Source organism: Gorilla gorilla, chromosome 4, assembly GCF_029281585.2.
Source record: "Gorilla gorilla gorilla isolate KB3781 chromosome 4, NHGRI_mGorGor1-v2.1_pri, whole genome shotgun sequence".
NCBI classification, from domain to species: domain Eukaryota; kingdom Metazoa; phylum Chordata; class Mammalia; order Primates; family Hominidae; genus Gorilla; species Gorilla gorilla.
In genome coordinates, this window is record NC_073228.2 from 177,483,840 (window position 1) to 177,555,574 (window position 71,735).

A 71,735-nucleotide genomic window follows, 5' to 3' on the forward strand; every position below is an offset into this window, starting at 1 on the left:
ACAAGGTACGGATACTGATTTGATATTGTACTGATAATGATCAGTACAATAATTGGTCTCCCAGTATCTCCCGAGTTACTGGGACTGCAGGCGTGCACCACCACGACCAGCTAATTTTTGTATTTTTAGTAGAGATGGAGTTTCGCCATGTTGGCCAGGCTGTTCTCAAACTCCTGACCTCAGGCGATCTGCCCACCTCAGCCTCCCAAAGTGCTGGGATTACAGGCATGAGCCACTGTGCCCAGCTGGATTTTTATTTAAGTAAATTACTGGGGCTTCTCCAAAACTGGGCCCTCTAGGAAACAGGGCTGACCTTGCCAGAAGGCAACGTAGGAGCCACACTTGTTATCAATGTAGGCGATCGGGGCCTCCCAGTACCCCCGAGTTGCATAACTTCAGGAGACCGTGTATTCTTAGGTTGTATAGTAGCAGCCTTCGCCATCCATAGCCCTACCCACTTGCTCCCCAAATATTTGTTCTAACTCCTCAAGTGCATTCCCTGAAAGAAATTTTGGTGGATTAAATCATTTTGTTCTAGCAATGGACATGGGCCTTTCTTCTTTGTCATGGATTTTATACTGAATGTCATATTCTATATTTCTAGCAAGGGGTGAACAGCTAATAGCTGGATCCTCGCTAAGCAGATGAACCGTGAAAAGCACTATGTGAGAGAGTCACTCTAAATTCTCACAAAGGGCTAGATTACACCGTGGATTTGGCACCATTAGCCAGAGAGCATCCTGTTTCCAGGTGACTGGGCCCGGCAAGCTGGGACACAGTTTCTCTTAACTTTAACCAGGGTGGATTCAGTAATGCCAACATTTTCCAACTTTTGGAAAAATAGCCCAGAAGTTGCAGTATTCTCATTCAATTGAACTTCAAGATGACAGCAGATGCTAGAGCCAGGCAGGATTCAGGCTCCCTGCCATAGGGACATACCATGTCTCAACCTCACTCAAGCTTGAGGACAGTGGACATTCCCCAATCCTCTTTGTGACAGGATTTTTATTTAATCACTATATACTTTTCTTTTTCTTTTCCTTTTTTTTTTTTTTTTTTTGAGATGGAGTCTCACTCTGTCACCCAGGCTGGAGTGCATTGGCACAGTCTTGGCTCACTGCAACCTCTGCCTCCCAGGTTCAAGCGATTCTCCTGCTTCAGCCTCCCGAGTTGCTGGGACTGCAGGCATGCACAATGCCCAGCTAATTTTTGTACTTTTAGTAGAGCCGGAGTTTTGCCATGTTGGCCTGGCTGGTCTCAAACTCCTGACCTCAGGCGATCTGCCCGCCTCGGCCTCCCAAAGTGCTGGGATTACAGGCATGAGCCACTGCGTCCAGCCGGGTTTTTATTTAAAACCACAATATATTGATCGTTTTCAAAGTGCATGTGTCCCCTGCTCTTCTAGTGGGGACAGTCTGGGGATTGGACATAGTGTTTGAAGTGGTATCAGGAGCGATTCTGGAGAGGCCTCATCCCACTCTCATCCAGGGTCCCTTTACTGCTTAGAAAATTATAGAAGTATTCAGTGTTCCAGTCTTTTGAAACTGTGCCTTTGAAGCCTCAGTAAATTCAGAAAAGTCTTGATGGGGGAAGACGGGCAGCTGCTCTACTTAGGTTGGCATAAGATTTAATATGGACCAAATGTTCTGTTATTAAAAGTTTGAAACCCACTGTCATACACTATACAAATGTTAGGAGGTCCTACATAATATTGAGAGGTGAAGCCAGCTAGACTTTCTGGGTCGAGTGGGGACTTGGAGAACTTTTGTGTCTTACAAGAGGATTGTAAAATGCACCAATCAGCACTCTGAAGCTAGGATTGTAAAACGCACCAATCAGCGCTCTGTAGCTAGCAAGGGGATTGTAAAATGCACCAATCAGTTCTTTGTAAAATGCACTGATCAGCAGGATCCTAAAAGTAGCCAATTGCAGGGAGGATTGAAAAAAAGGCATTCTGATAGGACAGAAACAGAACATGGGAGGGGACAAATAGTGGAATAAAAGCTGGCCACCCCCCAGCCAGCAGTGGCAACCTGTTCAGGTCCCCTTCCCCATTGTGGAATCCTTGTTCTTTCGCTTTTCACAATAAATCTTGCTGCTGCTCACTGGGTCTGTGCCACCTTTAAGAGCTGTAACACTCATTGCGAAGGTCTGTGGCTTCATTCTTGAAGTCAGTGAGACCACCAACCCACCGGCAGGAACCAACTCTGGACACGATATGTCCATATTCTATATTGTGTACAGCATTGTAAATGTAAACTGTACATCAGGATCTCCCCATCCTCTCCTTTGAGCTTTTCCACATAGTTTGCTCACAGAATGTGGAATTTACTGATGGTCTCATGAGGAAGCAAGAAGAGAAGCTCTTATAGCACAGTAAGTTGCTTAAAGATTACCGTTAGCCAGCCGGGTGTGGTGGCTCATGTCTGTAATCCCAACACTTTGGGAGGCCGAGGCAGGCGGATCACGAGGTCAGGAGATCGAGACCATCCTGGCTAACATGGTGAAACCCCGTCTCTACTAAAAACAAAAAATTAGCCGGGCATGGTGGCGGGCGCCTGTAGTCCCAGCTACTCAGGAGGCTGAGCCAGGAGAAGGGTGTCAACCCGGGAGGCGGAGCTTGCAGTGAGCTGAGATCGCACCACTACACTCCAGCCTGGGCGACAGAGTGAGACTCCGTCTCAAAAAAAAAAAAAAAAAGGTTACCGTTAGCCATGCTGCTTCTTCTCATTTCTCCTTTCCACTGAGCAGTCCTGGGCATGGCATCACGCAACCTTGGTGTCTCCTCTCTCCCTCCCTCTGTAGAACAATTACATTCTGCCCCAGACTGGCACACCCCCAGGCTTCTTGTTGCTCGGTTCTGTGCTTAACCAAGCACCATCTTCTCAAAAGAACATCCAAATCTCTGCTCTCTGGGAGGCCTCCTCCACCCCAGCCAAGTGGTTCGTGAAGGGGACTCCTTCAAACACAGTTTTCTAAAGACGGGTCTTGGCCGTGCAATCCCCACCATCATTAGGAACCAACACTTTCAGACGTTAGGGGCTGAATTGTATCTCCCCCAGATTCACATGTTCAAGACCCAACCCCTCGTGTCTCAGAATGGGACTGTGTTTGGAGACAGGGACTTTATCGAGGTGATTAAGGTAAAATGGGGTCATATGGGTGAGCCCTAATGAGCAATATAACTGATGTCTTTTTATTTTTTTTTGAGACAGGGTCTCACTCTGTCACCCAGGCTGGAGTGCAGTGGCTGTAATCATGGCTCACTGCAGCCTCCACTTCCCAGGCTCAAGTAATCCTCCCACCTCAGCCTCTGGAGTAGCTGGGACTACAGGTGCATGCCACCACACCCGGCTACTTTTTATTTTTTATTTTTTATAGGGATGAGGTCTCTCTATGTTGCCCATGCTGGTCTTGAACTGCTGGGCTCAAGCAATTATCCCACCTTGGCCTCTCAACATGCTGTGATTACAGGCGTGAGCCACCACACCCAGTGGTGAGTGATGTCTTTATAAGAAGAGGAGATTGGACACAGACACGCACAGAAGGAAGAGCACATAAAGACACCGGAAGAAGACAGCCATCTATCTACAAGCCAAAGCGAAGCCTCAGGAGAAACCAACACTGCGGATACCTTGATATTATATTTGGAATAAAATGTATTGAGATAAAAATCCCAATACATTTCTGTTGTTTAAGCCACACAGTCTAGGGCGCTTTGTTATGGCAAAGCACTCAGGCAAGCCAATATGCCACGTCTCTGGTGCTCTGCTAGGTCTCGGTGACTCTCTCTGACATACAGAATGTGCTCAGTGATACACCAGAAGAATAGAAATCACACTTAGAATCCAGCTCCTTCCTGGTCTGGCCCATTACAGGCCTTTCCAACTTCACATGCCACTCCCCCGTCACTGGCCACCGTTCCATGGGAAAATACACCCAGCTTGTTCCTACTACTGGCCCTGTACTTGCCGAGCCCTCTGCGTGGGTCTGTTTTCTTCCTGCCTTGTTCTTGCTTGTTACTGAGGTTTGGCAGAAACATCAGCTCCTCAGAGAGGACTTTTGGGCACCCAGTCCCCAAAACTCATTTCCTATCACATCACTGCATGTGTTCATGGTGTGTAACTCCATCTTTCCTTGCTCACTTATTCATTTACCCAATTAGTTCATCTATCCACATCAGATGTGTGAGTTTCGTGAGAGCAGAAATCGTGTCAGTTGGATGTTTTCTGTTGCTGCTGTAACAAATTAATGCAAATTTTGTGGCTTGAAACAATACATATATATATATGTATACATAATTTTTTTTTTTTGAAATGGAGTTTCACTCCTGTTGCTCAGGCTGGAGTGCAATGGCGAAATCTCAGCTCACTGCAAGCTCTCTACCTCCTGGGTTCAAGCGATTCTCCTACCTCAGCCTCTTGAGTAGCTGGGATTACAGGCATGCCCCATCATGCCTGGCTAATTGTATTTTTAGTAGAGACGGGGTTTCTCTATGTTGGTCAGGCTGGTCTCAAACTCCCGACCTAAGGTGATCCACCTGCCTCGGCCTCCCAAAGTGCTGGGATTACAGGCATGCGCCACCGCGCCCCCAGCCAAAACAATACAGATATATTATCTTATAGTTGTGTAGGTTGGAAGTGCAACACAGGTCTAAGTTGCATTCCTTTCTGGAAGCTCTAGGGGAGAATCTTTTTTTTTTTTTTCTTTCTTTTTTCAGCTTCTAGAGGCTGCCTACATTTCTTGGCTCGTGGCTTTTTGCTCCGTCCTCCAAGCCATTGCATCTCTCTCTGACCATAGCCGGGAAAGTTTCTTTGCCTTCATCCCCACATGATTACATTGGACCCACTTGCATAATCCAGAATAATCTCCCTATTCCAAGGTCCTTAGCCTTAATCGCATCTCACTATCCCTTTTGCCATGTAAGATTGCATATTCACTAATTCCAGGGATTAAGACATGGACATCTTTGGGGCGCATTATTCTGACCACCATATCTGTTTTTTCCCTTTATGTGTCTAGTGTGTAGAACAGACCAGGAAATTAGTAGGTATTCATTGACTTTGCTGGGTAAATGAAAAGTTACCATTTATTGTGCAGATATGAGGCACTGGGCAGATGCAAGGTGCTCTATGTGTGTTTTCTCATTTGCTCTTTACCATAACCCTCGGGGGTAGAGTTTACCCCCATTTTACAGCCCCATTTACTAAGGCTCACAGAGGTGACATGACTTACCCAGGGCCATCCAGCTAGTAAGTAGGAGAGCTGGGATTCGAACTTTTACCTTTCTGCCTCCAAAACCCAAAGTCTATATGCCCCTCTTTCGCAGCTCAGGGAGGATGTCTCGAGCCTGGGCGTGTTGTACCCACAGGTATCTTACTTACATCTGCTCACTGTGCCATGTCAGCACCGCCTGTTCCAAAGGCAGATTCAATGTTGCTTAGGCCGGCCAGGCACGGTGGCTCACACCTGTAATCCCAGCACTTTGGGAGGCCGAGGTGGGTGGATCACTTGAGGTCAGGAATTTGAGACCAGCCTGGCCAACGTGGTGAAACCCTGTCTCCACTAAAAATACAAAAATTAGCCAGGCGTGGTGGCACATGCCTGCAATCCCAGCTACTCTGGAGGCTGAGGCAGGACAATCTCTTGAACCCGGGATGCAGAGGTTGCAGTGAGCCGAGATTGCACCATTGCACTCCAGCCTGGGCAGTAAGAGCAAAACTCCATCTCATAAAAAAATAAAAATTAAAAATAAGATTGCTTAAGGCCTGTCTGCCTCTCTTTCAAAGGGGAAATCCCTCAGCTTCTTTAAATAAATTCAATCCTGCCAACCAGAGATGAGGGCTGATTAGATGAGATTGGGGGAACAAGCCCTCCTTCTCAATGAGTGGTCCAGAAACCAGCAGCATGGGCACCCCATGGGAGTGGTCAGAAATGCCCACACCGAGGGCCCTGAACTGCTGAGTCAGGCTCTTCTAATGATCCCTAAGTGGTCTGCACACACATCATGCCTTGGAGAAGCCCTGCTGTGAGGCACCCACGCAAATCCAGACACTCACTGACCATGGCGGGAGGTGGCACCTATTTTATTTTTATGATGAGAGGGAACCTCAAACTCTCTACTGTGATGTAAGTGGTCTCAAAGGCCCTTTGAAGTCACCATTTTATCTAAATCAGAAATAGGAAAAAAATAAGAAATGGCCAGCTTAGAAAGACTCAAATTCTTTTGTAGGGGGGGGGGGGAACCAGGAAGAAAGAAAAGAAAAATACATTGTTTCCTTGGCCATCTGTGTGAAGAAATAAGAAAACCACCGTTGACATACCAGCAGGAAAGAACACTGGAGAGCTTCACTTGACAGAATTATTACAAACGCCTCTTCCTGGTTCAGGGGGAAAAAAAATTCCAAATAGGTTTGTGATATTTTTTTCCCTAGCATGCTTGCAACTCCCAGTAGAGCCAATAACCAGTTTTCAAAACCTTTTGATTCTACTCATCCCCTGGTTAATAATTTCCAGTTTACCCAGCAGGCTACGTAACATCCCCTTTCCTGGGAAAGAATTTCTGTGCCCTGGCTGGCAGTGAACTGGTCCCCTTAGCAGCTGACCTCCTCCTCCAGCCCTGCGGCTGCCTCCTCTCCAACAGGGACCCTCCTGGTGGGTATCCGGAACAGTGCCTTAGTGTTCCGCAAAGGGGAGAGGGAAAAAGAGAGGGCTGTCTCCCAGAAGGGTGAGTCTCTTCTTTAATCATCTGGAGCTGAGAAGAATTTTCTCCCTGTTTCCTGGGAAATAGCTGATAAAGGACATTTTGTCTGCTGCTGTTTATGTATACCTAGGCCGACCAAGTCTCAAAACTCTACCCTCTCCTGCCCCCTCCGGAGCTGGTACTTTGAAAACATAGGACAATAATGAAAGCCAAGAGCAGGCAGCCTGATATGGGCCTGGCACCCCATCTCCTGTTTCCTCCTGCCCGCTGCTGCAGCCGGCTTTATGCCAGCTGCAGCCACCAGGGACAGGTTGGCTTCTCCACCCTTGATGGCCCCGAGAAATATTTCTTTCAGGGCATGGCAGAAGGGGACTTTGGGGAAGGTGGGACCCTCCCTGCAGCCGATAGCACGGGCCCCGTCCCTCCCCCCATGCAAATCTTTGGCCAGCAGCCTTGGTATCACCAAACCTTGCCGAGATAGGGAGTGCCATGAAGGGCTCAGTGAGTTTCTGGCAATCCTCTCCCCTGTTTATCTGAATGGGCCCAAAGGCTGCAAAACAAACCGGCAAACACCAGGGTGTTCCTGAGAGTATAGCTGCACTTCCCGTTTACAGGCTCAGGGTGAGAAGCCCCTGAGACCCATTCTGCCTGTGTCAATTTCTTTCTGCTTCCTCTGAGATCCGTGATGTGGGAGGGCAAAGGGTTTCCCTCCTGCCGCCTGGAAAAATAATATGCAGGCCGGGAACATGAGCTTGCCTGTGAAGGCTGCTCAAAACAACACACTTGCAATTTGGGGTTTGTGACTAAGGTTGATTCGATCCCAGGTCTTCTGGTCCCTCTGGGAGCATCTTAGACCCCGTGAGACAACCCACTTTGGGACTCAAGGGTGGTAGGGAGTGGGGAATGGGAAGGGCACGTGTAGAGGCATAAATTGCTGGGCCCTGCCACCCCACCCATCCTCACACCACTCTCGCCCCACCCAACCTCATCCCACCCCACTCATCACCCCCACCCTCACCCCCACTGTCACCCCACTCCTCTTGCTGTGTGTCCCTTGCTTCCCATGTTTCCCTGTCCTGGACCACAGTGAAGCAGCTGGGAATTCCAAGCAAAGGGCTTCCTACCTTCAGCACCAGTGGTGACACCAGAGGTGGATTCCAAGAATACCTGAATGACCCTAGAACACATTCTGTCCAGGCAGGAGGGGTGGTGGCACTGCCTCCAGGAGATGGCCGAGGTATCTGGGGGTTAGGACCCTCTAGTTTGTTGCAGGGATGTCCCAGAGCCTTGCTACTGAAAGTGTGTCCAGGGACCAGCAGTATTGTCCTCACCTGGGAGATGGTTAGAAAGGTGGTCTCACACCCTGTCCCAGACCCACTGCATGTGAACCTGCAGTTTAGCAGACGCCGCAGGTGACTCCTGCACACATTAAAGTTGGAGAAGCGCTGCTTTGGAGGACCCGTCCCTCTGTCCTCATTATGAGGATGCCTGCGCTGACTTTGGACAGCTTGTGCTTTTTAAAATCTCATGGGCGTAAATGACTCTTTGTGACTGAGCTTGTTTCTCTCTTTGCTAAGAAAAGCAGGTTTAATCTGATGTAAGTGTCAGCTTATTTGGCCTCTGATATGTGGCATGCCACATATCGGAGACCAAATAAGTATGTGCATAAGTGAAGGATTTCATAGCTAAATTTGATGTGTCCGACACCTGAAAATTCAAACACCAGAAGGGCCAGGCAGGTGACAAAGATGAATGAAGTGGGCTGGGTGGGCCAGTGAGGACTGGACAGCCAGTGACCCGGTGGAAGGGGCAGCAGCTACTCCAACCCAGCCCATTCTTGTCATTCAGGGACCAGGCTCAGGGTTGCCAGATCCCAATATCTTCAAGAGAAGCCTGAATTTGAATTTTTATGAAATCACCCAACATTGAAATATTGGCAATTAATTAAAACATTAAAAAAAAAAAACCCAAAGGCCAGGCGCTGTGGCTCCTGCCTGTAATCCCAGCACTTTGGGAGGCCGAGGCAGGTGGATCACTTGAGGTCAGGAGTTGCAGGCCAGCCTGGCCAACATGGTGAAACTTGTCTCTACTAAAAGCACAAAAATTAGCTGGGCATGGTGGTGCATGCCTGTAGTCCCAACTACTCGGGAAGCTGAGGCAGGAGAATCGCTTGAACCCAGGAGGCGGAGGTTGCAGTGAGCCGAGATCACCCCACTTTACTCCAGCCTGGGTGACAGCCTAAGCCTCTGTCTCAAAAAAAACAAAACAACAACAACAACAAAAAACAAACAAAAAAAAAAAGGAAAAGAAAAACAAAAAAATTCCCCTCCTATGACTCAGGCTTTATCCTGAGACTATGGATAAAACTGTGAACAAGACAGACACAGTCCCCGCCCTCAAAGAGTATGCAAGCTGGAAAATGGGACAGAGAGACCAGGAAGGTGGGAATGGCATTTCCTCAGGGAGACCTGCCTGTGCAAAGGCCCTGAGGTGCAAACAGCACATTGTAGATGGGGAGCTACAACCAGGTCAGTGCTGGGGAGCTGAATCATGATTGAAGGAGGGGTGGAAGATAAGGATGACAAGGGAGGAAGTGGCAGGTGGTAATGGCATGTACTGTACATGCAATTAAGGAGTTTGAACTAGGTCCTGCAGGCCTGGAAGGGTCATGAGTATGAGGATGACATGGCTGGAACTCAGTTTTCCTCAATTCACACCAGCTAATGAGAGGGGGATGGATTTAATGAGTGGGGAGATGGAAAAGTATTAGAAGTCCAGACAGCAGTCGGGGGAGACTTGGGCAGTGGCCCAGGAGCAAGGTGGTGAAGGCCTGAACTGGGGCACTGTGCAGGAATGGGAGGCAGTTGTGCATTTGAGGGCTGCACAGGAGTTAAAATCAGCAGGATGTTACCTACTTGATGGGGACCATTGGGGAGCGGGGGGTAGCCAGAGTTTCTGGCCTGGATGCCTGATGGACAAGGATTGCGGCGGTTGGGGCGTCTTGGAGAGGGAGATGACATGCTCGGTTCTGGGCAGACTGGACTTGGGGCTTCCTTGAGCCGTCTCTGGAAATGAGATGCAGGCAGCAAGGTACTGGAGTCTTACCCAGTGAGGGGGCAAGGGCCAAGTTGAAAACCAGGACATTCTGAAACACATTTCTTTTTAGTAATTTGCCCCAGCTTTGTGGCTTCTCCACCCTGTTCTCTTCTCCCCGTGAGTTCTTTGTTTTTGTGAGTTGTCATATTACAGTCCATGGATTTTTGGGTCAGACTGTAAATGGGGATAATAGTAGGTTCGTCCTCACAGACTGCTAGTGAGATTAAATGAGATAATACATTAAAAGCACACAGCATGGTGTCTGGCTGTAGGAAGCTCCCATGATCACAACACCACATGTAATGTCAGTGTCATCATCATTAACTGTGATTATTATTGTGATTATTAACATTAGTTACCATTATTGTTGTAACTACACACGGATATGACCTACGAGGCCTCCTGCCACATGTGGTCCTTAGTTGTGGCCTCTTTCCCTGCCAACCTCAGGCCCACTTGTATCTGTGGGAGGCAGTGGATAGCAGTGTTTATGAGCATGGCCTGTGAAATCACAGCCTGCCTGGGTTCAAATGCCAACTCCACTTCTTACTGTGAGAGTGACCTCGGCCAAGTCACTTCGTGCTTCTGAGCCTCAAGTAGTTTCCCTATCTGAGGAAGGGGAAGATAAATGTATCTTGCTGTGAAGATAAAATGAGATAAATTGTCAAAGTACTCAGTGCACTGCCTGGCAGATACTAGGTGCTCCTTTATCATGTGCTCTTACTCTCCAGGACACCGTCACCAACCCATCAGGCTGGCATGCACTCTCAAATCTACTGCCCCTAGCAACAGGATGCAGTTCATGTTCACTAAAATGACTTACGAGCTGCTTGCAGCGGGCTGAGTGTTGACGCTGCTCCCTGCCACTGGAAAAAAAGATATGCCCACACCCAGATCTCAGGAACTCATGGATGTGACCTCATTTGGAAAAGGGGTCTTTGCAGACATAATTAAGTTAAGGATCTTGAGATGCAGTCATCTTGGATTATCTGTGTGGTCCCTAAATCCAATGACAAGTGTCCTTACAATACATGCAGAGAGGAGAAGCCTGACAGAAGAAGCAGAGATAATGACTGGAGACAGGGATTGGAGAGATGCAGCCACAAGCCAAGGGATGCTAACAAGCACCAGAAGCTGGAGGAGGAAGGAAGGATTTTCCCCCGGAGCCTGCAAAGGGAGTGCAGCCCCGCCCACACTTTGACTTTGGACTTCTGGTCTCTGGAATGCTTCAATAATAAATGGTTGTTTGAAGCTACCCAGTTTGTGGTAGTTTGTCACAGCAGCCACAGCAAACAAATCCAGTGCCCTCCACCCTTTTCACCCTGAAACCGCATGAGGACTGGGTGGAGTAGGCAGGCAGTCTTGGCCATCCCCATTTTAGAGAGGGGACACTGAGGCTCAGAGAGGCAGAAGGAGCTGCTTGAGCCACATAGCCAGTGAGCTTCACCAGTGTCAAGCCTGGAACCTGGCTCTCCTGAGTCCTCCTCCATGCACTGTCCTTTCTGGAACATTCTGCCAGCCACCCTGCACCAGGCACTGGTGGCCTGTGAGCTGTGATTGTCTCTGTAACCAGGACAGGTTTGCAGGGTCCCAAAGCAGCTCCTCCCAATACCAAGCAAATGGCTGGTGGGCATGAGGGCCCATCTGAGAACATGGGAAGGAGCAGCTGTCACAGGGGATCAGGCCCGCCTGACTTCATTAGAACCCAGCTCCACTACATAGCTCAAAGAGGTGTCCCTTTCTTTCTTTCCTTCCTTCTTTTTTTTTTTTGAGATGGAGTTTTGCTCTTGTTGACCACTCTGGAGTGCAATGGCACAATCTTGGCTTACCGCAACCTCTGCCTCCTGGGTTCAAGCAATTCTCTTGCCTCAGCCTCCCAAGTAGCTGGGATTACAGGCATGCGCCACCACATCCCACTAATTTAGTATATTTAGTACAGACGTGGTTTCTCCATATTGGTCAGGCTGGTCTCAAACTCCCAACCTCTGGTGATCTGCCCACCTTGGACTCCCAAAGTGCTGGGATTCAGGCATGAGCCACTGTGCCCGGCTAGATATCCCTTTCAACAATGGGGAACCAAACCAGAGGCAGTCACATCTGCTAGCGAAAGGTGCTATTTTGAATAACTTCAGGATAGATATTTGTAATGCAGACATACCTGGCAGTCTTACATTTTTTTCTATTAATACAACAAAGTAGGGTTTAACAAACATCAACAAGCAAATAAAAATAAATAAATACATAGGTAAATGTAATGGTCTTGTAATGGTTTGTGGCTGCATTTGCCTTCACTAAATGTCCTATTTGTTGTACATATAAATTGGTTGGAAGGCCCCATAGGGTAGGAGGCTCTCATTTATTGGGTGCTTAATATATGCCTGGCCTCATGCTTTCACCGGATGTCTCACTGAATCTCTATATCATTCCCATTTTTTTGCACAAATTAAAGCACCAAGACTCGAGTGCGTTGAGTGGCTTGTACAGGACCACACTGATAAGGAATAGAGCCAGGATTCAACCTGGGCTGGTCTGGTCTGAATCCAAGCTCATCCTTTGGATCTAAACCTTTGGTTCTCAAGCCTGGCTCCACACTGAAAGTCCCTGGGGAGCCTAACATAATCCTCCACCCCTGCCACCCCAGGGGGTCTGAAGTAGCTGGCCAGGGATGTGGCCCCCGCACTGGGTTTTCCAAACCTTCCCAGGCGACTCAAATTTGCAGCCAGGGTGAAGGGGCCCTGCTTTAACCCCATTTCACAAGTTGTTGTACTGCTTCCTCGCTCAGAAAGCCAGGGAGCTGTTAAGAGCCGACGTTTCCTTCCTGATTTCAACTTTACTAATCCCAGGTTTCCACCTGTGAGGTAGGGAAGGGAAATATACCTGCGATCCCTTAAAAATGTTTTTAAAAAGACGGGATCGATGGAGTGTGAACTGTGACCCGGACTCTGTGCTAATTGGGCTCCCTGCATGGTTTTTAACTTCATTCTTACAACAATTCCTCATTTACAGAGGAGGAAACTGAGGCCCGGAGGGGTGGAGTCATTTGCACTGGTTGCAGAGTTGGTGGCAGCAGGATTCAGACTCGGGGTCTCATCTTCCCTCTGATATTGGTAACCTCTCAGCCCGCTGTGTGCTCACCAACACACACATCTGCCTGCGCATGTTCAATTTCTGTCTATTGAGGTTGTGACGTGGGCCTGAGAGGAGTCAGGGATGTGACTGTGTGAAGGGTGAGGGCTGGGGGTCTCCACACCAGCCTCCAGGGGCCCAGGGCAGAGTGTACTCAGCTGGACTGAGAAGGGGCAGGAGCTGGACAGGGCCACTGTCCATCCCTAAGACCGGGCTCCTCTCTCAGCAGCGTCGCCTCTGCCATCCCTCTGGGCCTAGGCAGGTTTGGCTGTGTCAGGTGACCAGGTGTGTGTGGGGGGAGGATGTGGAAGAACAGAGCAACTGCAGACTCCTTTGCCGTCACTAAAGGGCCCTTCCTGCCTTTAGTTTTAGGCCCTTGTATTCGGTGTGAAGGTTGTTGCTTATAACAGGATAACAGTCATGTAAAATGTTAAAAGTAAGCATATTCCCATTTGTTGAGAGTTTGCTACATGTAGGAAGCAAGAATGAGCAAGCAGTAAGAGTCAACACTGTCTTTCCATCCTCATAACATGCCAGAGAGGATGGTAAAATTATGCCCATTATCCTGATGAGGAAAACTGAGGCCCGCAACTCACATTACTTTCTTCAGATAATTGCAGAGCTAGGAAACGGCAGGACTGTGATTTTTACCTGTGCTATTAAACATTTGCCAACTCTGCTGCAAAAGAGAGACTGCTTTTTCATCTGGCCTTGACTCTTCAGCCAACCTCCTTCCTGCCTATGCCTCCCAGCTTTGGAGAAATTATAGGTGTAGCCTGTGCTTTGGGTTTTGTGCAAGGGCTTGCAAAAGTATGCTTGCTGGTCTCACACCCCGAATCATAGTTTAGCATTTAAAGTTGGAAACAATCTCTGTGGTCATCTAAATTTAATCTTTTTGCTGGCAGTTAGGGAAACTAAAGCTCAGGAAGGAAAAGTTCTGGACTGGGGCTTGAACCCTGGTCTCTAGACTTTGCATCCAGTTCTTCATCTGTTAGAAGCTTCCTAGGTTCATTCATTCATTCAATTATTCACTCATTCATTTGTTCAGTCCCTTGAGCAGCATTTCAGTGAGTTTGCCTACATCATTTCACTTGATTCTCAAAAAATAAAAACTCATGAGATCAGTTGCATTGTAACTGATGAGACAAAGATGCAGATGAGGAGACTGAGTTTCAGAGAGGTGAAGCGAGTGGTCCAAGATCCCAGCAGGCAAGTAGCAGAGGTAGAATTTGAAGCCAGGTCTTTGGAGAAAAGGGAGGCAGCTGGGGAGTCGGATGAGGCAACCAGTTGGAGCTGGGTAGTCAGGGCAGCCTTGGCCTTTGGTGAGCTTCGCCTCCATTTTGGGAGTGAGGGGCGAAGGAAGTCACAGGGCTAGAGTTGCAGGTAGGGGTTGAGCTGGGCTGGTGGGTGAAGGGAGGCCATGGAAACAGATATCCCTGATGTAGGACCATGAGAGGGTCGCGGGATGGCCTTCCTGAGATGCCTCCAGCCAAGAATCTGAGGAGACCACACTGAGCACTGCCATCTATGGAACCATACCAAGGCCCCATGGCTGGGCTCAGCACCTCCCAGGAGTGGCACCAGGTCTGCATTCATTGGGTAGGACTAGGGAGGGGCTCAGAGAGGAGGACAGGTGCAGTGACCTGGTGGTTCACATCCAGTCACTCCTACCTATTCCGAAGTGTTGAATTCACAGCATCGAAGGGCTTATAGCTTATCCAGATTATTGGGACCAGCATTTCCCAAAGTGTGTGTGTAGCGGGGGCAATAGATGGGGGTGATTACTTGGGGTCTGCGAGGACAGGGAGATGGTGCATAAGCCTGGTTCTAAATAACATGTTAAGTAGTGAGGATTGCAGTCCCTCTTGAGTTCTCCTTCAAGCCTGTGATCACGCAGGGAGAAGGGTCTCACCTTGGTGCTGGCGTTTCTTTAACACTTCCCCTAACACTTGCCAGTCTCCCTTCACCCACCTCTCCAAGTGCTTAGGAAGGACCAGCCTCTAACTAAAGCATGTAACCTTCCTCATTCAGTTTTCATTTTATTTCTACTGTTACCTTCTATCAGTGGCAAATGGTCCCAGCTCATTAATGACAGTAACATTATAAAGACCTCCTTTAAGTTAGTGATTTAGGTTTTAAGAGGTTGCTGTTTGGGAGACAAGTATTAAGTCATGAATGCTGCAGGCTTCCTAGGCTGTGGCAGTGTTGTGGAATAGAAGGAAAGTCAGTGCAGGTGGGAGGCATTGAGCCTGCTGGCCCTCCACTCTGCAAATGGAGTGTAGAGACAGGGCGGGGCTTGCCCCAAAACGTGCAGGAAGCCAGTCCTCCAGGCTGCCCGTGGGCACCTCCCCTACTACCTTTTTATTCCTGAGGACCTGCAATGCCTCCCTCTGCACCCTCTGTCATTTACACACCTGGAAATGTGTCCTCTTTATCCCAGCCTCTTCAGACATTGCTGCAAGTTCTGATCTTGCCTCATACTTGAGAAGCCCTCAGTCTTTCGGCAGATGGCCTGCTGGCGTGTGAGCAGGAAGGTAAACGCCCCCAGTTTCCATCCCTCACAGCAGGCACCTGTCTGCCCTCTCACGGGACTCCCACTTCCTGGCCAGGCTGCTATGGAAATTCCATTCAGTGTCCAGAACTCACCTGTAGCCTCACTTTCTCTAGCGCCATTTCCTGGGGCCCCAGGGTGAAGGCACCCCCGCTTTGCTCTCAGCCCCCTGCGACTCCCACAGCACTTCCCACAGGATAGCGTGACTATCTGGTTATGGGTCCATCACCCCATTTTATTATGCACACCTTGAGGCAAGTACAGGGCCTTCCTTAATTTGACATTCCCAGGACTTGGGCCTGACCCGTGGAAGGTCCACGGTGAAGACTGTTGAACAGTAATAATAGTTGTAACAATTGCCATTCACTGAATACTCCTTGCATTAGACACTGCGTGATGGACTTTATTTATATTATTTTATTGAATCCTCACAGCAGCCTCAATAATTAAGATCAAACACTATCCCCATTTTTATGAATGAGGACACTGAGCTCAGAGATGTTTAGTATCTTGCTCAAGGACACTCAGTAAAATACAGAACTGAGGCTTGAAACAAAGCAGCTCTGGAGCCAGTGTTCTCAGGAAGCTAGGGGAGGTGCATGGGGCGGCCTCACACACACACACACACACACACACACGCGCGTGCGCACGTGCACATACACCCATACTGAGACTGGAGTGATGAATGCACAGGTGTCTTCCCTGCCTCTCCTCCCCCTCTGTTTGCTGTTTGCTCCCACAGCCTCTGTACCTTCCGGGCCCCTGGCTGTGGCTGCCTGTGGGTGCTGCCGCCCTCGCCCTGCAGGCTGGCCTGGCTGCCCACCGGGAGCCCATTAGTCAAGTCATCCTAGGCAGGATTATGCCTTCACCGAAATGATATCCAGGCCCAGCGGCTGGGCTTGTGTGCAAATTTGTGCTGATTTGATTAGCTTGTTTAGTCATCGCTGCTGATGAGAGCAGGCCACGGCCACCAAATGACATTCTGCTGCCTGCAACTCTGTAATCGCTTTTGGAAGGGATATTATGTTAATATCTCACACGAGAGTCTCCGATCATGCAGGACGATGGGCGGCCAGGCCTGGGCCATATGGTGCATCCGAGGCCCTCCTTTGTAATCCTGGGTAATTGAAATCCTCTGCCTTATTCAAACTTGGAAAGCCCACCATCTGATGGGTAGCAGAGGGCCCTTTGACAATTTACTTGCCAGTCCTTTTGGGGACTTTCTTTGGGGTATGATGGCAGTATGAGCGGAGATTTATGCCAGAGAAACTTGACCATTTTTAGAAACAAAAATCTCTGGCGCTGGGCGCTGTCGCTCATGCCTGTAATCCCAGTACTTTGGGAGGCCGAGGCAGGCGGATCACGATGTCAGGAGTCGAGACCATCCTGGCTAACACGGTGAAACCCTGTCTCTACTAAAAATACAAAAAAATTAGCCGGGCGTAGTGGCGGGTGCCTGTAGTCCCAGCTACTCGGGAGGCTGAGGCAGGAGAATGGCGTGAACCCGGAAGGCGGAGCTTACAGTGAGCCGAGCTCGCGCCACTGCACTCCAGCCTGGGTGACAGAGCAAGACCTTGTCTCAAAAAAAAAAAAAAAAAAAAGAAACAAAAACCTCTGGCACCTGATGGTTTAAGAAGAAAACAATAACCACAACAGCAATAATAGTAATTTCTAGTTAGCAAGCAGTTCTAATGTTCCAGGCGCCCAGATCAGGGCTTTACGTAAGCTGAGGTGCTTTAGGGCAATCTGTCAGTCAAGTATTACTCCCATTTGAAGGATGAGAAAGCTGAGGCTCAGAGAGACCAACCAGCTTGCCTGAGGCCACTGGCGAAAAGTGGAGATAACAGGACTTCTCCCTTGTTTGTCTGACCCCAAGCCTTGCTATAGTCAGACTCAGCTTGCAGGGTTTTTTGAGAATATCAACAACCCCCAGACAGCTACCACTTAATGCAGTGCTTGGCAAGCTTGAGCAAGTGTCAGAAATCCCTGGTGGTCTCATTAAGGCATAAATTGCTGGGTCCCACCCCCAGAGTTACTGATTCAGCAGGTCTGAGGTGGGACCCAGGAATTTGCATTTCTAACAAGTTCCCAAGTGATGCTGGTGCTGCTGGTCCCGGGATCACACTCTGAAGACCACCAGCCTAGCCGATCCTTACTGTAAGCCCAGTACTGCCCAAATAGGAGAGGTAGGTATTCTCACTTTCATTTTTTTCTTTTTTTTTTTTTTTTGACAAAGTCTCGCTCTGTCGCCCAGGCTGGAGTGCAGTGGCGCGATCCTGGCTCACTGCAAGCTCTGCCTCCCAGGTTCACGCCATTCTCCTGCTTCAGCCTCCTGAGTAGCTGGGACTACAGGCACCCGCCACCACGCCTGGCTAATTTTTTTGTATTTTTAGTAGAGACGGGGTTTCACCGTGTTAGCCAGGATGGTCTCGATATCCTGACCTCGTGATCCGCCTGCCTCGGCCTCCCAAAGTGTTGGGATTACAGGCGTGAGCCACCGCACCCGGCCTTTCACTTTCATTTTTCTAATGAGGAAATGGAAGCTTGGATAGGTGAATTTCCTTTCCTAGTGTCTTTTACCTAGGACATAGGATGTGAAAGGAGGTGACTGTGTCCACAGCCAGAAAGTTTGCAAAACCAGAACTCAGCCCAGGTTTCCTGATTTACCATCCAAAGAGGTGGCCTCGGGGAGGTGGTGTTACATTTTAATTTTGCCTCTGCCAGAAAACTGGAGGGTGTGTCAATGCTCTTTCCTAACGGCTTGCCTCATGGCCCCGGGAGGTCGCTCACATTCTCCTGCAGGACTTGGTGTGGCCGGCATGGCTTGGGCCATGGTGGGCTCCTGTTGTGTGGACTTGCAGGGCAGGCCAGGTCTCGCTGTGAAGCTACCCTGTGCTTGCAGGCAAGGACACCAAGCTGGGATAGAACCCTGGGCAGGTGAAGAGCTGGGAGGTTCGGGGCCGAGTGCATTGTGGGCTTTGCTCAGTTCCGCTGTCCAAGATACTGCATGCTCTGCAAGGAGGCAGGTGACTGCTAATTAGAGGTCCCTGTTCCTTACCTAATGGTCAAGGCCTGCCCAGGCTGGCCAGACAGATAATCATTGTTCAACCTCCCTTTATTCCCCTCCCCTCCTTGCCCTCCACTTCCCAACCAGGTGAAAGAAAAAGAAACTTGGTAATTCACTGAGCATCACCCAAGACCGGGCGCAGACCCATACCCTGGCGTATAAAAGACGTAGTACTCACTTCATTCCTGTTTCACAGATGCACAGACTTAATCTTGGAGAGGCTCCTCCCAAAAGTCACCCAGCTGGTAAGTGGGACAGAGCAAGGACTTGGAGTGACACAGGCTAAATCCAGGCCTCTGTCCACTCCTCCGACTGCCTATCTCCTCCCTGTCCCTTTCTTTAAGATGCTAAGGAGCATTTGTCAGACTCCTGGAGGAGAAATATTGTTTTCAGTGATTCCCAAGCCTATTTGTCAGTTGAAACTCATTTATTTTCTTCCTTCTTTTCTCATTTTTTTTTTAAGTGCAGAGTGCCTTTTGGGAATCAGATACTAGGGACTCAAGGACTCCTGGCTTGTCCCCTTGTCTCCAAAGCCCCATCCTCACAGCTCAGGTAGCTGGGTGCCTGTGGTGTGCTCACTGGGCTGGAAGCTCCAGACGGGGCAGGAAGGAGCCTGACTATTCTCTGCAGTGTGGTGGCCCCAGGGCCTGGTGCTTGATACACACACACACGCGTGTGCATATACATATGTATGTATTTATATTTGTTTGTTGATAGCAAATGTTTATTTCTTATAGCTCTCAGTAGCCAGAAGGGCCATCCTAAGCCAGCCAGTCTTGCTTGCTGACCTGGAGAAATAAATGTCTCTTCTGCCAGGTAGCTTGGAGCACAAGGGCATAGGTGAAAACACGGGCCTCAGGGGCCTCACATCTGAGTCCCATTCTGCCCCCTCAGAGCTGCGAGACCTGGGGCAAGTCCCTTTCTTCTCTGGGCCACAGGTATTCTCATGGGCCTCCCTCCCAGGCTTTTGTGCCAATTCAGGAGGCATGCAAGCCTCTGGGACAGTGGGCCATCCCGTGGAGGCGAGCTGCTGCTAGGCTGCAGCCTTCAGAGGAAGAATTTGAACTAAATAGGGAGAGAAGTCACACCACCTCAGGGAACCATCTAAGTCTGTGTTGTCTGAAGCAGTAGCCAGTTGAGACCTGTGGCTATTTACTTTCAGCAGATAATTAAGTTAAATTAAGCACAGTTCCTTCTGCACAGTAGCCACATCACAGGTATTCGGTAGCCACATCTGGAGAGTGGCTACTCTATTGGACAGTGCAGATGGGGACATGTCCAGCATGGCAAAGAGCCCAATGGGACTGCACCAAGTCCCACTGTGTTGTGTCATGCTTATTGTTTTCATGTCCTAACACTGCTAATGACACATAGCCTAGTGGAAGTCCCCTTGGATCTGCTTTTTGGAGAAAGAGGGGAACATGCATTTGAAATCATCCACTACGTGATTTTATTTGCTCCTACACTGATTGATTGATTGATTTTTGAGACGGGGGCTTGCTCTGTCACTAAGACTAGAGTGCAGTGGTGTGATCATGCTCACTGAACTCCTGGCCTCAAGCCATCCTCCAACCTCAGCCTCCCAAAGTGCTGGGATTACAGGCGGGAGCCGCTATGTCTGATCACACCTAGTTTTCTTTTAGATGCAAATATCCAAAACACTTGCAGAGTTAGCTGAAATTGGTTAGGTGTTCTCTCACCCATCTTATTCTATCACTTGCTCTATAGCCCTTTCTTAGCACCTAGGAGCAGCCTGGACTTCAGCTCAGCCCAGGTCAGGGTAACAGTGTCCCACAGCGTTAGTGATGTCCAGACGAATGAGGCTTTTACTCTACTTCCTAGGCTGGTGCCCCCAGCGTCTAGACTGCATCAAGATCACAGGTTCCTCTCTCTCCTGACGGACTGTCTGCCACGGGGGACTCCCTGCCATTGTCCCACACATGCTATCAAGGCAGAGGGTGACGAGCCCAGAGCCCAATCCCCAGTTGACACTCTGTCCATGAATTTAAGTCCCCCAAAGAATGCCCCTAATGTCCACTAGAGCCCTCTACACGACCCTGTCAGCAGTGCTGGCTATTACGTTTGTGTGTCTAGTTGGAGCTCCAATTCTGCCCCTGCAATTTATTAGTTGTGTGACATGAGCATGTGACATAAACTTTTTGAGCCTCGGTTGACCCTTCTGGAAAGCGAAGACTCTGTTATCTTGCTCACCATGTGGCAGTGAGTTCACATGAGATGGTGCAGTGTTTCCAAACTTTTCTAGCCCGTGTCCCTTTTGCTAAACACAAACATCTCTGCCTTCCTTGTGGAAGACTCCACCTTTCTATACCGCCCCACTGATAAGTATTTCATGCACATTTACCAGCCAAGAACACTTTGTCCAACTTTCCCACAATTTGTATTATGAAATGAAAGGATTTTGTCTTCCAAAAATATAAAATTATGTTTTGATGCTGGCTCTGTTGTTCCGAGCTATACCCTTTTGCTTCCCCTTGCCTTCCTTATCTTAGTTCTAGTATACCCCCAGAAGATCACCCCCACATCACAAATGGAACAGGTGGGCAGTGCCCGGTGATGAGCTGCAGGTGACAGGCACTCACTAAACAGTGGGTCCCCACACCCTGCAGAGGAAAGGAGACCTGCAGGCAGACCCTGCAGCCATGGCCAGATGAAGGTCAATCCGAGTCCGGTTTCGAGTAGCATCTCTGCAGACCCCCAAGTGTAGATAAGTTCCTTAATATCATCTCATAGCTCTCTTCACTTTTTAAAAAAGTAGACCTTATTTTTTAGAGCAGTTTTAGGTTTGCAGAAAATACAGAAACTTTCAGTATATCACCTCCGCCCACTCTCCCAGTTGTCTGCCCCATTGCTAACCTCTTGCATTGGTGTGGTGCATTTGTTACAATGGGTGAACCCATATTGATACACTATTATTAGCTCCAGTTCATAGTTCACTTTAGGCTTCCTTCTCTGTGTTAGACAGTTCTATGGGTTTTGGCAAATGCGTTGTCTCCATAACCCATCATTACGGTACCATACAGAATTGTTTTTCTGCCTTAAAATGGCCCCGTGCGCCGGCTACGCATCAGCCCCCTCCTTCTACCCTGGGCCCAGTTTTCTTCACTTTTTCTTCAGTGCATTTACTGCAGCCATAAAGATCGAATTTGGAATTACTTGATTAAAATTGGCCTTCCCCACGGGACCGTAAGCAGCTTCACAAGGGCAACCGCTACGTCGGGCTTTGCCACACTGTGTCTCCTGGGCTTTCTCACAGTGCATGGCATATGTTAGTGTAAACAGTTGAACAAATGAATGAATGAATGAGTGAATGAGAAGTGAAGTAGAGGCAATGAAGGAGGCTGGAGGAAGGAGGTGTCAGGGCAAGAGGAGGAAGCCTCACCCAAATCAACATTGCCCATCCCAGGAGCCTCCCTTTGAGGACAATGAAATGGCAAAGCAAAACTGTTCTGGAACCAAGTGGCTGATAACCCACGCTGGGGTTATCCTGGCGGTGAGTGTAGCCCCTCCTTGCCCCATCAGGGGTGACAAGGACAGGAGCAGGGAATTGATGTCACCAGAGCCAGGCCCTGAAATGGCCCAACAAGGGCTCAATCCGTCACTGTCTTAACCATTGTGACTTTTGGAGTCACCTCCAGATTTTGTGGCCTAGTAAATGATTAAGCAGTTAAATAAAGACAGGCTCATTAAGGAAACATGCTTCCCTGCGTATCTGCCCCAGTTACTCCTAAATTTAATCTGTCCATGAGCCAATTTCCAGGACAAACGCGCACAGGCTTTTTTTTTTTTTTTTTTTTTTTTTTTAATCTCCAGAGCCTTAACCTTGAAGGTATTCATTGGCCAAGGCTTATCCTGATGCCCATCTCCCCCATCCTGTCTCCTCTGAGACTCAATGGAGGGGTTCCTTCCCCACACCCAGACAATCCCGTGGGGCCGCTGGAGAAGGGGCAGGGCACTCGTGGGGCCCATTTGCCAGCAGGCGGGCCCATGAAAGCGCCCTTTCTTCTCTGTCACACGGCTGCTCCCAGCCACGGGGGGCTCTGGGGCATAATCGGATTGAGTTTCCTTGGCCAACAGGTTGGCTTTGTTCTCTTGTCCAGATTTTCATCCACTTGGCTCCCCAAGTTGCTGCTCGACCGCTCTCTGACCTGGATTCACTGAGGACACATCAGGCCTTTGCCACGGGGTCCATGGAGTGGCCGGAGCCCAGGGCTGGGTGAGTGTGGGGTGGGTCTGAAGGGGAGGACGTGCATCTAGAGGCCAGGCCAGCCCCTGCAGGATTTTCTGATGTCAAATCGCCTGTCCTGTGCCTGAGCCCTATCGCCTTAGCAGAATGAGGACACGCGCCTCCCATGGGCTTCCCCAGCGTGGCCTGAGTGAGTGTCTCCCCGGCTGCAGTGTTTGCAATCAGCAGGTCAAGAGGGGACCCTCCTGCCCTGCTCCCATGGCGCTGCTGCTCCTTCTAGCAGTCCCAGCTTAACACCCACACTTCTTATACTGGTCCCAGGGCCCTCTATGGGTTAGGGTGTAGAAGGAGGTTGTGTTGGTTAAAAACACCAGGTGGAAATCTCTTTTCTCTGAATGCTGATGGAGTGCTGTTAAAGAGACTGTTCTTTTCAGTCTAGTTGGATCCTGGGTGAAGACTCAGGCCTTGCTCAAGAAGGGAGACCACCCATATGTGCTGTCACGTGTTTCCAGGGAGGAGGCTGGAAGTCCAAGATCAAGGTCCTGGTAGGTTTGGCTTCTGGTGAGGGCTCTCTTCATGGCCAGGAGCTTCTTCCACTCCTGGGCACAGATGGGCCCCGTTAGACTGTTGCCTTGCTCCCAATCAATCATGCCCCCTCCCACTGCCTCTGGGGTTGTGTCTGTGATGTCCTCTTCCTGGGGACAAATGCAGCTTCAGCTGCTATAGGCTGGGACTGTGGCCCTCCCCGCACCAGTCCCAGGGCCCAGCTTCCCCAGGCCACTAGCGTTGCTCCAGGAACAGTGTCCAAGTCAGTCCCGACTGCTAATAGAATCCCACGGACTGAGTGGCTTCAGGAATAGGAATTTATTTCTCACAGTGCTGGAAGTCCAAGATCAGGGTGCTGGCAGATTTGGCTCCTGGTAAGGGCTCTCTTCAGGCTTGCAGACAGCTGCCTTCTTGCTGTAACCTCACATGGTGGAGAGAAAACTCTGGTGTCTCTTCCTTTTCTTATAATGGCACTAATTCCATCATGGATCCCCCCACCCTCATGACCTCATTGAAACCTAATGACCTTTCAGAGGCCCCACTTCCTAATACTGTCACACTGGGGGTAGAGCTTCCACATACCAATTTGGAGACACACAAACATTTAGTCCATAAAAAATGGGCAGGTGGCCCAGACTAAGCTAATCACATCCTTTCCTGGGCCTGTCAGGAACCTTCTCTGGCTTTTGGTTTGTTTGTATTTTAAAATAGAAATAGGCAGATCTGTGAGAAGGTGAAGTGAGAGTTGCAGGCAGCCACCTACCTGCCCAGGGGAGGAGGCCCTTTTGCAATAGGAAAGAATGAAGACAGCACAAAGAGAGACGTGGAGGAGGAAGACGGAGAAGGAGGGGCGCTTTTGCCTCCCTGGACCCAGTGGGCCCTGAGATCTGCTTCTAACCTGTCTTTTCTCTATTGATTTTTGTCAGCTAATAAGTATCTCTTTCTACATATATTCATTGAAGTTCCATTTGTTTTCCTTGCCAGTAAAAGAATGCTGACAACCTCAGGATTGGGCAAGGAGCTAGTCCTTTTCCCCTCTTGAGAGATGGGGTAGCAGAATAGTAGGAGCAGAGCGGCCAGGCTGTCTGGATTTGAAGTTGTACATGTTGGTCTGGGCAAAATTTTCAACTTCCTGCGCCTCAGTTTCTTATCTGTAAAGTGGGGTTAATAATAGTGCCTACCTCGTGCAGTCAGGGATGAGGATTAAGTGAGTTATATATGTAAGGTGCTTTGCACACTGCCTGGTGTGCAGTCAGCTCAGCATCTGTGAGCTGATTTCCATCTCCCTTGGGTCTTGTGGCCTGTGAACACAGCCTTACTTGGCCCAAGTGCTGAAGGAAATGGAACGCACCCTGAGTGAGACAGCAATACTCTCTTGTGACCCAGTTAGTAGCCAGCTGGCAGATTTCTGGTATTGCTCACTGCTGAGGGGCCGCTGGGTGCCTGATGAGTCCTGGGAAATGCCTGGGGCAGGGTGGCTGGCCTGGGCCTGTCTGCCCTGGGATGCCCCTCCCAGAGCTCTCAGCATGGCAGCACTAAGGCCAGCTGCCTTAGTGGGGCCAGCTGGACCCTACTTGGGAGGATAGAGAAGTGGAAAGAACCCTGGGCCTGCAACCAAGCAGTTGTACACCGTGGTTTCCTAGAGGAACTCATGCACATGTGTCCTGGAGACCTGCAAGAGAACAGCACCATGGAGATGAACAGCAACTAATACCACTCAAAGGCCCACCAACAGGAGAATGGATACACCAGCAGGGGTGCATGCATGCAACGGAACACACCACGTACTGGTGAGAGTGAATCAATGACGGCCACATGCATCAACGCCAATGAGGCTGAGACTCGTAATATCAAATTTAGAATTGCAAGTAGCAGAAGGATCAAAGTTATATTTGTAATAAAGCTTAAACACAAGCAAATTGAGCACTGTATTGTTTAGGCACACATTCACATTTGGTAAAGACATAAAGCAAAGCAAGGGAATGAGACAAAAATGAAATCCCAGAGTGGTCAGGTGGTCAGGTCTTGGGGGGTGGCGTGGAGTTGGGGAAGGGCATCAGAGTGGATCTCACCTCAGCTCCGACTGCTTTGGGAAGTTCTAGTTCTGACATGGAGTGGTGGGTTCGCAGCTGTTTGATTGCTTGTTATGCTTTATAACAATATAAACTGCATATGTTCAGTTGAAATATTTCATAATAAAGGTTTTTTAAAAAAGAACATTGGGCTCATCTTTCCCATCAGATACAGGCATTTTTGTTTTGACTTTCTATTTCCTTTTTTTAATGAGCAAGGATCATTTGCCTCTGAAAATATAAACTAAAAAAAAATAAGGCTGGGCACAGTGGCTCACGCCTGTCATCCTAGTACTTTGGGAGGCCGAGGTGGGTGGATCACTTGAGGTCAGGAGTTCGAGACCAGCCTGGGCAACATGGTGAAACCCCATCTCTACCAAAAATATAAAAAATTAGCCAGGCGTGGAGGCGTGCGTCTGTAATCCCAGCTACTTGGGAGGCTGAGGCAGGAGAATCGCTTGAACCCGGGAGGCAGAGGTTGCACAAGCCGACATTGTGTCACTGCACTCCAGCCTGGGTGACAGAGCGAGACTCCATCTCAAAAATAAATAAATTATTTAAATATTTTTTTTAAAAAAGCACTGGATTTGCAGTTGGGAGCACAAGATTTGGGGTTGCCCCTTCCCACAACCACTGTCATCGCTGGGACCTCTGCAGCCATCTCCTCCCAGCCTCCATCCTCACGCACTCCATTTCAGTCTCTGTTTGGCCCCCCAGCTGAGTTATCTTTGTAACCATAAATGGCATTCGCTCATTTTACTGCTTCCTGAAGTCCAAGCCTGTTCTTTTCAACCATGTTTCTCCCTGTTCCTCTTCACCATTTGTATGCAGCCAAATGTAGAGTTCATGGAACCAAAAACCTGCCTTCTGCTTCTGTGTCTTTGCTCAAGCTGTACCTGGGAGAATAAGTCGTCAGGTCTGAGCACCAGTGTCTGGGTCTCAGTGCTCAGCATGCAAAAGAGACTGGGTTTAGGCTCTGTCACCCACCATGAATTCTACATGGAATGACTTTTCTGTCCCTAAGTGATCCTTCCAGGCTCATTTCAGGCAACACCTCTTCCAGGAAGCCTTCCCTGATATCCACCCTTTATTCTCACACCCCCTCTGCTAATCCCTATCAAAGTACCCTAAAATTTCCACAGCACTTTGGAATTTTCTGTATATGTGCCTCCTCCACTAGACTACCTACTCCCCAAAGGCAAAAACTGGGTCTTATTTTGTTTGTTTCAATAGCAACTGTACCAGCCGTGGCATGGTGGCACTCAAATGGTAACGCCCTGAGGGAAGAGTTTTGCCTGTTTTGCTCATCTATGTATTCTAAGTGCCTAGAACACTGCCCGGCATATGGTAGCTGTGCTGCAAATGGTTATCGAGTGAATGAATAAATGTTAACCTGTACTGAGTACTGAGTAAAGTTCTATTGCTTGGAAGCTGTATGAGCTTTGGTGAGACACTTAACCTCTCTGAGCCTCCCTTTCTCCCTCTGTCAATGGGGAGATTAATAGTACTATTCTTGAAGGATCACCATGAGATTTGGCAGAAAGATGCATGTGACAGAGCCTAGAAAATGGCAGATGCACAGCCCACGCTGCTTGCATATGGATTTAACCCTGACCCCAGTGGCCTCAGGCAAATTCCCAGTGGCTCTGAGGTTGTCCATCTGAGCTCAGAGTCCCCTCTCAGCCTCCCTGGGTGGTCCATGGGAAAAGAGGGTCGCAGGTCTGTGCTCCTCCTCCTTGGCCATGGGCCAGTGACCCCTAGGGTCACCTCTGACTGCTGGGTCCGTGGATCTATTGTGCAGGGCCTGTTGGTGGCTGGGCAGCCTCACTGAGTCTCCGGAGCCCAGCTAGTCAGTGCAGCCAAGGTCATGGTCCTCATTCCTTGAATTGCTCTTTCTTTAAATTGAGGCAAACTCTTCTTCAGCAGCCACAGGTAGCTCCTAACGCAGCTAGCTGTCTGAGCACTCTCTTAGGTCCCTTTGGGTCCTAAAATGCTAGAGACGGGGCAGGATGGATGGAGGAGGTGTCACACAGACCTAGCTCCAGCGCTGCCTTCCCCAGCTTCTGGCTGTCTGACCTGACCTGGCTGTCTGACTTGTCTGCAAGTGACTTTACATCTCAGAGCCTCAGTCTCCAAGTCTGTTTTTTTGTTTTTGTTTTTTTTTGTTTTTGTTTGTTTGTTTGTTTTTTGAGACAGAGTCTTGCTCTGTCACCAAGGCTGGAGTGCAGTGGCACGATCTTGGCTCACTACAACCTCTGCCTCCCGGGTTCAAGCGATTCTCCTGCCTCAACCTCCCGAGTAGCTGGGATTAAAGGAACGTGCCACCAGTCCCAGCTAATTTTGGTATTTTTAGAGGAGACGGTTTTGTCATGTTGGCCAGGATGGTCTCAAACTCCTGATCTCATGTGATCCACCCGCCTCATCCTCCCAAAGTGCTGGGATTACAGGCGTGAGTCACCGTGCCCGGCCCAGTCTCCACGTCTTGTAAGTGGGGAGACAAAATCTATCTAAGGGGGATATTATGAGGAGCAGAGAGAAGGCATGTCATTCTCGTAATTAATTGGCATTCACTAAAGAGTTATGTGATTATTAAATACATAATAAAATATAAAAATATAAGGTGCTCTAGTTATATAATCTTGAGGTCTGAGGATGGTGATGACTGCACTGCAGTGGACTACCTTATGAGGGACTGACTGTCAAGAAGCTCTGTGCATATGTGCTTGTGTGTGTGCATCTGTGTATTATATATATACATATACGGTATATAAATAGACACTTTTATTATATAAGAAAATGATGTCACAGTAAAAATGCATAAATATTATTGAGCATGTTTGTATAAATGAGTGAACAAAGAGACGTTTGGGATGCAAGACCAGTGGTATAATCTGCCCAAACACAAGCCCCGTTTTACTGTTGCTAATGCACAAAGAGAGGGCTGGCAGACATGGCCCGCAGGCTCTGTACACCTGCCCATCTGCACCACACTCCCCCACGGTCTTGCTGCTGTTGCTGTGTTGGACTCATCCCGCCTCTCACACCAGGACCATAAAGGCTTTCGCAGTACTGCTGATTTCTCCCTCACAGCACTTGTCAGAGTTGACACATTGTGTTTATTTGTAATTGTCAGTTTACGTGTCTCCTCTACCGGACTGACGGTTAGCTGCACTGAGGTCAGAGGTCCCATCTGATTTTACTCTCCATTTTCTCCCCAACACCCATTAGGGTGTGTGGTGCAGTGTAGATGCTTGATAAAATAATTGAACAAATCGATGGATGGTTGGATGGTCAGAGGGATGAATAGACGAGTGGTTGGATGAATAGATGGTGGTTGGATGGATAAATGGTGGAATGGATGGGTGGACAGATGGATGGAAGATGGGTGAATGGATGGAAGAGGGATGGATGAATAATTGAATGGATGGGTGGATGGGTGAGTAGACAGATGGATAGAAGATGGATAGATGGATGGATGGATGGATGGATGATGGTCAGATGGATGGATGGTTGGGTGGATGAAAGGATGGATGGATGGTTGGATGAATATCATAGACTTTCCCTTAAGGAGCTTACCATCCATTTGGAGTCACAAGATCAAAACCCAGAAAATGGTCAGTGGTAACTCACGTCATTTTGCGGTCAAGGGTCCTGTGCCCCGTGACAGAAGGACCTATTCCTGTGAAAGGAATAGAAAGGGCCTTGTGGTTGACAAGGGTGGAGAGAGGCCCATGGTCATCTTCTTGAAGAATGGTCCTTGCTTCTATAAAGCAGGAAACATATTTCAAAAACCCCAAGGACAGCCTTTTATGAACAACCTATGTCTTTGCTGAAATTCAGTACTGCATCACTCGATTCCTCAAGCTTGTATTAGGCTGTCGTCACGCCAGATCCTGGGCCATGTTCTGAGGACACAGAGATGAGCCAGAGGGTCTCTGCCTGAGGCCTCAGAGTCTGGGGGAGACAGATCTGTAAATTGTGCAACCAGGCAGGCCACAGCAGAGGTGTGAGCAGAGGAGAAACAAAACAATCTAAACGCTTTGGTGGAGACAAGCAGTCAGACAAAGGGTGGGGAGGAGGTGGTGTTTAAACTGATTCCTGAAGGATCAGTGGGAGTAGCCCCCTCCCCAGCTCCATCCTGATGAGAGAAGTTTTTCTGATAGAGAAAAAAAATGAGGGCAAGGAGAAAAACCGGGTGAGAGCTTCCTGGCCTTCGAGACTGAGTGCCAGTGCTGGTGGGGAGAAATGAGCAATGAGGCTGGGAAGTCAGGTGAGCCCTGCGTGGTTGGCCAAGGGCCTGGGCTTCCCTCTGAAGGTAATAGGGAGCTCTTGATGGGATTCACGCAGATGGGAGACCTGATCAAGCTTGAGGCAGGGTGGAAGAGGGACAGGAGAGGGTGAGTTGGAAGCAGGAAGGCTGGATGGGAGGCCATGGCAAGTTTGCAAGTGGCACAGGTCTAAACAGAGGCAGTAGAATAGAAAGTCAAAGAGGAGAGGCCCCAAACATCTTAGGCAGGACATTCTTGTTTATTCATCTCTGAAAGTGAAAGGGAGGCAAGTACAGATTTAGTATGCCACTGTCCAGAGCGAATCGTAAGGGTACAGGGTTGGTGATTGACATTCCTGCTCCAAGAAACTCAAGAAACCTGACCTGTCCCCATCCCCTGCTCCCTGTAAATGTCTGTTTTTGGTTCCTCTTGCCCACCAGATGCAGAAAGGAGGGCCAGCCATGCAGAGCTGCAGCGAGGCAGAGCATAGGGCCAGGTTTCCACGATGTGGAGAGAAGGAGAGGCCCTGTGAGCAGGCAAGGGGGGTAGGGTGGGGAAAGGAAAAGGTATGGAAAACTGCAGACCATAACCCTTGGCAAGATCCAAAAGAAGAGGAATAGTGGAGGATGCAGAGAAAGGGACCACTACAGCCGTGGGCAGGAGTTTCTATTTCCAAATGGACGTGGGGAGGAAGATTTCAGAGGGAATATATTTGCCAGGAGAATTTTGAGAGAAATGACTCAGGGTTCCACAACAATAGCTAATAGGGCAGCAATGGATTGGAGCATGTATATATCTTTATGTTCTAAACATTTTTTTAAGGAGACACTCTAGGGCCAGAATCGCAAGTGCATGTCTTTGTGGACAGAGCAGGTCACACAAATGAGGAAAGTGGACCACATATTCAAAACACAATAGCTCAAGCATGATAGCCAGCTGCAGGTGACACCAGGCTATAGCGTCCAGGAGACAATAGAGAGGGATAGGGACTGTGGCAAACTGGAGAGCACAGATCCACAAGGGCACAGCAGCAGGTCAGCTCCCACTACTGCCACCCTGTAGGAATACAGGGCTGGGTGGCTATGTTTTCTGATTTTTCAAAAAAATTCAGAAATTTTGATTTTTTCAGGAAACCTCCTGATATGTAAATAGTAGCAGCTAGTTCAGATTTTACCCTGTGTAATAAAACAAAACCATCCAGCCTGTGGGACTGCAGTGGGTCCCTCTGCTCCCCAGCAACCTTGCAATCAACTGAAAACCCACGTCACACAGGTCCTGCTGCCTTCACTCATGTCTGCGGCTTTCCCCCAGGGGGTCTGGAGAGAGAACAGGGCTGGGAGTCATTTGTGGCGTTAACTCCTGGTAGAGTTCCACCTCTAATGTGGGTCCTTGAGCAAACCCTGTAATGTTTCCAGGCCTCTGTTCCTCCACCTATATAATGGAGGGAAGATCTTGGCTCTTCCAGCCAAAAGTCTCTTCTTTTACAATTTTCCCAAATCACTACCACCTTCTGTTGATTGAGGTCCTCCTATCTGCCAGACCCTGTGTTACTCACTCTAAGTCCCTTGCCCAGGATCACACAGCTGTTGATGTTGCAGAGGCTGGATTCCAACTCACACCTGTCTGACTTCAAAGGCCTTTGACTTAGGTACTATATTGACTCCAGTGAAAGCAACTTATTAAATAATTCAGGTAATGCTCCAGGAAAGGGGAGTGTTTTCCATTGCTCTTCATGTACCACCCAACTTCTAAGAGATCCAAACAGTTACTTTTTGCAGCTGATGGGCCAGTATAGATTTTTTAGAGTTCCCTTCGACCTTATAAAAGGCAGAGGAGTAGAGGACTTAGCAAAAGGCCAGAGGAATTAACAACATGAGATGCACCAGGGGTCTCACCCAAGGCTTCAGACAGGCCTGGACTGGCCGACTAGGTGTCAGTCAGCAGAAGAGCAGAGGAAAGAACTCACCCCAAGAGAAAAGTGAGGTGCACGAGCATTTCAAGAACATGGCCTCTGTTGGAGGGCAGGGGTGGCTGTTCATACAGCTCAGTGGCTATTCCTTCCTTAAGTGCGGGGACTGGAGCAGAAAGCAGAAGGCCATTTGCATTAAAGTGTGCCACTCTGAGAGCGCCCAGGCCTGTGTCCCCCCAGACTGCCGTTCCTTCAGTTATTTCAGATGTCGCCTCTTTCTACTCAGCTGTTGAAGTCAAAAATCTGGCCTCATTCTTGACCTCTTCTTTTACCTCAAGTCTCAAATTCAGTCCATTGCCAAATTCTGTGACTCACCCCAAAATGTCTCACAGCTGTGTCATCTTCCCTCCTCTGCACTGTCCCGGCCGTGGCTGCTCTGCTGGTCTCCTCCTTCACCTTGCCCCTTTACAGTCTCTTTGTGACACAGCAGCTAGAGAAGTTTTTATACAATGCAGATCTGGCTCTGTCCCTCCTCTGCTTAAAAACCCTTTGGTGACTCCCTAGGGCACCATTAATAACGTTGCAAGCTTCCCTCCATGACCTACAAATCCTTCTGCTATCCCTCATACACTGTGCTCCCGCCACCCCTGCCCTCTTTTCAGTTCCTCAAATATGTCAAGTTCTTTCTGGCTTTGGAGTCCTACCAGTGTGGATCTGAATCCTGGGTAAACTTGAGTAAGTGCTGTCACCTCTTTGAGCCCCATTCTGCTCATCTCTGAAATGGGTATAATTGTATAACTTATTTCAAGGCATCATCAGTATTGACTTTCTTGCTTTAAACTTACAATCCCATGGAAAATCCCATGGAACACTCTTGCTTTAAACCTACAATCCTATGGAAAACGGCGGAGAGAGAAGGATTAATGTCATCCACTGATAATTTTACCTTCATCACCTACTTAACAACAACAAAGTAAAAGACATTCATCCATTTTGGCTCCTGTTTAAATGAGTCATACAATGAAATATCAACCATTTTCACTTAAAAAATTACAGTCTACAACACTTTTTAAAAAATTTTGTGTCAATTACTCCCTTGTTTCTCTGTATACTTTCATGACCTATTTATGGATTTCTAAACAAAGTCTAGCTATTTTGTCTGGTTTTGGACTTTGTGCAAATGGAATCATACTCTGTGCTCTGTGACTTGCTTCCTATATTCACGTGAGGATCTGGGATTCACCCAAGCCCATGCCTGCAGCAGCCATTTATTCACTGTCACTGCTGCATCGTACTGCCCTGGAGGAAGGTAGCCCAGTTTTCTCACACATTCTACTCTCTGTAGACATTTCGGCTGTTCCTGGTTTTGCTATCTTGAATGATCTTGCTGTGCGCAGGCTGTGTGGGTCTCCTGGCACTGGAATGCTACAGTTCCTGGAGGGGACACACTCAGGAGTGCAGTGGTAGATCTCAGTGTGTGCACATGTTCAGCTTGACTAGGAATCACCAACTGTTGCCAAAGGGCTTGCTCCACAAGGATTCTCCCACCAGCAGTGTCTGTTCTACCACATCCAACTGGGAAGAAAGGTGGAATGAGACGGATACGGAAAGATTACTTTTCATATATGTGTGTGGATAAGTGCATAAGTCTATGTAATTATCATATGTTTTACGCATTGTTATGAGAGTACGTGACTTCGTTAGTTTCTGCAGAGGTTTAAACCATGTTTGCTCAAACCTCTGGGGTACCCCACTGTGGCTTTCATTCGCACCAATGACCAAGGTCTTGCTCAGCACCTTCAGTTCCTGCCTGGAGCCCACCAGGACCTCTGCTGAACCTCTGCTCAGACCCTCCAGGATATAGCCTGGGCTGACCGCAGTCTTGAACAAGTCCAGGAATGATGAAACCTGTTTTTCTAAGACAAATCCCCTAGAATGACATTCAAAGTCCTTCCTGTGCCGAAATAACACCAGCTCCTGCACCGAAATAACACCAGCTCCTGCACCAAAATAACACAAGCTCCCGCACGGACCTCCTGGTTGCTCAGCGTTTCAGGCACATTCTGCCTCTGCACATTCACCCTCAGAGGCCCTCTGGAGGGTCACCCTCCCCTGGATTTTCCTTCCCCAGGCTCCTCCATCCCTCAGTCTGTTCAGGTCTGTGCCCAAGATCTTCTCTGACCACCCTGTCCAGAAGGCAGGCCACCACTCATGGCTGTACCTCACCCTGCTCTGTTTTTCTTGTAAACATGACCTCCCAATGCCTTATACATGGATGTGTTCCTCTGTTCTCTGCGTTTCCACCAGAAGGTGAGTGCTTTGGGGTAGGGATGCATCTTTTCACCTGTTGGGTTAACCGTGCTCAGAGCTGTGCCCACCACATAGCAGATTCTCAAGATAGAATTGCTGAACCTATTTACGAGTGAAGGAGTCCACACCATGCTTTAAAACCTCGCTGTGAGAGATGGGTTCAGGAATGAGTTCTTTCCTTTTCATTTAAAAACAGTCCTTGGCCAGGAGGGGTTGCTCACACCTGTGATCCTAGCACTTTGGGAGGCTGAGGCTGGTGGATCACCTGAGATCAGGAGTTCGAGACCAGCCTGGCCAATATGGTGAAACTCTGTCTCTATGAAAAATACAGAAAATAAGCCGGATGTGGTGGTGTGTGCCTGTAATCCCAGCTACTTAGGAGGCTGAGGCATGAGAATCTCTTGAACCCGGGAGGCGGAGGTTGCCATGAGCCTAGATTGCACCACTGCATTCCAGCCTGGGTGACAGCAAGACTCTCTTTCAAAGAAAAAAAAATAACAACTCCTTATTAAATTCCTCTGCAGAAATTAGTGAGGTAGCTTGCACTCATAACAATGCATAAAACATGATAATCACATAGGTCTACGCACTTATACACACACATATATGAAAAGTAATCTCTCCATATTCATCTCATTCTACCTTTCTTTCCAGCAACTAATATTAGTTGTCCTCATATTCAGACACATACAAAAAATAGGGCTTCTTAGTTGATTTTTACCAAAAAGTGGGATCCTACAGTATTCTGTATCTTGTTTTTCTCATTTAACAATAATGTGCTGGACATTAATCCAGATAACTGGATATGTAGCAAACTTTTTTTAACAGGTGCAAAATATTCTGTTGTGTGGGTGACCCACAATTTATTCAACTATTCCCCAGCTGACAGACATGCAAAGGTGGCTTTTAGATTTTTGCCACTATGAACAGTACTGCAGTAACACCTTGTACTTACAAATCGTATAAATGATTGTTGTTCTATAGGACAGATTCCCACGTAAGGGATCCCTTTGTCAAAAGATACATGCATTTTGTATTTTAATAGATGAGGCTAGGTTATTTCAACATGTCACATATTCCGCCCTTTTGCTGTCCTGAGCTTTCTTTGCTCCTGATTTCCCCAGCCCCCTTCCCCCGCAGCCCCACCCAAGATTGCCCAGAAGTGAGGTCCATCCTAACTTCCCAGGAGGCCCAGTTTCCAGGTGCAGAATTGCGCCTGGCCAGACTACCCACCCATGGGAAGCCATTTCAGTTCCATTCCCACAGTAACGTGCGCGGGTGCCTCAACTCTCTTCCCTCCAGCTGCTCACAAGGCCAGGCCTGGCCCTGCGAGGTGGCTTCAGCAACAAAGGTGGAGAAAGCGGGAGGGAGGAGGAAAGAGGCAGGAAATGACTACGGGAGCCACCCGGAGCTTATCCTCATTCCAGCTTCAGGTTCCCTTTTTGTTCTGAGCATCTCATAGCCAGTGTATTAGCAACGATGATGCCAACAGCAATAATAAAAGTCAACATGCATAGCAGTGGCTCTCAGCGGGGCAGCTCTTGTGCCACGCCCCCCTCCCCAGGGGACACTTGGCAATGTCTGGAGACACTTTTGGTTGTCACAACTTGGAAGGGGGTGCTAATGACATCTAGCAGGTAATGGCCAGGGAAGCTGCTAATTTCCCACAATGAAAAATTATCCAGCTCAAAATGTCCATAGTGCCGTGTTTCTCACAAATGCCTGGTTTATAGGGTGCTTCCGGCTCGACGGGAGCTGTGCTAAGTGGTCAGTACATGCAGGACTAATTTAACCTTCACACTCTTCTTTGAGCTAGGTGTTATCATTACACCTACTTTACAGGTGAGGATACTGAGACTCGGAGAGGTGAAGTGACTTGCTCACGATCCACAGCTGTGGAGGGCAGAGGCAGCACCTGACCTCAGGTCTGCTTGACTTCACTACACCGAATGGTCTTTGTAGGCCAGCTGGCTCTGTGCTGTAGCAGCAGACAGGGCATCTGATACAAACCTCATGACAAAGAGTTGGTGGGTGGGAACGGCCTGGATGTGATCTTGGTGGTGCCTACCTACCTCTGACACAGTAGGGAGGTCTCCCTATGACTCCTCAGCTTCTGAGCTTCTTGTGAGGTGGGGCAGAGGGGAACTGACATAGCAGGTGAGGCATCCTCTGTGGCTGGGAAGCTGGCAGCCGAGGAAACGCGCGGTGCAGCCGATCCTATTGTCTGAGGTGATGTTCCCAAGCCAAAGCTGGGCTGTTCTTTATGACACCTGGGCGTGTACATTTGTGTTCTCTGCCTGTGCATGCTCGTGTGTGTGAGTTTGCCTGTGTGCACTTACCCATATGTGCCACGGTGGGTCTATAGATATATGTGTAAGTGTGCTCTGTGTCTTTGTGTATAGGTTTGCCTTTGTTCATGTGGTGTCTCGTTCTCTATTTGCCTATGTGTTTGACTATACAGGCAAATATGTCTGCATGCATATCTCTATCTGATTATATTAGAGCTGGGTGTCCAGGTGTGTGTGTGTGTGTGTGTGTAGGTGATGGGGAGCTGTGGCTGTTGTATCTATGTGTGTATGAAGTGAGTCTGGGTGTGTGTGTGTGTGCACATATGAAGGTGTAATGGTGTGCTTTTATGTACATATATTTTGGATGGACTGTACATGTGTGTCTATATATGTATTTGTGTGTGAATAGTGTGTCTGTACTTAAATACCTGTGACTGTGTAAACTGTGTGGCTTTGTGTACATGTATATAGAGGTGGCTGGGTGCAGTGATTGCTCTGTGTGTGTGTGTGTGTGTGTGTGTGTGTGTGTGTGTGTGTGATAGAGATAGAGAGAGAGAGAGACAGAGAGAGAGACTCCAGGCTCTTACCAACACAGAAGCTGCAAAAACACTGCTCTCCCTGTGTTCTTTCAGCCTCCAAGAGTGTCAGCCTCTCCTTAGGTCAGAAAAGATGAGCACAGGGCGAGGAGCTTGACCCAGGCCCTCCCTCCCCGCCCTCACCGCCCCAGTCTGCCCCCACAGTGCCAGCTGTCAGGGACAGAGGGCCTCAGGCCTCACCCCCCTGCCAGCCAGTCACTAAGGCTAAACATTTACTGAGGCCTGAGGCCATGTTTGCTTAAACCTCCGGGGTCACTGCACACATGCGATCTGTTTTGGATGGCTTCTGTTCTGCAGGCTGAGGGGAGCAGGTGCCGGCTTGGCAAGGTACCCGGGGTTGCAGCTTCCCTCCGTGAGATGCGCTGCTGAAATCAAGGTTTGCTTCATCTCACAAGAAGTTTAACCTTGGCAATGCGTTCACTGACCTACTCTTTCAGAGTAATGTGTCCTAAACTCTAGTGTCTTTGTCAACCACTGTGTATCTTCTGTAACTCTCCTCTGTAACTCTACTTACGCTTTTCTTTAAATTGATCTGCTTCTAGAAACGTAAGTACCTATTTTAGCTTTATTCAAAGCAATTTTATGTTGTGTGATCAAGGGTTAGATACACTAATTATAAGTTTATATATTTTTATATCCTTAAAACATATGAAAATAAAAAGCATTGAACCCTCTGTTCCCTCACATCGCCTTGCTGGCCCTGTGTCGGGAATGAAAATGCCTCCGAGGCTGCCTCTTGCCTTCTGTTTTAAAGGTAGCAATCTATTTCAGGAGATCTTATTTTCTTACAACTTGCCCAGGAAGACACCTTTTGCATAAAAACGGGCAGGTCTGCTGTACCCGGGAGAGAGCTTTCCAAATCCCCAGATGGAGAATGTGTGTTTCCTGGATCTGGCAGGAGGCTGGGGGAGCCTCAGGGTGCAGTGCTGGAGGCTGCACAGGAGTTTCTCCAGACCTCTGTGCCTCCCTTCCTCCTTGGTCAGGATCCTCCCCTGGGGACCTGGCTCTGTAGTGTCACTGCCTTGGTAATCCTGAGCGAAGACTCAGGCACAGAGCTTCCTTCCTTTGTGGGGCGGGGGGAGAATAACAGGGGAGGGGAGAGAAAGGAAGAAGAGAGCAGAACAGAGGGGAGGGGAGGGGAGGCAGATGCCCAGACAGATGGGCCTGGCCATGGGCTCTGCAGGCCTAATGAATTTCCTTCCTCCACCCTCAGGCAGGTCAGTAAATGAGACCAGCGACAGCATCTGGGATGACTCCAGGATGAGGCTAATAAATCAGGCCTAGAATGAATCCTGCTTCCCTGGAGATGGAGGAGGTAGGCCAGGCAGCAGGGAAGCTGGAAGGGCCCAGAGAAGCTCCAGCAGCAGCCAGCCCCTTCGATGGTACTGGAAGGAGCTCCCTTCCGACAAGAGTCGGTGGCTTCCAGAGGCACTGACTGTGCAGGGTTGAGTCCCAGAGTGGATAGGTGGGTGGGGTGAGTTTTCCCGATGGCCTGGCTTGCTGACCTCTGGGCCTCGGCCAGGGACACCCTCCCCAACTGTCACTTAATTTATTCCTACAAATCTGCTAGTCTCAGTTCAGGCATCACCTCCTCCTTGGGGAAAGAAGCCTTCCTGGACCCTTGGGGGCCATACCCATGCACCCCTAACGTTTCCCGAACTTCTGCCATCAGCCCACTCACCACATCAGGCTGTGTTTGCACCTCCACTGGAATGCAAGCTTATGGAGACAGAGATGAGCTGCAGCCCTAGTGGCCAGTGATGTGCCTGGCATCTAGTAGGTGATATTGATATTCATTGATATTGATACTCATTGATATTATTAATAAGTTGAATGAAAGACAGGAGAGAGAAGAGAAGGTAGCAAGCGTTGATAATTCTCTGGGGAAGCAAACCAAACTTGTCCCTGGACAGAGGGGGCTGGAAGAAGTCTATGCCATTCTGGCAACCCATAGCCCTGGGGACACTCAGTTGCTCAAGGGTGACCCCACCCCTCCCGAGGATGGGACCTCAGGCCAGGTATTCACCTTCCTGAGGCTCAGGAAGGCTCCTTGCCAAAAGGAACCTTTGGGAAAGCCTGGGTTGTGGGAATGAAATGAGGTAAGCTATTTGGAAATGCTTTGGCAAGCATCAAGTCCTTTACTCCCATGAAGCATGAAATCACACCATCCCCCGGCTGGATGAAACATGAAAGAATATAGCGTTGAACTAAATTTTGCCGATGAGCAACCGAGTCCAGATAAGGGTAGTGAACTTCCCTGTTCTCATACGCTGGTGAGGTAGACCATGGCCCTGATAGCCCAGGTTCTGGAGCTAACCTGCCTGCGTCAGAACCTGGTGGTGACTTGGGAGCTGTGTGCCTGTGGGTATGTCATTTACCCTCTCTGAGCCTCTGCTTTCTGTAAGACTAGGCTCTGAACTGCACCTACCTCAGGGTGCTGTACAGAGTATGAAATAAGATATTCCTAAAACCACTTGTTTCTTGATTGCCTGCTAAGAACCAGGCATTGTAGTATTGGAAATTAAGCAGGGAACATATCAGAGAAAAAAAAAGCCCTGCTTTTAGGAAGCAGTATATTCTAGAGGGAAGGAATGAACAATGGAAACAACCTTTTTAAGGTAACAGCATCGGTGTTTTAGGGCTGATAAGTGCTGGGAGGGAAAGGCAAGCTGAGGGCGAGGGGACATTCATGTGATTCTGTGTGGGTAACGTGGGGGGTTTGCAAGCTCGTGTTGGGATGCTGGGGAAGTCCTCCCCAAGAAGGTCTTTTGACTAAAGCCCCTGAGCACGGGGCTGGCCAGGAGGGAGCACTCAGCAAAAGGTACTCTCAGAGTAACTAAGAAACAGAACCACCTCTGTCCACCACGGAAGTACCTTTCAGTTCCCGCCAGGGTATCCTCCGCTACCCAGCCCACTGCCCATTGGCTAACTTCCTCCTGCCCTCCTGACTTTGCACAGTCTGGGCTACCAGTCCTTCCCAAGGAAAGTCAACTTCTGTCCCATATCAGAATCATGTGCAGGTGTGTGTGTGCATGTGTGAGTGCGTGGCTGTGACACTTGCATTTATGGATAATCCTGTATCCATGTGCTCAATGAAGGAGCGTATGGTGCATATGAGTGGAAGTATGAGGTCTAAATTCAAGGGTATGAATATAATTGTTGAACATATTAATTTGTGTCTATAAAGAGGAGTGTGCCTGTGAGGGGGTGGGGTTTGCCTGCATGTGTGTGCATGTGCACAGGAGGCTGTGTGTGCTGGTGCATGCGTGTGCCAGGCATCTTGGAGAGAGGTGAGCAGCCTGGCTGGGAGGGGCTTCTCTGCGGGCGGATTTCAGATAACAGGAGGGTTCTGGGCTCAGCCAGGAATTCTGGGTTTCGCCATGCTAGGCCCAGCTGGGGGAGGCTTGGGCTAGGAAGGGGTTGCGGGTAGAGCCTTCAGAGGACATTGTGGGGCCAAAGTGAGGCTGGCATCTATGTGGTCCACATTTCCATGGAGAAATACCCTAGTACAGCAGGCTGTGGCACCAAAGAGTGTGTCCACAGGGACAAAGAAAATTTACTATGTTTGCAATTAATAATAGCACCTACGGGCCAGGCGCGGTGGCTCACACCTGTAATCCTAGCGCTTTGGGAAGCCAAGGCGGGCAGGAGATCGAGACCATCCTGGCTAACACAGTGAAACCTTGTCTCTACTAAAACTACAAAAAATTAGCCAGGTGTGGTGGCGGGCGCCTGTAGTTCCAGCTACTCGGGAGGCTGAGGCAGGAGAATAGTGTGAACCCGGGAGGCGGAGCTTGCAGTGAGCCGAGATGGCGCCACTGCACTCTAGCCTGGGCAAGAGAGAGAGACTCTGTCTCAAAAAATAATAATAATAATAATAATAATAATAACAATAATAATAATCATCATAGCACCTACTATTACTGGGCACCTTCTAGTATCTTCTCTCTTTTAATGCTCACAAGTTTATAGAAAGAAGCCATTATAATCCTTCTTGTTTTCAGATAAGGAAACTGAGTCAAAGAGAAGGTAAATGATTTGTCTAGCATCACACACCATAGGTAACAGGGCTGGGACTGTTGCCCAAGCATCCTGATTCTAGATCTTGCACCTCAGCCATGGCTCCGGACTGCCTCTGTGCTCTGGGGGCATGGATAACGAGCCATATAGATGCCACAGGGACTGAGTGGCCCCAGGATGGTTGGTTTCCCAAGTCAAGGAAGTTAGGAAGGTGGTGCCTGTTTGAGATGATTTAAACGTCCTGTGGCAGGCTGTCTCAACTCTCAAATTTCTCTCTGATAATTAGTTCTCTCTTGGTTTTTAAGTTGAACATCTTACACATTCTATCACCAGAGAGAAACATTCCCCCTCCCTCAGTTCCCACTCAAAAATTCCTAGGGAAAGTACAACCTATTTCTAATTACAGAATACTTCTTACACCAGACATGTAAGGTTTATCCACACCAACAACCCATTTCCAATATTCTCATACCAACTGGATGTCCTACAATTTAACTCAATTCTGACAGTATCTACCTGGAGTTAGCATCAGATGCCACAAGTTAAGGGCTCAGTCCCACAAGACTGACCCCACTTCTGATGCCATTCACAAGTCCTGGGCCTCCTATACTTCTGACCAACTGGCTATACATCAGAGGTCCCATCCCCAGGTTTGATGATTTGCTACAATAGCGCACAGAACTCAGGAAGGCACTTTGCTTATTATTACTGGGTTACTATAAAGGGTACAACTGGAACAGCTGGGAGGAAGGAACAGGAAGGTACAACAAGGAACAGCTGGAAGGAAGGCATATGTAGGACAAGGTAGGAGGGAAGGGGCACAGAGCTTTATGCCCTCTCCAGGTGCACCCCTTCCACCCAATGCCCCCATGTGTTCACTGACCTGGAAGCTCTCTGAGCTCCACCATCCAGGGATTTTATGGAGGTTTCATTACGTAGGCATGCTTGGTTAAATTATTGACCAATGGTGATTAACTCAGTCTCCAGCCTCTCTCCCCTTCCCAGAGGTTGGAAGGTGGGGCTGAAAGTTCCAACCCTCCAGTCCTGCCTTGGTCTTTCTGGTGACCAGCCCCATCCTGAAGCTCGTTAGAGATCCCAGCTCATTAGCATACAAAAAGACACTCTTACTGCTTTGGAGATTCCAAAGGTCTTAGAAGCTCATGTGTCAGGAACCAGGGACTAAGACTAAATATTATAACAAAAGATGCTCCTGTCACCCCTATCACTTGGAAAATTACAAGGGTTTTGGGAGCTCTGTGCCAGAAACTGAGGAGGAAGAACAAATGTGTGCATTTCTTATATGCCAGTATCACAGGAAGTCTCTGATTGGTCTGAATTGGACCAATCAAAACTGTCCTCGAGGTAGGAAATACCATGATTGGCTCAGTTTGTATTGGGCCAATCAATAGTGATGAGGGAGCAGGATCACATGAGACATGGTGTCTTCAGCCAGAGGTAGTGTTAGGAGTGGGGGCAGAGTAAGTTCCAGGAAAAGGAAGTGATGCTGGGAAGACAGGGTCATGGTTATCAACTGCACCCAATCTTTGGGCCCAAATGTTGGAATTTTCTTCAGAGGTTTATTTGATCAGACCCACAAGGTGTTTCAGTTTCTAGAGACACTTATTAAAACTCAAAGAAGGCTGAGAAGATCCACACTGAAGTGGAAATTAGATGCCAAGGAGCAATCAGGCAGGAGAAAGAAAGAATAGGAATCCAAATGGGAAAAGGGGAAGTCAGTCTATCTCTCTTTGCAGGCCATATGATTCTATACCTAGAAAACCCTAAAGACTCCACCAAAAGGCTCCTGGAACTGTTAAATGAGTTCAATAAAGTTTCAGAATATAAAATCTATGCACAAAAATCAGTAGCATTTCTATACACCAATAATGTTCAAGCTCAGAGCCAAATCAAGAATGCAATAGCATTTATTTCACTTACAGTACACACACACAGACACACACACACACACTACCTGAGAATACAGCTAACCAAGGAGGTAAAATATCTCTACAAGGAGAACTACAAAACTGCTGAAAGAAATCACAGATAACACAGACAAATGGAAAAATATTCCATGTTCATAGATTGGAAGAATCAATGTCATTGAAATGGCCATTCTGTCCAAAGCAATCTACAGATTCAATGTTATTCCTATCAAACTACCAACATATTATTCACAGAATTAGAAAAAACCTATTCTAAAATTCATGTGAAACCAAAAAAGAGCTCAAATAGCCAAAGCCAAAACAATCCTAAGTGAAAAGAACAAAGCCAGGGACATCACATTATCTGACCTCAAACTATACTATAAAGCTACAGAAACTAAAACAGCACGGTACTGGTACAAAAACAGGCACATAGACCAGAAATAAAGCCTCACACCTACAGTCATCTGATCTTTGACAAAGCTGACAAAAATAAGCAATGGGGAAAGGACTTCCTATTCAATAAGTGATGCTGGGATAGCTGGCTAGCCATATGCAGGAGAATTAAACTGGATCCCTACCTTTCACCATATACAACAATTAACTCAGAGTAGATTAAAAATTTAAATGTTAGACCTCAAACTATAAGAACCCTAGAAACACTGGGCATAGTGACTCACATCTGTAATCCTAGTACTTTGGAGGGCCAAGGCAGGAGGATCACTTGAGTTCAGGAGTTTGAGACCAACCTGGGCAACACAGGGAGACCCTGCCTCTATAAAAAAACCAAAAACTTAGCCAAGTGTGATGGTGCATGCTGGTGGTCCCAGCTACTCAGGAGGCTGAAGTGGAAGGATCATGAGCCTGGGAGGTAGATGTTGAAGTGAGCTGAGATTGCACCACTTCACTCCAGCCTGGGAGACAGAGTGAGACCGTCTCAAAAAAAAAAAAAAAAAAAAAAAAAAAAAAAGAATTCTAGAAAAAAACCTGGAAAACACCATTCTGGACATCAGCCTTGGGAAATAATTTATGATAATAAATTAATAATTTATTGCAACAAAAACAACAATTGACAAATGGAACCTAATTAAACTAAGGAGCTTCTGCACAGTAAAAGAAAATATCAACAAAGTGAAGAGACAGCCTGTAGAATGGGGGAAATACTTGCAAACTAGGCATTTGACAATGGGCTTAAACCATTCAACAAGCAAAAACCAAATATCAAAAAGTGGGCAAAAGACATGAACAGACATTTCCCATAAGAAGACATACAAGTGGCCGAAAAAAAAAACTATGAAAAAATGCTGCACATCATTAATCATAAAAAAAATGCAAATCAAAACTGCAGCGAGTCACCATTTCACACCAGTCTGAAGGGCTATTACTAAAATGTCAAAAACCACAGATACTGATGAGGCTGTGGTGAAAATGGAATGCTTGTACGCTGCTGGTAGGAACATAAGTTGGTTCAGCCACTAGAAAGCAGTTTGGAGATTTCTCAAAGAGCTTGAGACAGAATTACCATTTGACCCAGCAACTCCATTAGTGGGTAAATATCCAAAGGAAAACAAATAGATCTACCAAAAAGGCACATGCACTCCCCTGTTCATCCCAGCACTATTCACAATAGCAAAGACAAGAAATCAATCTAAGTGGCCATAAACAGTGGACTGGATAAAGAAAATATGTTACATCTACACCATGGAATACTATGCAGCCATGGAAAAGAACAAAATTATGTTCTCTGCAGCAACGTGGATGCAGCTGGAGGCCATTATTGTAGGCAAATTAACACAGGAGCAGAAAAACAAACACCACATGTTCTCACTTATAAGTGGGAGCTAAACATTGACTACTCATGGACATAAAGATGGGAACACTGCACTGGGGACTACTACAGTGGGGAGGGACGGAGAGGAGCAAGGGCTGAAAAACTAACTGTTGGGTGTACTATGCTTAGTACCTGGGTGACAGGATCATTTGTACCCCCAACCTCAGCTTCACACAATATTCCCAGGTAACAAACTTGCACATGTACAACCTGAATCTAAAATAAAAGTCGAAAGAAAAAAAGAAAGACATTCGCTGCCAAGGATCTGACAGCAAAATCCTGTGGTAGTGGGATAAGACCCGGCGCCTATGAGATGGCTTTGCAATTTGGCCCCGGGACCTGTCAATGGATCCATGAAACAGCTTGGGAGAAAACAGGCTTTGGAGCCAAGTAGAGCTAGATCACATCTCCACATAGCTCTTCTAGGAGCTAGCTGTGTGGCCTTGGGCAAGTCACCTCACCTCTCTGAGCCCCTGTAAAACCAAGAGCTGAAAGCAGCAGGGCTGTTCCTAGGCCTTCCAATGAGGTCAGTTACCTCATCCACAGCTTTGAGTTGCTCATTAAACAGCTGCAGCTGGGTGTTTTCTTTACATTAACCTGGTTGGTCCTTATCCTCTGGTGACCACTTCATGAATCCTGTGAGCTATCCCTAAGCAGAAAATGAGACCACATGTTCCTCTGGGGAAGCAAGCATTCTGCTCTCCTGATCTCCCCTTTATCTTAGAGGCAGCAGGGTGAAGTCAAACAGGAATAAGCTTTGAAGTCAGGCAGAACTGGACTTGAATCCCACTTCTGTTGCCAACTAGACATGTGACCATGGGGAAGTCACTTCTCTCATCTGATCTGTAAAAGACAGATAGTTCTTCCCTTCAAAGCTGAGCATGAGAATTAAATGCAGTAACATGTGCAACTGCCTAACATACAGTGTCTGCTCAATCACTGAATTTGGAAAACCATACTGAGCACCTACTATTCATTCATTTACTCGGCAGGTATTTATGGAGCCCCTCCCGTGTGCCAGGAATTCTCCTAGGTGAATTCCACATATAAAACAGGCAGGCTGTCTCTCAGCCTGCAGCTCCCATTCTCGCATAGGGGATAGACGTAGACAACCAACTAAGGGGTAAATAAACACCTGGTGTCAAGTAGGGACATGTTCTTTGAGGAAAAACAAAGGATGTGGGGATAGTGAGCAAAAAGTTGGGTGTGTGGAGCAGAGGACGTGATGTGAGTTCAAATGCTACATGTCGGTGTAGGAATTGCCAGGGATACAGACAGAGATGGAGCTCCTTCTTCTAGGAACTGGCATGCCAGGCAGAAAACAGTGTGGTTAGAACTGAAATGGAAGAGTGCAGCTCCAATCAGCGTGCGGGGTCTCTCCACAGGCCCATGGGCTTAGTGTATCCTGGCTCTGTCCGGAGCCCCTGTCCTCCCCTGGGAGGGAGCTAATGCTTATCACAATCCACGTGGGATCCAGAAATCCCCTTAGCAGCATCCTTGTCCTCTGAATGCTCTAGGCACTTCCTTGGATACTTGTGGATGAAGACAGTAACCTCCCCAGCCCACTCCCCATCCACCTGCCACTCCTACTCCGGGGTGCCCTGGACAGAGGTGAGACCTCATGTTCAGGCAGTTCAGAGTCAGATCTCATTTGAATCCTCACTCGGCGCCTACTGGCTCTGTGATCTTGGGCAGGACCCTCCAGGTGGCTGAGCCTCACATTCTTCATCTGTGAAACTGGGATAGGAATGGCATACATAGAGCACTTCTAAAACTCTTCTCCCAGGTCCAACCCTTGAGAGTTTCTACTCCCCTGCCCTCCTCCTCTCTCTCCAATCGTGAGTTCTCAACCATGTAGCCTGGCCAACAGGTCTGTGTTCCTCCTTAGCATTCCAGGAGCTGTTGAGGGCAGGAGAGGGCGTGGCATTCTCAGGCAAAAAACAAAACGTGGTCTTGGCTTTGTTATTCAGTTGTGTGACCTCGGACACTTCGTGCCATCTCTGACCCTAACTTCCCCATCTGTCAGCCACATGGTATAATAACCCCTGCCTCCCGGGCAGGTGGTGAGGGTTATTGGAATGAATGCAGAGGAATTACTGGAAACATCTCAGATGTCTGATAAGTGGCAAGTGTTATCTTTCATTTTAGTCTTCCCTACTTGATCTCCAAATGAATCACATTTATTCAGCACTCACTGTGGAGCAGGCTTTACTTATATGATCCCATTTAACCTGCACAACAGTCCTGGCTGTTGGCATTTTCATGATCTGTTCTATATCTGAGCTAACTGGGCACACAGAGGTAAGGTAATTTGCTCCAAGCCCCCTAATTAGGAAGTGATGGGTTCAACATTCAGACCCCAGCATCTGTCTCCAGCGCCTATGATCTATCCACCGCAGTGCTCTCTGCCTCCCCTCTATCAAACCATCCTGATCATTGTTTTTCTGGGCATAATGACTGTTTGACCCCCAGAGCCTCTGCCATGAAAAGAAGAGGCATTGAAGGCCCAGAGGAGGAGCCTGGTCCTGCTCTGTGTCAATGCACTGCCAGAATTCTCTGCAGAGCTTTTGTCCTGACTGCTATGTCTGGTGCAGTGTGAGATTCTGAGTGAGGCCATCCCTGTCCTCAAGGAGCTCAGAGTCTAGTGGCTGAGCAGAGCCACACAGGCTGTCAAGTCCAGCAGCCTGGATTGGAAACTCAGCTGTAGCACTTACCAGCTGTGAACATTTGGGTAAGTCTCTGAGCCTCAGTTTCCTCATCTGTCAAGTAGGGATGATAACACCAGTCCCTCCCGAGAGGGCTGTTAGAGTTAGGGCATACGCTCCGCCCCCAGGGAGTGCCTGACAATAGTGTCTTAGAGCAGGAGAGGCCAGCATGCTCTTCCTTGCACACAGGTCAGGATGGGACAGCTGCTATGACCAGACAGCTACCAGCAGGCCAAGAGGTTTATTAAGCACCTATTAAGTGCCTCAGGTTTAGCAATTATAACCTCATCCGATCTTTGCAGTAACTGCGGGGTGGCAATTACTACCTACAAGTTGCAGATGAAAAGCTGCAGCTTAGGGAGGCGATCAGCCAAGGTCACATGGTGGGGTACGTGGGAGCTCAGACTCAGTTTACTGCACCCCATAGGCTCCTGAGCAGAGGAAGGGTCTCAAGGAAGAGCCTCTGCTGCTCGGTGGGGCCTTCCTGGCACTGCCGGTCAAGCCTCTTCTTTTCCCTCACTGGCTTCTTATCCTTTGCTTCCCAGGGGCGGTGCCCCAGGCATCCAGCGCAGGCCTCTCTGATCTTCTCCTCGGAGAGCTCATCTGCCTCAGAGCTTCCAGGACCCTCCGCCCCTGCCACCGGCCTGCTTTATTTCAGGTGCCACGTTCCTCAGTGCACCCGGCCTATTCTTGCTCAGGTGCCCAGCAACTAAGTACAATCAAGCAGGGTCCCATTAAGAATTGATCATTGTTTGTCAGAAACTTCTCATCTCTCCTGTCACCTGCTCCTGCTCATATTCCCCAGGGCCCAGCCTAGCTGCTGAGCTGACTGACTCTGCTTCCATCTCCTGCCCTCCCACACATCTGCAGTCAAGTCCAGCTGGTCCTAGCTACCACTGCACTAACATTCAGACCTTCAGCTCCCCACAGGCCCATCACCTCACCCAGCCCAGCTGGGACCTGGCCCAGCCCACTCCATGCCTCAACCTGGTCTTACTTAAAGCTGTCTCCCACCCTGGCCGGCATTCCAGCATCTCCAGTATCTGATCATGAGATGATTCCTTACCAAATGCTGTTTCTGCTTGTGACTTTCCTTCTTTAAACACTGTGTTTCTTCCTGGCACTTACAGAAAACCTAACTTATCTTTCTCCTACTTCTTCAAAAAGTAGCTAATGGAAATCTGTTGTATTAATCAGGGCTCTCCAGAGAAATAGAGCTGATAGGGGGTGCACGTATTCGAAAGAGATTTGCCTTAAGGAATCAGCTCACGTAATTATGGGGGCTGGCAAGTCCAGAATCTGCAGTGCAGATTGGCAACATCTGGGGACATTTTTGGCTGTCACAATTCAGGGATTGCTAATGGCCTCTAGTGCGCAGGGACTGAGGATGCTGTAAACATTCTACAATGCACAGGACAGCCGCCCACAACAAAGAATGACCTGGCCCAAAATGTCCGCAGAGGTTGAGCAGAGCTGTTGCAGCAGATTCCCTGTTCCCAGGACCACACCTGCTGCTCGGACCCCTTCCCATGGCACAGTCCTGGCTTGGATTCTCAGCTCTGAAGTGGACAAGCTCTCCAACCCAAGGCAAAGTATATCACGTAGCCACACCTCCACCTTCAGCATCCAGAACCACAACATCTAGTATGGTAGCCACTGGCCACATGCGGCCATGGAGCACTTGAAATGTGCAAGTCCGTTTTGAGAGGTGCTGTCAAGGTAAAAGACACAGCAGATTTCTGAGACTTAGAAAGGAAAAGGAACATAAAACATCACAGTAGGCCGGGCGTGGTGGCTTACACCTGTAATCCCAGCACTTTGGGAGGCTAAGGCTGTCGGATCGCTTGAGCCCAGGAGTTTGAGACCAGCCTAGGCAATATGGCGAAACCCTGTCTCTACAAAAAATACAAAAATTAACTGGGTGTGGTGGCAGGCACCTGTGGTCTTAGCTACTCAGGAGGCTGAGGTGGGAGGATCGCCTGATCCTCATGTAGAGGCTACAGTAAGCCGAGATCGCACCACTGCATTCTAGCCTAGGTGACAGAGTAAGACCATGTCTCAAAAAAGAAAAAAATCACAGCAATCATTTTTATATTGATTCCATGTTGAAATAATATTTTGAATGCATTATATGAAATAAAATGTATGATTAAAGTTCATTGTACCTGTTTCTGCCTACTTTTATTAATGTGGATACTAGAGATGTTAAAATAATTATGTGGCTGACTCTACAATGGCGAGGAGAGACCAGGCCCATCATGAGATGGGTGTGGGATAGATGTGGAATTACCTTCCTGTTGCCAGGCACATAGGGAATGCCCTTTGCATCTTCTGGGAATCTGAATTTTCTTTTCTTTTCCTTTTTTTTTTTTTTTGAGTTGGAGTTTCCCTCTTGTTGCCCAGGTTGGAGTGCAGTGGTGCAATCTTGGCTTACTGCAACCTCCGCCTCCAGAGTAGCTGGGATTATAGGCACGCACCACCACGCCCAGCTAATTTTTGTATTTTTAGTAGACGTGGGGTTTCAGCATGTTGGCCAGGCTGGTCTCAAACTCCTGACCTCAGGTGATCCACCCACCTCGGCCTCCCAAAGTGCTGGGATTACAGGCGTGAGCCACTACGCCCAGCCTGAATTTTTTAAATCTGTGAAGCCCTCCTTCCCATGAAGCCCTCTCCAATCTGGGTTCCAGGGACTTTCATCTCACTGATAACCAGGTCCCGTCTGTCTTTTCATCTCCTTAGCTCCTCGTCCCAGCATCTGCACCAGAGCCTGAGAGGTCACAGTTGCTTAGAGCATTTATGTGTAAAGGGAACAGTAGTTACTGTACTCTCTAACCCAACATGGGGAAGTGTAGCTAACGTTTCTTTCAGGCCTGAATTTGGGTTAGTCCTGTGCCTTTTTTCTGCATTCTTGGTTAATCAAGGAGGTAGGAAATTTGACCACCCTTCCTTATCAGCTCCCCACAGCTCCCTGGCATAATTTTCTGCTCATGGCTCTCACTTTGCAAACATGTTCGTTGTCATAGAAAATTCAGAGGTGAGTTGGAAGTTGGTGCTGCCTGGTTACCATGGCAATGCCAGCTGCTTCTGCCTCCACAGTGAGGCAAGAGTGGCCATGGAGCTGACCAGATGGAGTCGGAGCCTCTGAGAACAAAATATCTGGGGCCCATCCCAGTCTCCTCTAATGCCAACCTTCTCCTGGCCCTCAAGACTACCCTGTTTTCCCAGGGGTGCCATCCTGCAGCCAACCTGCTGGTACAATGGATGGAGCCCCCTCCGTGGAGGTGGAGGCCTGCGCTGCCCTTGCCAGCCACCCCTGAGGCAGTGGAGACCTGCTAGGTGACACTCAAAGTCACTAGTGAGTTGCTTCCTGTACCCACCTTCAAGATGCTGGCCGAGAGCCCCGCCCAGTGGGCCTGTGTTTCCTTAGCGACTGTCAGCAGAAATTTCCCATTGTGGAAAGAGCTATCTTGGAGCTAATGTAGCAACATCTTTTCTTATTTGTGGATGATGAAAGAAAATGACTCCCAGGGACCATGTTCCTGAAAAAGAGGAAAAGGTCAACAGCTTCAGCGTCTTCAGGGCCTTTGCCACTCCAGGCTGCATGCAGGTGGCGCATGGCGAGGTTGCTAAATGGCTGGTGTAGCACTTCAGGGGACACTTGGATCAGCTCGTTTGTTCTTTACCAGCATCCTGTGAAATAGATAGGACCACTATGCCCACTTCATAAATGAGGAAGCTGAGGCTTGGCGAGGGCCAAGAAGGTGGTGCCAAGGCGGCACGGCTGGCAGGCACCGGAGCCGGGCTTGGGAGGGAAGAAGCATCACGGCAGGGCCTGAGGTCTTACACGGCTCCACAGCTCTGCTGTGAACAAGTGTGAGGGTGGAGATCTTCCCCAATTTACATAAACTGAGGCTCTGGTGGCAAAGCCAGGATGTGACACCTGTTCTGTCGTGTCCCAGACTTTGCTCAGCTGTATCAGACACAGGGCTGTCCTGTTATGCGTGGGCATTTTGCAAGCAGGAAACCCCCTCCTGAGTTCCCAAGCACGGCCAAAACATGATACGAGGGGTCCCACAGGGTGGGGAGACCCAGATTCCAGCCAGAGCTTGGAGTGGAGGTCGTGACATGAGCGCGGAAGAGGCAGCTGCATCCACAGCCCCCGGGCAGGCCCCGAGGTGAATCAGAAGAGAAGCAGGTGACGCTGAGAGGGGCTGAGAATGTTTACCCTGCCGTGGTGGCAGCTTTTTCTGTGCCATGAGGGCCCCAGCAGTTGCTCAAGGACTTTTGTCATAGCTCCTCGGCCCACACAGCTGCATCCAAGCCCCTGCCCACCGCAATCCCTTCCAAATAAGGACCCGAGGCCCAGCTGAAAAGGCATGGCTCTCTTCCCAAAGAACCACCTGGATGTTCTGGGGAGGAAGGTGTGTGGGGGAGAAGTTTTCCGAGGATTGTCAGAGGGAGGTGATCTGAGACATAGCCTGGCATGGGGGCCTAGAGGCGGTTCACTTCCCTAGGGATTTATACCCCAAAGAAACGCAAAGGTGCTCAAAGAAAGAAAGGTAAAGTCAAGAGCCCAAATTTGTACCCCTGATGTTCCCAGGTTACTCAGGTTTCTGATGTCACTCTGTGCTTTAATATCCAAAATGATGCCTCACGTTCCTGTCTCACTCACATATTTTTTTTGGTGGTGGGGGCGCACACCTGGTTGGGCCACAGCCAAGCCTGTTTCTTCCTGTTCCTCATGGTCTCTCTCAGCTCCAGAATGGAACCACCTCTTCCTTTATTTCCCCCTGGGAAGAAAACAGGCTTTTAGTTTCCCCCACACCTTAGTCGGAAGCCCACGTCACCATTCTCAGGTGCATGAGCTTTGAGAAATTTGCTTCACTTCTGGAAGCCTCCATTTTCTCCTCTACGAAACAGCAAATTACACCTGTTTCTCCTGGCTGTTGGGGGATTACATGAGAGATGGAGGTAAAAGTCCCAGCTTAGCACCTGGCCCATGACCAGTATTCAGCCTGGTTCTCTCTCATCTCCCCTTCACCCTCTCCAGAGTCAGCACGTGTGTGGTCTGGAGACAGCTGAGCTGGTGGTCTCTCCCCAGGGCCCTCCTGCCGGCCTGGATGCTGACTGCCCCTCTTTGCCTCAGAGCCGTGAGCCATGAGCCGTGCCGGGTTGCCCCAGCCAGCCTGCGCTTCTCATTACAGAGCCGGCCTGTAATTAGACTGTCGCTTGGCTTTGGAGAATGTGCCTGTCAGCACCCCTGGCTCTTCTGCCTCTGCAGAGGCCCCTTTACTTGCTGGCGAGACCTCATCTCCGTGCACAGAGCCATCCTTGGAAATGAGGTGATGTCTGTTCTTCCTGTGACCCTCTTTCACTTGGGGTCAGCTGAGACAAGACCTGCAGGACATGGATGGATGGAGAGGCGGGTGACAGAACACAGACTTAGTCCCGGCAGGGAGGGCAAGGAAGGGATCCAGAAAGAGAACTCTGCAGTGTCTTCTGCTAGGCTGCCAGGCCACTGCACTGCAGATTCTGAAACAAGTTAGGTCTTCTTGGGGTTTCCTGACATAACTGTCCTCACCCTGACATCTCAGCCTGAGAGGGAGGAGTGAAGGATACAAGTGTCAGGCAGACCTGGCCTGAATCCTGGCTTTGCCTCTTACTAGCTGTGTGACCTTTGACAAGTGACTTCCCTGTTCTGCGCCTCAAATTCTCTACCTGTAAAAATGGCGCAAATGACACTTCAGAAGCTTGTTATGATGATTAAGTAGATGCAAAACACTTGGATACACTGATCACTCCAAATAATACATGATAGCTGTTATCTTCTTTAGCCAGGTTCCATCCTGTTTCCTTTCCAGCATTTGGCTGTGCTTTTGGCCATGCAGGTCCCTCTACCCAGAATATCAATATCCTGAATGATTTGTTTAGCAAACTCCTATTGATTCTCCAAGACCCAGCTCAAATGTCCCTTCCTCTGTGAAGCCTTCCCTGACTACCTGAGCAGCTGGTTACTTTGTCATCTGTACTCCAACATAATTTGCTTTTGCTTTTGATGCAATCCAGTCATTGCATGGTAACTATTGTAACTGTTCCCACTGCCCTCCGCCCTGCCCCCACACCCTGCACCGGCAATCCTTGATGTACCCTGAGCCCTTGGCTAGGCTGTGAGATCATGAAAGATAAGGCCTCTACTTGTTCTTCCTGGTAATTCACAGCGTGGATGTTTTGTGATTCTTGAGTTGAATGAATACATGACTGCTGGAAACAAATAAATGGACAAATGGATGATTATAGGGAACATTAAACACTGATATAAGAAAAGCACAGGTCCAAGGAAACTGTGCCCTTTTCCCCACATATTGCTTTATTCAAGCCCAGGCTGGGTTAAACGTTCAGGAATAAGGAAGGCTATATTCTTCCTAGAGAGAGACCACCTAGGATGGAGGATCATGGAAAGAAACTGGAGACAAAAAAGGAGGAATTCTAGACCCATCTGTCCCCCGGACCTGCTGAGCGACCTCAGGCCAGTCTCTTAGCCTCTCTCTGCTGCAGCACAGAAGGCTTCAGAAAGCCCCCACCCCTGGGGCTGGGGGAAGAAACCCACGGTCTGAAGAATGTAGAGGCCAAGCTAAGGTCAGTCATTGCTGACGCCCTTTCAGGAAGGCCCCACTCCTTGACCCATGACGGCAGAGACTGGTGACACCTGCCAGCCCCACCCTGGAGAAGGAAGGGCCTCAACCACAGTCACAGCTATGAGCTGGAATGTTTCCAAGAGAGGCCCCTGCGGAAGGAGCCAGGCACTGGCTGCTGGAGTGAGCATCAGTTGTAGATACAGGGTGTGCAGGTCTGGACCCGACCACACCCCAGCATCACAGAGGCCACTTGCTCCCAGTCCAAAGAGGCTTTCTATCACTTCCTAGCACACTCCAATTCTTCTGAACTCTGCAGGCTTTGTGCTCGCTGCTCCCCTGGGCTGGCCCTTTCTCCTCATTCTGGCCACATTGTAAGTCATCTCCTTAGGGACCTCCTTTAACTGCCCCGCCTAAATTGCCTCTCTCATTCCTGGTCTCTCTTCAGTCACTCTCTACTTCTCCGCCTGATTTTATTGACTTCCCAGCACTCACCCCACCCTGAACCATCTCTTCTGCTTCTGTGTTTACTGCCTGACTCTCCTTTATACCCTCAGTTGTGAGGCAATGACCCGGTCTCTCTTAGTTAGGTTTATCCCCAAGTCTTAGCACAGAGCCTAGTACAGAGTGGGCCACAGGGGTTGAGTGAATGTTTGTTAAGTGAATGAGTGAGCTATGAATAAGTAAGTGGATGGATGGATGGATGGACGGATGGATGGATGAGTGGGCCAAACTCTCTGAACCTAAGTGGGAACAGGCCTCTGTGTGTGGTACCAGACCAATAGGCTATGGGTTTTCTCACGTGCATCTCGACAGCTGGGTCTTGTGCTGAGACCTTGGAGCCCCTCCATGGGCTCTGGAGGGTCCAATTTTTGGCTGTACCCTCAGTTGCCAGCACAGGGCCAGAGTCGATGTCCAGAAACTGGGCATGCCTATGTCCAGTGAATGGACAGGGTCAAATTCCTGTAGCAGGAGCCATTGGGAAGTAGTTAAGAGCATGGCTCGGGAGTCAGGAGTTGATGACCTGGGTTCAAATCTCAGCTGTGACACTTTCTCACTCAGTAGACAGAGCACTTTTCTTACCCTCTCTGGGCCCCAATTTCCTTAAGTACCAAACAGACTATATCGGTAGCTACCCCATGGGGATATTGTGAAGACAGAGTGAGACAATGCATAGAAAGTGCTGGCACTCCATAAGGACTCAACACTAACATCAGAGCCCATGGCTCCAGCGCCTGCTGAGGGTGCTGGCCCACCACAGCGGGCACCTGGTAGGTGCTTGTTAAGTGAGCAATGAACTCACATGAAAAGCGATGCCACCTTCAACCTCCCTCTCAGGCCATCCAGTGTCTTCTTCAGTTGAGACCCCTCCAACACCTCCCTTTACTGCTCCTGCATTGCCACCCTACGCTGAGCTATAGCTACATCCCGTCATGGTGTGCTGGAGAGAAGGGTGGGACCATTTTGATTTGGTTTTCTTGGTCAGATAGTTCATTTGGCAAGCATGGTCCTGTTGCCTACTCCGTGAGCAGTGTGAAGCTGAAATAAGGAACAGAATCGCAAAACATCAGGGATCATCATAGACTCTCCCAGTTGGGAGGAGACATTCAGGCTTTTCTCCTTCAAGAACGGGGAAACTGAGGCCCCCCTTGGGAAGCAGACTTGCAAGTTGATGGCAGAACTGGGACTCACTCCTTGATGCTTTGGCTTCCAGAGCTGCAGCCCTAAAGGGAGTGCTGCCCTCAGAAAGGAATCATTTTTGTGTCCTGAGAAAAAGTCAGGTCATACTTGGAGAGTTTTAATTTGTTTAAAAGGGCTATGACTGGCCGGGCATGCTGGCTCATGCCTGTAATCCCAGCACTTTGGGAGGCCGAGGTGGGCGGATCACGAGGTCAAGAGATTGAGACCATCCTGGCCAACATGGTGAAACTCCGTCTCTACTAAAACTACAAAACACAAACACACACACACACACATTAGCTGCATGCACCTGTAGTCCCAGCTACTTGGGAGGCTGAGGCAGGAGAATCACTTGAACCCAGGAGGCGGAGGTTTGGTGAGCCGAGATTGCGCCACTGCACTCCATCTTGGTGACAGAGCAAGACTCTGTCTCAAAAAAAAAAAAAAAAAAAATGCTACAACCACCTCCCAGACAATCTTAAAAATGAAAACAAACAGAAACAAAAGCAAAAAGTCTCTGACTGGCATAAACAACAAAGAAGTGGTAAGCTGGGGACTGGCCGAGTCTGGTGTCCCCTCTCCTTCAGTTCCACCCTGCTGGGGTGCCGCCAGCACTGACCCCGACCCGAATCCCTCACCCCACAAGGCAGCAGTGGTTGTGGCATTGCAGCTACACATCTACACACCGTCACTTCCAGGCTTTCCTAGAAGTCTCCAGTCAGCCTCCCTTGCATCTCCGTTGCCTAGATTGGGTCTCATGCCCATTCCTAAGTCAGCCCTTGTGGTTCCTATTGGCAAAGACTGGGTTAACATATTTCTCCTTTCAACAAATATTTTTTAAGTACCTGCTATAGGCAGCATAGCTATGAACAAAATAGAAGAAAGTTCTAAAAATTGACATATTAGAACTAGCAGGAGGATACAGACAAAAAACAAATGAGTAAAATATGCAATACTGTTAGATGTGATCAGTGCTAGGGAGAAAAATACAGCAGGGAAGGGAGAAGGCGAGTGCACGTGGGGGAAGTAGCCATGTTAACTAGAGTGGTCTAAGCAGAGACCGAGGGAGGTGAGGGAGTCAGTCATGAGGGCATCGAGGGGAAGGGTGTTCCAGGCAGTGGCAACAGCAGTGCAAAGGCCCTGAGGCAGAAGTATGCTTGGTATGTTTCACAAACAACAAGGAAGCCAGATGACTAAAGCAGAATGAGGGAGGGGGATACTGTAGGAGAGGGGTCAGGGAGGTAAGTGGGGGCAGGAGCTATGGCCCTTGAGGCCGGGTCAGGGAGTAAGTGGGGGCAGGAGCTATGGCCCTTGAGGTCTGTGGTGAGGATTCTGGCTTCTACTTTGTTTATTGTTGTTGTTTTGTTTTTTGAGACCGAGTTTTGCTCTTGTCGCCCCGGCTGGAGTGCAGTAGCACCGTCTCAGCTCACTGCAACCTCCACCTCCCAGGTTCAAGTGATTCTCGTGCCTCAGCATCCTGAGTAGCTGGGATTACAGGTGCCTGCCACCTGCCCGGCTAATTTTTGTATTTTTAGTAGAGACAGGGTTTCACCACGTTGGCCAGGCTGGTCTCAAACTCCTGACCTCAGGTGACCTGCCCGTTTTGGCCCCCCAAAGTGCTGGGATTACAGGTGTGAGCCACCGCACCCGGCCTCTACTTTGACTTAGATAGGAGGCCCATGGAGGATTTTGAATGGAGAAATGTCCCAATCTCATTTCGGCTTTAAAACAGAGGTGTTTAATCTTGGCTGCACAGTGGAATCACCTGGAGAGCTTTTAGAAAATACAGATGCCCGGGGCCCACCCACAGAGGTTCTGATGTCATCAGTCAGGGATAGGGCCTGGGAATCAGGATTTTTAAAAGACACAGGAGAGTCTATGTGCAGATGAGGTTGAGAGGCGTGGGTCTACGTGCTGAGGACTCCCAAATCCTTATCTCTGACTCTCGACTCGTGACTCTCCCTTGATGTCCATATTTTGATGTCAGCTTCCAACTCAGGGTCTCCATTTGGATGTCTAATCGTCATAATAATCGTCTCCAACTTAACTGAACCTTAATCTGATTTCCGACCCCTCCCCAAGCCTGCTCTTCCTGTGGTGTCCTCTGTCCAGTTCCTCAGGCCAAAACCTTAGTGTTATCCTTGGTTCCTCTGTTGCTTTAACACCCGACATCTGATTCTTTAGAAGACCATGCTCACCCTACCTTCAAACATACCCAGAAAGCACGGCCGCTCACACATCCACTGCCGCTACCCAAACCGAGGTCCTCCTGACCTCCAGGTCTTTTGCCCCTGCCTCCAGCGGCACTTCCCAAGCCTGGCTTCTGTGGATTCACGGGGGAGCTTTCAAAACTGTGGATGCTTGAGTCCTCAGAGTCTGATAGAACCGGTGGGGTGCAGTGGGGCACTGAGAATTTTACAAGCTCACCAAGTGGTTCCATCGTACAGCCAGAGTTGAGAACCTCTGATAAGGATGGGATTTAAATCGAAGGATCTGGCAGTGATGGCCTGGGGACAGAATACAGCTACAGAAGCAAAGAGGTCAGAGACTGAGCACTGCCAGACTCTGTGACCTGCAGAGTCAGGGAATGAGGAGGAACCAGGAAGAGGCAACAAGGAGACAGACCCAATCACTGCTGCAGGGGTGGGAAGGACCCTTGACCAACCGAAGGCACTGCTTGAGCTAAGGTGGAAAAATCAGCTTCCCCAGGGTCCAGGGCATCATGGAGGAAGAAAGAATGGATACCTGGATCAGCTTCTCCTGGGGGAAGGGAAGGAACAGGAGGGATGTTGGGTGGCCAAAAAATATATACTAAGCCAATAAAGATGATGATGGTAATGAAAATAAAAATAATGCTGAGAGAGAGGGAGGGAGAGGGAGACAGGGAGACAGGGGGACAGGGGAACAGGGGGACAGGGGGACAGGGGGAGAGGGGGAGAGGGGGAGGAGGAGGAGGAAGGGGAGGAGGAGGTGGAGGGGGAGGGGGGAGGGGAGGGGAGAGGGAGAGGGAGATCTTCCTCTTCTTATAAAGCCACAACTTGTACTGCATTGAAGCCCCACCCTTATGACCTTATTTAACCTCAGTGACCTCCTAAAAGCCCTTTTGACCACACCTAACTGCAAGGGAGCCTAAAAGATGCAATTCAGCTGCGTGCTCAGGCAGACAAGGAGGGCATGGCCATTGCTGAAAGCAGTGCAAGAAGCAGGTGGGAGGGTACCCCAGATAGATGGATCATTGTGTGCCAAAGTCTGGAGGAATACTAGCAAGGTGAACCGGGGCACCGCCACATGCTCAGCTGTCTGGCCCTGGGTATAGGAGTGGGGAATGGTGGGAGGGAAGTGACTATGTTGGGCAACAAGATTCCCTGGCCCTTAATTAGCCAGGTGTGGTGTCCCGTGCCTGTGGTCCCAACTACTCAGGAGGCTGAAGTGGGAGGATGGCTTGAGCCCAGGAGGTCAAGGATGCAGTGAGCTGTGATTGCACCACTCCACTGCAACAGAGCTTGCTCCGTTGGGCAACAGAGCAAGACCGTGTCTCAAAAAAAATAAAAAAAATTAAAAAAAGGAAAAATTCCCTGGCTCTTAAAGAGGGTCACGGGCAGAACTCACGCTCAAGACCATCACTCAGGGGTAGCTTGGCTCACAGTTTCTTCCAACTTAGACAATTGAGTATTTCTTTGAACATATGATTTCAAAGGATTCTTTAAAACACTTTAACCATTCATTTATTAGTAGGGAACATAATCATATTGTTCCACATTTGAAAAGTGAAACGAGTCAATCATGACAAACCTCCCTTCCACCCTGTCTCTCAGGCACACACTCCTCCTCCTCCCTCAAGGCAGCCAATGCTTTCAGTTTCATGCATCATCTTGCAGTGATGTTTTATGCAAATATAAATTTTATATATAATACATTCTTCCTTTTGTCCAGTTTTGCACTAATTGTAGCATGCTCAACGTAGTATCCTGATCTGTATTTTTGTCTGAGATTTTTTTCATGGTGATATGTAAAGAGCCTTCTTGATGACAACGTAGAACTCCACTCTATGACTGTACCACCAGGATAGTCCCCTACTGATGGACAGTTAGGTTATTTCTAATTTATAAATAATCTTGTAATTAAGTTTGCATATATCACTTCATGCAGGGGTAGATCTATTTGCAGGATAAACTCATAGGAATAGAACTTCTGGGTGAAAGGGTTATACTATTCTAGCATAACTGGCTGTGAACCACTGGGCCACTCCACATGTCCTTCTGTCTGAGTCCCTCCCTAGTCCCACCCAATGATGCAGACCTGGGCGACAGTCCTGAGAGGTGCTGAGCCCAGCCATGTGGCCCCTGGCCCTTGGAAGATGGCAGTGCCCAGACTGGTCTCCTCAGATTCTTGGCTGGAGACGTCTCAGGGAGGCCATCCTGTGACCCCCCTGCCCGTGGTCCCACATCAAGGATCATTGTTTCACTGCCGCTCTTCAACAACCAGCCCAGCCCCATTCCTACCCCCTCCTCCAGCTCTATGACTTCACCCCTCACTCCCAGAACAGAGGCAAAGCCCACCGAAGGCCAAGGCAGCACTGTGATAGCCAGAACAATGGCCCCTCCAAAGCCATCCATGTCCCAATCCACACAGTCTGTGACTATGTTGCCTTACATAGCAAAAGAGACTTTAAGATATGAAGTCAAGGATCTCATGATGGAGAGATTATTCTGCATTATTTGGCTGAGCCCAGGGTAATTGCTAGGGTCCTTAAAAAATGGAGACGGGAGGCCAAAAGTGAGAGTCAGAGAGAGTCTGGAAGATGTTATGCTGCTGGCTTTGGAGTGGAGGGAAGGGTCGTGAACCAGGGTATATAGGTGGCTTCTAGAAACTGGGAAAAACAAAGGTATGGCTTCTCCCCTAAAGCCTCCAGGAGGAATGCAATCCTGCTGACACACTGGTTTTAGCCCAGTGAGACCTATTTTGGACTTCTGACCTTCAGAACTGGAAGGTAATAAATTTGTGTTGTTTTCAGCCACTAAGCTTATAGTAATCTTTTACAGCAGTAACAGGAGACTAATCCAACAGTCCCCGAACTGCCCCGCGTGGGAGTCCAGTGCTGCCTCTCTCCTGCCTCCCCTCTCTCAGAAGGCCTGGCTTCAAATCCTTGTTCTCCTTACCCACCGGGTGCTTTTGGGTACATACAGCATTTCTTTGGGCCTCAGTTCTCTCATCTGCAAAACGCAGCACATGATCAAACTGTCACAAGGTTGCCGGGAGGTTAAATGAGATGATGCTTGTGAAGTCTCTTAGCAACTTTGCCTGCCATGAAATCGGTGCTTGATATTTTTAGATGTTGAGCATAATTCTGAAACTTTCAGTTGTGCTCCCAGAACCTACTCCTGCTCTGGCCCTGGCTAGGGCCCTAACTTCCCCTAAGGAGACAGCCCCTTTCTGCAGTGCTTACACCCAGCAGAGACCCTCAGGGAGGCAACTCTCTCCTTTCAACCGGCCCCAAGGAACCAGGGCCCTGAGGTGCTGTTCTCAGCAAAGAGGAAACTCAACCCAGGTTCAAATCCTTTTTTTTTTTTTTTTTCTGCCACTTCCCAGCTGGGTGGCATTGGGGGAGTTACTCCACCACTCCGAGCCTTGGTTTCCCCCTTTGTAGAATGCCCACAGTGAGCCCTAGCCCAGGATGCTGGCCCAGGAGTGTGCTCATGGCTGGGCACGTAGCAGGTACTGGATAAACAGCTTCAGTGCACTGCCCTCTCAGCCAGGACCAGACCCAGACTTGGTGGACCCTGGGGCTCATACAGTGTGTAGCGCCTCTTTAAGAAGGAGCATCCGAACTTACAAACATACAATAGGGCTTCTGATGGGGCCTATGCCGGGGAGGCATCCTGAGGCCTGAATTCCATTCCCTTCTGCTTTCTGCTCTCAATCCCTCCTCCTCCGTAATGACCGGGCCAAATGTGTTTCAGAAACATCCCTCCCAACTTGCCTGAATAAGCCCCAGGAGCCTGAGATTTTTACGAAATTGTCAGAGGCAGTGACCATCTTAGTCTCCCAGCAGGATCCAAGCTCCCTTGGTAAGTGAGCAAGACTTTTGACGGAACAAAAGCAAAATCTCTGATGAGATTAGCTCCTTGGAAAAGAGCACACACTTCATCTCTACCTTGCTTGGACAGTAGAGCTGCCAGATTAAAACAACGACAACAACAACTATATACATATGGATTCAATTTAATTTGAATTCCAGATAATGAATAATTCTTTAGTATAAGTATATACCAAATATTGCATGAGACATTTAACTGGATGTCCTGAATTTTATCTGGCAGCCCTGTCTGTCAGAGACACAGCAACATGGCTATTCAAATTCAGGGTGTGTTTTGCAGAAGTGTTCCTGCTTTGAGAAGCAGCTGGGGGCCCTTGAACTTCAGCAGAATAACCAGTGGCAGAGGAAGGGATATGGGAAGCTGCCCCCACGCAGGTCGGTGATGCTTTTAACAGCTGCACCCAGAGCCAGGTGGTCAGGGCCTGAACTGTAGCCTAAAATGAGCCTTGCAGCCACCCCCAGAGCAGGTGTTGGCACACCCATTTCTGCAGATGTGAAAGCCAGAGCGCAGCAAGAAAGGAACACCTTGTGAGCACCTACTATATGCTGCCATCTTACATGCATTAGCTCATAGCTAAGAGTGGGCAGATTTTGTAGCTGTTGCTATTAATGTAATGCAAGCATCAGAGAAGCATTATATGAAAAATAAGTCTTCTTCCCCACATTTGAGAGCGCTCAACCTCTTAAACCTCTCAGCGATTCCTCAGCCTCAGCACTATTGACATCTTGGGCCAAACTTTTTTCTTTTTTTTTGTCGTGGGCTGACCTGTGCACTGTAGAATGTTTAGAAGCATTCCTGGCCTCTAGCCACTCAATGCCAGTGGCACCCCCCTCCCCGCCCCGTGACAACCAAAAAAATGACTCCAGACATTGCCAAATGTCCCGTAGGAGGCAAAAATCGCCCCTGCAAAACCACTGCTCTAGAATAATCACTGTTAATCATTTTGTGAAAGGGAAATAAATCTTGGGACCCCAAAATCACTAGGCCAAAGGGAAAAGTCAAGCTGGAAACCATGTTGGGCAAACCCACCACCCATTTCCTTCCTGAAGAAGATAGCTACAAAGATTTTTAAAAGCTACGTACCTTCCTCACAATTTTCCCGCAAGGAAATTCCTTGTGGGCCTCAAGATCTTCACCCTAAATTAGTTCTGTTGAATTTCACCCTGGCAATGTAAACCAACAGCTGATCTTCACAGATGTGGGACAGAAAGTCATCCCTCTGCTCACCTGAAACAAATGCCTATCTGATTGCTTCCTCTGCCCTATTGTTTATGTAAAAATGCTGATTCACTGAGCCAGACTAAGGCATAAGTGACTATTCTTCTACGCCCCCGCCCCCCACCACCGCATGTAAATTGTGTATTCAGTGAAAGGCTGATTAAAGACTCAAAAGAATGCGACTATTTGTCTCTTGTCTACCTATGACCTGGAAACCACCCCCTCCACCTTTCTGGACCGAACCAATGTACATCTTACACATATTGATTGATGTTTCATGTCTTCCTAAAACATATAAAAGCAAGCTGTATCTCAACTACCTTGGGGCCAAACAATTTTTGGCCTCAGGACCTCCTGAGGCTATGTCATGGGTGCGTCCTTAACCTTGGCAAAGTAAACTTTCTAAACTGATTAAGACAGTCTCAGATACTTTGGGTTCACACTTCCTTGAGAATATTTTTAGAATACTTCTAAGCACATGTGTATGCCTTTAAAAAACAAAACCAAACAACGACAACAAAAAGACAAGGCCAGGCTCAGTGGCTCACCCCTGTAATCCCAGCACTGTGGGATTACAGGATCTCTTTGAGCCCAGGAGTTTGAGACCAGCCTCGGCAACATGGTGAAACCCTATCTCTGCTAAAAATACAAAAAACTAGTAAAGTGTGGTGGTAGACACCTGTAGTCCCAGCTGCTTGGGAGGATGGCTTGAGCCTGGGAGGAGGAGGTTGCAGTGAGCTGTGACTGAGCTACTGCACTCCAGCCTGGGTGACAGAGTGAGAGCTTGTCTCAAAAAAAAAGTTTTAAAGAGACAGGTTAATATATACACCTCTTTTATCACTTGCCTTTTTACTTATCAGTATACCTTGGACATCTTTCTGTACATCCCACTCATGAATCTGCATTTCTCCTTTGACAACTACGTGGCATTTCTTTGTGGGTATTGCTGCCATTGATGTAACCAGTTCCCTCACTACTGAGGCAGTTGAGTTGTTTCCAGTGTTTTGCTGTTACAAACAATATTCCAGTCAGCATTCTCACACATGTATCTTGATATATTCATAGGATAAACCCCTAAAAGTGGAATCACTGGGCCATAGGTAAGTTCAGTTTTAATTTGATGTGCCACATTGTATCCAAAATAGTTTGCACCAATTTACTCCATTGCCGCTAACATCTTGATGAAAAGTACCAAACATTTAGTGAGCATTGACTGTATTTCATACACCATGTTAAGGGATTTACATGTGCTATCTTATTTAATTCTCACTATAATTCTACTGGTAGGAACTAATATTATTTCCATTTTACAAATGAAAGAACTTTGGCTTAGAGTGATTAAGAGTATTTTCTAGGCGGGGTGCGGTGGCTCATGCCTGTAATCCCAGCACTTTGGGAGGCTGAGGCGGGCGGATCACCAGGTCAGGAGATTGAGACCATCCTGGTCAACATGGTGAAACCTTGTCTCTACTAAAAATACAAAAAATTAGCCCAGCGTGGTGGCGGGCGCCTGTAGTCCCAGCTTCTTGGGAGGCTGAGGCAGGAGAATGGTGTGAACCCCGGAGGCAGAGCTTGCAGTGAGCCGAGATCGTGCCACTGTGCTCCAGCCTGGGTGAGAGAGTGAGAGTCCATCTCAAAAAAAAAAAAAAAAAAAAAAAAAAAAAGACTTTTCTAAGCTTGTCAGTGACAGTACCGGGATCCCAACTCAGAGCTCTCTCAGTCTAAAACCTGTTCTCTTCACCAATACATTTACTCTTCATAACAATTGTGTGAGCTGGGCCCCATTATTCCCATTTCCAATGGGATTACTGAGGCTCCAAGTAGTTAAAGTGACTTGCTCAGGGACATAGAACCCAATCACAAATCTGAGCCTGACTCCAGAATCTGTGTTCTTCTCTTGAGACTCCATGCCAACTCCTCCAGGAAGCTCTCTGGGATTACTCCAGCCACCCTTATCATCTAACCCCCAAGAGCAGCTCCTTGGGAGCCCTGGGAATCTGCAGCAGGCATTTCAACTCAGAGTGCATAGGTGTGTGGGTGTGTGGGATCTCACAGATGTTGAAGTCAGACAGACTAGATTAGAAACCCCTATGCCATCTACCTTCTGAAGTGAACTAGGGCAAGAGACCCTCCCTCTTGGGGTCTCAGTTATTTCATCATTATGATGCTCGTTATTACTGTTGCTATTAGTAACATGATAACAGTGATTACCCCTTATGGAGAGCCTTCTCTGTGCCGCCTTTTACAGTGGGTAGTGTCTTAGTTTAGGTCCCTCAGGAAGCAGACACTGAGACAAGGATTTGGGGCAAGGTTTTTATTTGGGAGGTGACCCCAGGCATCTTGGTGAGAGACTAGGGAAGTGACACAGGGAACAGAGTAAAACCATGGGATGGTGTGTAATGGACAGGTAATTGCCAAGGCTAGCCGGGCTCCAGCCTGCTGGGGACCTCTGAGAAGTCATGTGGCTCACGCCGTGGAATACCCTACCCAGGCAATCCTCAGTGGTTGGGGGTCACTCTCGCTTTGTTGACTACAAGGCATTCCCACAGCCTCAGGTGGGGGCTGGGGTACTGTCTGCAGGTGGCCAGTAGCACAGCCTCCCTGCAGGCAATTTACAGGAGCCTCAGAATGAACTAATCACCACTCACATTGTGTTTACCACTGACCTTGTGTTTTAATTATCATTGACCTAATTGCCATTGACCTTGTGTTTTTTTCCTGTGAGTTCTGTCACTCTTTGGAGGGTCTATGCCTTGTACCTCCCTTGGGTTTTTTGCAGTACCATGTGGGGCATGGCAAAAACCTCCATAAATTGAGGCTGATGATTTGAATCCTTCAGTCATCAGCAAATATTTACTGTGTACCTACTATGTACTACGTGCTGTTTAAGAAATTAGTAGACTTCGGCTGGGCACGGTGGCTCACGCCTGTAATCCCAGCACTTTGGGAGGCTGAGGCGGGCGGATCACCAGGTCAGGAGATCGAGACCATCCTGGCTAACATGGTGAAACCCTGTCTCTACTAAAAATACAAAAATTAGCTGGGCATGATGGCGGGCGCCTGTAGTCCCAGCTACTCGGGAGGCTGAGGCAGGAGAATGGCATGAACCCGGGAAGTGGAGCTTGCAGTGAGCAGAGATTGTGCCACTGCACTCCAGCCTGGGTGACAGAGCAAGACTCCGTCTCAAAAAAAAAAAAAAAAAAGAAGAAATTAGTAGACTTCATTTTTTTTTTTAGCAGTTTGAGGCTTATAGAAAAATGAGTGGAAAATACAGAGTTCTCATCTACTTCCAAAGCCCCCCAATCCCGTTACCACCTGTTATTAACATCTTGCATGGGTGTGCTATATTTGTTACAACTGATGAGCCAGTACTGATACATTTTTATTAACTAAAGCCTCTAGTTTACATTACGGTTCCCTTTTTGTGTTGTACGTTCTATGGCTTTGCACAAAGGCATCGTGATATGCATGATGCCACTATTCCCTGTGATCCACCTATTCAGCCCTCCCCGCTTCCCGCCCCTTCCCTCCAACCCATGGCTCCGGTGACTTTTTCAATGCTGGGAGTACAGCTAGGACAAAATAAAATTTCTGTCTTCAGGGAGCTAACATTTTAGTAGGGAGAGGGATAATACGTAAGCCAGCAAATAACACACCCAAGTCCAGGCGATGATAGAGGCTGTGAAGAGAATTTGTGTGGCTAGGGGAGGGGAGCTCTTGTTTAGACAGGATGGTCAGTGAAGGCCTCTTTGAGGAGATGACACTTGAGCAGACCCTTCTCTGGCCGGAGACCCAAGGAGGCCAGGCTGTGGCTCCGAGGCCTGTGCTGCTGAGAGGCTGTGAAAGATTCCATAGGCCACAGTGGGTGGACCCAGAAAGGCACGTTGACCCCTCACAGTAAAGGGAGGTGTCATGGCTGAACTGGGTCCCCCTGGCCTCAAATTCATATGTTGATGTCCTACCCCTAGTACCTCAAAATGTGACCATATTTACAGAAAGCATTTTTTTTTTTTTTTTTTTTTTTAGACAAAGTCTCGCTCTGTCACTCAGTCTGGAGTGCAGTGGCACCATCTCAGCTCACTGCAACCTCTGCCTTCCAGGTTCAAGTGATTCTCATGCTCAGCCTCCTGAGTAGCTGGGATTACAGGTGGGCACCACCACATCCAGCTATTTTTTTTTTTTTGTAATTTTTAGTAGAAATGGGGTTTCACCATGTTGGCCAGGCTTGTCTTGAACTCCTGGCCTCAAGTAATCCACCCACCTTGGTGTCCCAAAGTGCTGGGATTACAGGCACGAGCCACGGCACCCGGGCAGAAAGAAAGAGGGTAAGAAGTTAAATGGAGCCATTAGGGTGTGCCCTCCTCTGGTATGAATGGTGTCCTTACAAGAAGAGGAAATTAGGACACAGACACACACAGAGGGAAGACCATGTGAATGAAGATGGCATCTGCACACCAACAAGAGAGGCCTCAAGAGAAACCAACCCTGCTGACATCTTGATCTTGGGTTTCTAGTCTCCGGAACTACGAGGCAATAGATGTCTGTGGTTTAAGCGTCCCAGACTGTGGTATTTTGTCATGGCAGCTGGAGCAAGCTAGCACAGGAGGCACGAAACCTGCCCTTCCATTCCCCCAGCCCTCCCATCCCTTGCAGAGGTGTTAGAGAGCATGATCTGCTGTCACTGAAACAGTCTGGGTCCTAGACGCTGCCCTGAGGTGGCCTTCCTTTCCATCTGCGGGGAGCAGAGCTAGCTGTTCTACCTGCCTTGCTCTATGACTCGCTGCTGGTTGTGGAGGCCACTCACGGAGGACCCACTGGGCATGTCCAGAACAGCATCATAGACATCTGCATCCTGACAGGCAGAGGCCAAGACCCCATTCTTCCTTCCACTTAGTAGTTGTGTGACCTTGAGTGGGTTACACCTTCCAAGCCTCAGTTTCTATATCTGTTCAATAAGGGGAAGTGAAGGTTCCTCCCTCCTGGGGGGTACCGGGGAACCAAATGAGCGACCGTGTGAGAAACACTCAGCCCAGCCCAGAACACAGATGAGGTTAGCAACCCTTTCGTCCCATGTAGCATTTGTCTTTACAATGAGTCTGAGGGGGAGACATTATCCCCATTTTATGCGAGAAACCTGACCTAAGGGCACCTTGCAGTGACCAGCCAGTCAACCCACAGCCTTGAAGAAGGGACCACCACCCCCTGGCTGGTTCTGCCCCCGATCCTCTGGTGGAGCAGGTGGTGCAGTTGGCTGTGGCATTGACATCACTGCGGTCCAGGCTGTGGGCCCTGGTCTTGTAAATAAGTCTCAAAAATTTGACTCCACGGTCCGTCCCTCCCTAGCCCCTTGAGTCAGCAGGACTGCCCTGAAACAGCTCAAGAACAGACTTTCCATGACGTTTCCAGCTTTTAATTTTCCTAGTTCCCTTCTAAATCACCTCTCTGGACCTCAGTTTCCTCATTTGAAAAAATAGGTAGAAGGGGTCAGTGCTTTCTCAGGCCTCCCCGCCACAGCAGAACCATCTAGGAATTCTGCCGGAAATGCCACTGGGGGAAGTCATGCCATGGTGACAGTCACACTTAATGACAGCTCTTATTGACTGCACATTTCCTATATCAGGTACTTTCTATACATCCTCTCATTTTATGTCTGACAAGGAGCCTATGAGGTGGTTAATACTGTCCCTATTTTACAGATGAGAAGACAGAGACCCAGAGATGCTCAGTGGTATTTTCAAGGCCTCATGGCCAGTGCATGGTAGAGCTGAGACTTGAAATCAAGTCTGTCTGGGTTTGAAGTCTGTGTCTCCTGCATCCGGACCCTGATCCCCCGTGTGTCTCGTGGCTTACAGTTTTAGGGTTTTGTTTTTAGGCAAAACACTGTTTTGTCTGAGTTACAATTCAGTTCAGGTTCATTTTAAAATTCATAACAACACAGGTGACTTCCATATTGTAGCAGCAAGGTTGGTGCCTAGAGCGCAAGTCTTACAGCCCAGGTTTTCCTTTGCTCTTCCTTGGGAGGGGAAACATCCTGTACCATGAGCATTTGCTTTAATTTTTACATACACACACAGACACTGACACAGATACACACACACCCAGGGATAGATTCATTTCTCCAGCTCTCCTTTGAAATGGAGGGAGTAAGATCTGACACAGTGGCTCACGCCTGTAATTCCAACACTTTGGGAGGCCAAGGCGAATGGATCACTTGAGCTCAGGAGTTCCAGACCAGCCTGGGCAACATGGTGAAACCCCGTCTCCACAACAAATACAAAAATTAGCCAAGCATTGTGGCACATACCTGTAGTTCCTGCTACTCGGGAAGCAGAGATGGGAGGATCACTTGAGCCCAGAAGGCAGAGGCTGAAGTGAGCTGTGATTGCGCCCCTGCACTCCAGCCTGGGAGACAGACTGAGACCCTGTCTTAAAAAAATAAAAAATGAAATGGAGGGAGCAAAGAACAGAGATATTGTTGAGGCTTGGGGCTGAAATTGAAGTTCAAACTAAAATCCTAAAGAGATTGACTATGCTGATTTCCTTTGGACGTTAAAAAGCCTGCCAGAAGGATGCTAATTGTCAAGGCTTCCCAGGGCTTGGAGGAGTTTCCCAGAATGCACTGTGAGTGAGGCAGACAAGGCTGCACGGGCCCAGTTCTCTTTGTTCTGCATGTGTGTTGCTGCAGCATGGCATGATGGAGACAGATACATGCAAAAACATTTTGTACACGGGATAGCGTACAACAAGGAGGAGGAGGAGAATGTGGCTCACATGGCCTGGTTTCAGGCTCAGCTTTGCCCCCAGCTAACTGTGTGACCTGGAGAAAGTTGCTTATCTGGGCCGCAGTCTGTCCCTAAGAAATAGTTGGACACTACACGATCTCATTTTTCCATTTGAGTCTAACAAAGATTACCTTGGCCAATGTGGCACAGAATTCTGTTTCCTAGAAACATACTCTTAGCAGCAGCAATGATAACAAAATATAAAAGTAGCTAATATTTATGAAGCACGTAGTATGAGCTAAGCACTGAGCAAAATAGTTTTTGCATGGCCCATCTCACTTATATCTCCTGATAAAGGCACAAGCTGGATACTTATATTATCCCTACACTAAGGATGAGAAAACTGAAACTCAGAGAGGCTAAAGGATTGCTGAAATCCCTGAGCTAGAAAGTGGCAGATCTAGGCTTTGGAAATTCGGAAAACCAAATTTTCCTGTGTCCATGGTCTCCTCCTTAAGCAAAGGTTCAGGTCACAGTCATAAGCCTGGATGCAGCAGTGGAGATGGTTAGGGCTGATAGGCCCTCACTTCAGGGTCACCAACAAGCCAGAGTCTGATCTCCTCTAACTGAGTGTCCCTGGCTTCGGCAGGCAGTGCAGGAGCGTAACCGGATCTGCTTAGAGAGGCCCCAGCTTGCGCCATTCACTGGGCCAGAAACCTGAGCTGCTCCTGAGAGGGCTGGAAGACAGCCTGGGGCTTGGAGATTGGCTCACACTCTCCCAGCTATTCCATCGCAGACTAAATGGCTTCTGGCCCTTGTTAATGGCGCCATCTCAGATCAGTGCCAGGGGAACCACTGGTCATTTGGGGGCACTGGAGGGAGCAGGGTAGAGGCGTGGGGTGATGGTGGGTGATTAGCAGCTCCCCTCTTCCTCCTCACCCCTTGGTCCTTCTAGTTAACCCACCACCTTCCCCCAGTTGACGCAGCAGAAATTTCTGGTGGGAGGGATACTCAGGTTTGGGAGTCCATTTCATTCCTGCATGTTCACTATTTATAAGCCCAAGCCACAGCCTGCCTGGAAATTCCAGGCCACACTCCTGCAACCCAACCTGATCAAATATTCATGGAAGCCGATGAGCTGTCATCATCATGAATCCCACGATCTGCATTTATTGCTTTGACACTACTTTATAGGAATTACTTCTCCTCCTCTGCCCTGTGCCACATTTTCTCCACCCTTCCCCAGTAAATCCAGCTCTGAGTAATTTATAAATCTGTAGCTTATCAAAATTGTGCTCAGGCCTCAACTTGGGAGAAGGAAACTAAATGGAAATTAATTTATATATTGGGCATTGATTACAGTGTAGACCCTTTTAAATGTTTGTTTGCAGAAGTGCATGGTAAGGTAAAAAGAATCTTTCAATCAGGAAGACCAGGTCTTGAGTCCCAAAGCTGCCTTTTGCAATGTGATAATAATAACTTACATTGAATCTGAGTTCATCATGTCTCAGACAAGGCACTCACATGACAAGTCTATGAGCCAAAATAGGTTATTATTATCCCTCCTATTTTTCAGATGAGGAAACTGAGGCACAGAGAGGTTACATAAATTGCAAAAGGTAAATTGCTAAGCCCAATTTCCACATATTGGGAAAATAAGGGATAATAATTCCTGATTTACCAGGTACTTGGGAAGGTTAGATTCTGTAAAGTGGAGGGCTTAGCACATAGAATGCCTCCCATCCCCTCCCCTCCTTTCCCCTTCCCTTCCCTCCTGCCTTCTTTCTTGCTTTCCAATATTGATCAAGGGCTGCCACTATGTCAGGTCTTGTGCTTGGTCCTGGAGAGATGGCGTGAACCAGGCAAATGCTGCCTTCTCCTTCACTCTCTCTTGTGAACCTGCCATCTTGCAAGGTGCAGGCGATAAACCATGACCTTCCCATTGTTCCATGTTCTCTGGCACCAAGAGGATCAGTATTTCACCTCCTATGGCTTCTGCCTTGTCTCTGGTTCTGGGGGTTGGGGGAATGATTGGAAGGCCAAATCCAAGAATCTTTGTCGTCTGTTGCCCCTTTCTTAGCTTTTAATGTGATCAAAACTCTGGTCTGGACTGAAGCCTAGAGAAGTAGACATGTTTGCCCCAAGGCTGTCTGAGGAGTGAGGAGCTA

At 48.5% G+C, this 71,735-nt stretch overlaps 2 long non-coding RNA genes across 2 annotated transcripts; one reads left to right on the forward strand and one right to left on the reverse strand.

The window, feature by feature from the left end:
• The first annotated feature begins 6,587 nt into the window (after positions 1-6,587).
• Positions 6,588-25,380, forward strand: LOC109025352 (uncharacterized). The gene is made up of 4 exons (XR_002004466.3): positions 6,588-6,654; positions 22,662-22,777; positions 23,182-23,292; positions 24,937-25,380. It is a non-coding gene; the product is annotated as an uncharacterized lncRNA (long non-coding RNA).
• A 2,366-nt stretch (positions 25,381-27,746) lies between these two features.
• LOC115934554 (uncharacterized) lies at positions 27,747-52,021 on the reverse strand. The gene is made up of 3 exons (XR_010134002.1): positions 51,890-52,021; positions 50,595-50,756; positions 27,747-29,044 (listed from the first exon to the last, which is right to left on the reverse strand). It is a non-coding gene; the product is annotated as an uncharacterized lncRNA (long non-coding RNA).
• Between the last annotated feature and the right edge of the window lie 19,714 nt (positions 52,022-71,735).